Source organism: Cebidichthys violaceus, unplaced genomic scaffold (assembly GCF_023349555.1).
Source record: "Cebidichthys violaceus isolate CVI_PGR_0920_01 unplaced genomic scaffold, fCebVio1.0.p SCAF_40, whole genome shotgun sequence".
NCBI lineage: Eukaryota > Metazoa > Chordata > Actinopteri > Perciformes > Stichaeidae > Cebidichthys > Cebidichthys violaceus.
This window is the reverse complement of record NW_027176595.1, coordinates 1,823,601-1,888,919: the sequence shown is the minus strand read 5'-3', so window position 1 is coordinate 1,888,919 and position 65,319 is coordinate 1,823,601. Positions and strand designations below refer to the sequence as shown.

General features: G+C 40.6%; 5 protein-coding genes across 10 annotated transcripts in view; 3 read left to right on the top strand and 2 right to left on the bottom strand.

The window, feature by feature from the left end:
* Positions 1-1,075: 1,075 nt before the first annotated feature.
* cdip1 (cell death-inducing p53 target 1) lies at positions 1,076-4,637 on the bottom strand. The gene is made up of 7 exons (XM_068727970.1): positions 4,578-4,637; positions 4,262-4,335; positions 3,426-3,472; positions 3,033-3,180; positions 2,710-2,862; positions 2,140-2,416; positions 1,076-2,053 (listed from the first exon to the last, which is right to left on the bottom strand). The coding sequence occupies exons 4-7, from the start codon at positions 3,106-3,108 to the stop codon at positions 1,942-1,944; spliced, it is 618 nt and encodes a 205-aa protein (XP_068584071.1). The 5' UTR covers positions 3,109-3,180; positions 3,426-3,472; positions 4,262-4,335; positions 4,578-4,637; the 3' UTR covers positions 1,076-1,941.
* Positions 4,638-6,482: 1,845 nt separating this feature from the next.
* mgrn1b (mahogunin, ring finger 1b) lies at positions 6,483-14,759 on the top strand. Of its 2 annotated transcripts, XM_068727987.1 has the most exons (17): positions 6,483-6,853; positions 7,799-7,917; positions 8,058-8,146; positions 8,247-8,393; positions 8,870-8,987; positions 9,480-9,546; positions 9,645-9,688; positions 9,776-9,823; positions 10,056-10,124; positions 10,228-10,387; positions 10,477-10,586; positions 11,416-11,630; positions 11,856-11,967; positions 12,050-12,095; positions 12,185-12,289; positions 12,667-12,712; positions 12,982-13,070. In XM_068727987.1, the coding sequence occupies exons 1-16, from the start codon at positions 6,766-6,768 to the stop codon at positions 12,705-12,707; spliced, it is 1,578 nt and encodes a 525-aa protein (XP_068584088.1). In that variant the 5' UTR covers positions 6,483-6,765; the 3' UTR covers positions 12,708-12,712; positions 12,982-13,070. The 2 variants fall into 2 exon arrangements, with proteins under 2 accessions (XP_068584088.1, XP_068584087.1); XM_068727986.1 differs by lacking the exon at positions 12,667-12,712 and having other exon boundaries at positions 6,484-6,853; positions 12,982-14,759.
* A 13,119-nt stretch (positions 14,760-27,878) lies between these two features.
* Positions 27,879-28,881, top strand: aanat2 (arylalkylamine N-acetyltransferase 2). Its single transcript, XM_068727972.1, has 3 exons — positions 27,879-28,044; positions 28,263-28,417; positions 28,576-28,881. The coding sequence occupies exons 1-3, from the start codon at positions 27,879-27,881 to the stop codon at positions 28,879-28,881; spliced, it is 627 nt and encodes a 208-aa protein (XP_068584073.1).
* Positions 28,882-29,568: 687 nt separating this feature from the next.
* On the bottom strand, positions 29,569-55,622 carry rhbdf1a (rhomboid 5 homolog 1a (Drosophila)). 5 transcript variants are annotated; one of them, XM_068728080.1, is made up of 19 exons: positions 55,263-55,622; positions 38,273-38,417; positions 38,030-38,169; positions 37,339-37,446; positions 35,781-35,994; positions 35,260-35,466; positions 34,896-35,018; positions 34,606-34,769; positions 33,665-33,916; positions 33,473-33,584; positions 33,282-33,356; positions 33,005-33,166; positions 32,795-32,895; positions 32,644-32,707; positions 32,248-32,342; positions 32,058-32,133; positions 31,727-31,827; positions 30,781-30,934; positions 29,569-30,587 (listed from the first exon to the last, which is right to left on the bottom strand). In XM_068728080.1, the coding sequence occupies exons 2-19, from the start codon at positions 38,387-38,389 to the stop codon at positions 30,168-30,170; spliced, it is 2,685 nt and encodes an 894-aa protein (XP_068584181.1). In that variant the 5' UTR covers positions 38,390-38,417; positions 55,263-55,622; the 3' UTR covers positions 29,569-30,167. The 5 variants fall into 5 exon arrangements, with proteins under 5 accessions (XP_068584181.1, XP_068584183.1, XP_068584184.1 ...); XM_068728082.1 differs by having other exon boundaries at positions 37,339-37,443; XM_068728083.1 differs by having other exon boundaries at positions 37,339-37,440.
* An 8,104-nt stretch (positions 55,623-63,726) lies between these two features.
* mpg (N-methylpurine DNA glycosylase) overlaps positions 63,727-65,319 on the top strand; it is a 3,301-nt gene continuing 1,708 nt past the window's right edge. Inside the window, exons 1-3 of the mRNA XM_068728088.1 lie at positions 63,727-64,256; positions 64,815-65,019; positions 65,256-65,319. The exon at positions 65,256-65,319 is cut by the window's right edge and continues 1,708 nt beyond it. Of these exons, the coding sequence (XP_068584189.1) occupies positions 64,014-64,256; positions 64,815-65,019; positions 65,256-65,319 (512 nt within the window). The 5' untranslated portion in view covers positions 63,727-64,013. The remainder of the gene's footprint in view (positions 64,257-64,814; positions 65,020-65,255) is intronic.

Below are 65,319 nucleotides of genomic sequence, written 5' to 3'. Positions count from 1 at the left end.
ACTTTGAATATACTTTTATTTTGAAGGCGAGCTGTCTGTTTCTAACTCTCAACTTCCTGGACTCAGTTTTCATTATTAAAGTTGTAAAATGGAAAAAGATGAAGTGCATTACACGTGTTCTTTCAAAGAGACAACAACACAGGCTGAGCATTAACCACGTTTAAGCAGCATCGGCTAACACACACACACACACACACACACACACACACACACACACACACACACACACACACACACACACACACACACACACACACACACACACACACACACACACACACACACACACACACACACACACACACAAGTAGACCATTGAGATTATGAAATACCTCTAAACTGACTTTGTTCATTATACGACGTGAACAACGAACAATTCATTCTACTTGGTGCACAGACCCACAACAATGGCATACAGTACTTTGTATTAAAAGTTTGATGCAATCCTTCAACTCAAAATGTACTTTGTTGCACAGTTTCATTATCCTCAAGAAGAAAACAAATCAAATGCATAGAGTCAAGAAACTATCCGGTGAGAATCATTTGTTTTGATGTGTGGCTCATGCAGACAAACTGCACCGTGTGAACCGCAGGTCGGCATGCTGTGGTGGGCGAACAACGGTCGTCTCATTGTTAGCAGTAATCTCAATGGAATCACAATGTCGGATACAATCATGGATTTTGAAGCTTACTCCGAGCAGAGGTCACTATTTAGTATCGGTCAAAAGACGTCGGTGTTATTCTAACATGCATCTCAGCAATGCGGGTAATCTTAAAGGGCTTATGCCATGTTAGGAGGCTTACAGGCTGAACAATGTTCTGTGATCATGACGGTGCCGCCACTCTAATGGGTTTGCTGGCACTTCTTTTTTTTTTTAATAGAGGAGGACACATGATGGCTAAATTGTCGGTGCGTCTCTATCAGTAACAGTGAAACTCTGTCGTCTCTTTAAGTCTACTAAAATGATTCACTGCTGTTACTCATGAGACGACGGCGCAAATCTCTCAAAGACCGATGACAGCTGGGGGTCGATGGTTAGCATGAATGTATCAGCGGGGGAAATTAAATTCCAACTTAAAGTGCAAATCTTGGCTTTATTATCAAAATGAAGTACATCATGGACAGAGGGAAGTAACCGTAAATCACTGAACAGTTTGTGACGACTGACTGAAGCCCAGAAGATTCAGAATTATAGCAAGAAACATCAATCTTGGGCATTCCCAAACAAGCAGATACATCAGTTTATCTAGCTGAAATGGTTCGTTAGTTTGCTCACATTCAGAAAGGGATAATAATAATAATAATAATAATAATAATAATAATAATAAAAGGTAAACTAGGTCTGTTAGAACAAAATGATCAGACATGGACGAAAAAGTTCACAGTTCTCAATATTAACTTGTTAAAATAGTGGATAAAATATTTGAAATAAATAAGAAAAAAAAAAAAACATGAGGCTAACCAGCACGTTTGACCTCAACACGTTTGCTTTGCAGCGAGATTCACAGATGAACTGAAATAAATAGTGACCGTTTTCACAGCTTTCGCTAGATGAGGCTGTCTGTCCATCCAGATGTTTTTACCCCGCTAACATGCGTACCTTCACATGCCTGTTCTCCAGGATTCCTGACAGGGTGAAGAGGCACCATGGGCCTGCTGTCCACCCACCTCTGTGTATGTTCTAGTGCCCTACATCTGCTGTAGCTTGGTGAGATTTGTACATTTCAAATGAATGTTTATACATGAAAGAATTATGCTGAAAGATATATACAGTAAATATTCTGTGAACTAATGAGAAAACTGCACTATTTAAGAGGGCTACACAACACTTTGCAAAATGGGAGGGGGGGGGGGGGGGGGGGGCGCTGTCACTACCAGCAGGAGGCGCTGTGAGTTTACGTGTGTGCATGTACATGTCTCTAGCATACAGCTGTCGGTGGTTAGCATATACGCTTGTATGTGTAAATGTAGCCCTTACAGTAGGGACAGGTGTGTGTCACATCCTTCAGGTCGTCAATCAGACAGGGAATCAAGCAGCAGCCCAGATCGCACCTGAAAACGAGGAACACAACATCGTCAAGACCTTCCCGGATGCTACAAAGCCTCATCACTGACCCCTTCATCGGTGTGCCGCTCACCCTACAAAGAAGCAGAAGAGGCAGAAGAGCGAGTTCATGAGGCCGACGTCGTGGGAGATGCGGGTGACGATTGCCTGCTGACAGTGCGGACACACAGTCTGCACCGGCGAGGTCTGGAACATCTCGCCCTGCAGCACGGTCACAGTGGTGGCTGCTCCTGGAGGAGCCAGGACGGTCGCTGTGTGACCTCCCATGTGGACAAACTGACTGGGACCAGCGCCCATCTGTCCCGGCATCGGGTGAGGAAAGTGGCCGGGCGGATGTGGGTAGGGGCCACCTGTACAGGTAAAAGACACTTAATCTATTGTATACGAGTCTAGACACAGAGCTACTTGTCACGTGTCGTGATAGTTAGGGTTTCCAATAGGAATCTGATTCTCAGAGGTGTTGGAGCACTGAACCTGGGCTAAAAGGTGAATACATTTAGGAATTTGTCCTGTCAAGTGACCAGAAATAATAGCTAATTTTGCTCTTTATGAAAATAAGGAGTCAAATGTTATGACAGTGTTGTTTGTCAGCTTATTTCGATGCATTATGTGTTTATTCATATTTGCAGACTGTCTGCAGCACCTGGTTGTAGTGGAGGCATTGGCATGGGCATGGGCCCCTCTCCAGGGACATGTGGCGGGAGGAAGCCTGGGTGTGTGGCCTCATAGGGTGGAGGACCGTAGTCTGGAGGCAGCGGCTGTCCTTGTACAGGAGCACTTCTCACAGCACCTGTTGCTGAAGAAAGAAATGGCATTGAAGAGGAGAAGAACTCATACTCTAACCACCTCACAGCTCCATTATCAGTTCGCTCAAAACGTGTTTCCTCTCCGTGAGAGTTCTCGGTTTACTCAAGCACCATGACTGAAATATTATCTAAAAATGTCCTGCATGTTTAGCTTCATTACCAGGTTGTCCATTCTTCTCCTCGATGAGCGGGGCACTGGGACCTCCAGGGTACGGAGGAGGAGGATCACTGGACATACTGGCCGGATGTCTGTAAAGGGGAACGGGTCGGACGTGGAGCTACCAGCAGAACTCCTCTGGACTTTAATCCTGTGAGGAAAAACAAACACATTCACAGGTTGAGTCTCTGGCTCAGAAACGTAGGTTTGAAGAAACGCTGTGACTATGATGACGTGAGTGGAGAGAAGTTTGAACTCAGCAAAGTAGAGCACTGTGTAACTGAGTCCTGTGGCTTAAAAAATGTGTTTGTGAAAGAAAATGTTTTTTTTCCAAAGTAAACAGATTGAGGCTCTGTCAACATATTCACTAATAACTTTAAGGGGGGAAATATTTACCTGCAACTGGGAAAAGAACGACTCCACCTGAGGAACCTGGCCACTACCTGTAATATGAAGAAACATGTTAAAGTTACTTAAATAAGGTAAATAACCATAATATTCTAATGTCACCCAAAATCTGAGCCCAAAATCTAGATTCTTCAGACTACAGAACCACTGAACTCATGTAAATAAAACCAGCTGAGTGACACCAAATAGAGATTTATGAACTAAAGTGAAACACCATCGCAACGACTTCATGAACGCGCAGACAACAACAACAATCAACCTTTGTATTTGGAGGCATTTCTCCTACATTGACGCTAACGCCTCTCAGCTAAACAACTAGCTAGCTGATGTTTCGTGTAATCCTTGCACCAGATAATCCAGCTCAACGTTACTTGCACAACTAACCATGAATAAGTGAGTTACGTCATGGAGGCCAGCACTAACCAGCACTGGTGTTGATGTGAATCGAGGAGCGTATCTAGAGAACCGTTACGTTAAATAATGGCGGTGTTAAGTGTTGGCTAATTGCCAGGTCGCAGGGAATTTATCTCACCTGGCCCAAAATAACGTGAAGCTGAATATGTTGAGAAACGACTGACAGCGAGTGTGTGCGCGTGTGTGTGTTTTCAGATGGTTAACGTCAATCTTATTTAGAAGAAAATGGTTTTTTTTCCAGCCAAATCTAAGCATGTTTTGCTAGCTGTCGTTAAGCTAGCTAGCGTCGCCATTCTAGGAACAACAGACTGAAGATATAAAGCCTGAAACATGTCACTGACACGACTCTAAACCGTCGTCCGTGTTGTAAAACACCGAGTCTGTGATGGTGCAGCTGAAAGACACATTACCTGGTTGTGAGAGATGCTTCCCGACGGAGGTGTCACGTTAACTGAAGTAGTTTGACGTTAGCAGCTTCAGTCTCCTGATGAGAGTCAACATCCGTTCACACGGATTTACACCCCGCGTCATTCATTATGTTTCACACAGGCAGGGTATTTAAACAAAAACACACACACACACACAAAACAAGATGACAAGTGACAAATGTATATCAGTATAAGTATGTATACTCCAATAAGAAAGACTAAGCTTGTAAGTTACAAACAGTAAAAAGCTAGGGCAGTACGTGCTTTTGAGAAATTGATCCGTTGAAACGTTACCTACCTTTTGCATACATATTACCGTATCAAGTAAACGTGCGATACACAAAAACAACAAAAATACAAATACATAATCCTATTTATTTTTTAAAGTGCTCACCGGAAATGATAGTATGATGTCGTGTCTGAATTGACGCTAGCTTCAACGTCTGTAGCAGGCAGACTGGTTAAAATGAGTTAATCGTATGATGCTTAATCCGGTAATAATCAACAAATAATGAGTTGTAAAAATATGTATCAATAACTATTATAACGAAATCAACCCGGTGTGTTAGACTTTTGTAGTTCCTCTTTGTGAATAAAGTAACTATCTATCACACTATAGATAACTACAATACTAACCAACCTAATCAAGTTAGCGTTAATGCTGGCAAAACGATGAAAATACTTCCGGTCTATACTTTCATATGAATGTGACCAGAATAAAACGAAAAGAAAAAAAATATCATGAAATGATCGATTTCATTGTAATCCAGTGATCACAGCGAGTAGGGACTACATCGCCACATCCTTCGGTGGAAATGCCACAGATATTTATGCTGATATTCATAGTTGTGTACGTTTATCTCACAGTTAGCATTCCACGTCTGTAACAACACAGGCCACACAGTGTTTTCAAAATAATGGCAGATTTAAGCACTGATGTTAAGATGTTGTGAAGTAATGCAGCATGAACGTTGGTAGTGTAGTGTCCCAGAATGAGGGAATAATATGCAATATATATTATACATTATACTATTTATATGATTATTATTAATTGTATTATTGTTATTTTTTTCTTTTCTTTTTGTTACTTTATTTTCAAAGTTGTTACCGGAAGTATACAACGTCTGCTTTAATGCTGTCTTGATTAATTTAGTGTAACGAAGTTCCTCCTTGTGGCCGCTAGAGGGCAGTATATATTCATAACGATTGTATCCATACCAACTGTTGGCCAAAGTTTCTTTAGAATTTTAGGGTTATATGCCCTCTCGTGGACACAGTGGGTAACTACAATACTACATTATTAAAGTTAGCGTCGATGCAGCTATTAAACAATGCAAACATTTCCGGTCTATACTTTCAAATTAATGTGACCAAAATAAAACGAAGAAACAAAAATATCACGAAATGATCAGTTTCATCGTTCTCTAGCTGGTAGTAACTACATTAACCCCCTGTAGTGGAAATGGCATAGATATTTATGGTGACATTCTTGTTTGTAAAAAATAGGCTATATAAATGCCGTAACTACTTAACGTCAATGACGGCACATCTCCAGGACAGTAAAGACACACCCACTTGATACTGAGGATAGTTCTCCAGCATCTCAGTACAGCCCAACTCAATACGAGAATACACTGCACTCCAGGCATCACAGTGAGGAACTGCACTACATTACATAATGATAAACACCATATATGTCACATTTATCGATTTATGATTATTATCATTATTGCTTTAATTGCTGTTTGTTTACTTTATTTTGAAACCGGAAATATATACCTTCTACAGTAACGGTAATTGATTCATTTTGAGTAATGCAGTTCTCCACTGTGTCCACTAGAGGGAAGCACACACTCTGGCTACGTACAGGTAAACTAGGTAACACGTCTGCCAGAGGGCAGACTTGTCGAGATGGTCTCTCCATCAAAAGACGACATAAATACAAAAATAAGCAATCCAGATGTTACTGTTGTTATCTGCCACTTATAACTTTGTATGAACAAAATTGAAAAAGCCGACAGCTGTTTTGATTTTGCTCTACTTATATTTTTATTTAATCTACTTATAGGTCCCTATAGGTTTATAAAAAACGATCGACGCACCTGCCCTGACCCCTTACCCTCCTGACCTCCTACCTCCTCCCCGCCGGGCGGTCCTAATACTAAAGCGAACGCCCTACGTTGTTGGACCGCTCGGAGACAGCCAATCAGATTCACTCGTTGTTCCAGTAGCTCAGCTCTGGATAAACAACAGAACGTCTCAATCGTCTGTTTGTTTTCTGTTAGCATTAGCATTAGCATCCGCAGCATAGCCACAGATCAAACCGAACGTGTAACATGTTAAATTAACGAAAGCGTTTATACCTGGTTGATTCTCTACATATATGTGTTTGTTGACCTTAGTGTCCGTTTAAAGAAAGCGGTTGTCGGAGCAGTAACGCGCTGTTAGCTGCCGAGCTGCTACCTAGCTAACATCAACACAGAACGATGGGGTCCATCCTGAGTCGCAGAATCGCTGGTGTTGAGGATATCGATATCCAGGCAAACTCGGCCTATCGATTTCCTCCGAAATCGGGTAAGTAGTCATTTGGTTGAATCCAGATTATTCTCATTATCACGTATCTTCTTAAGCGAGAATAAACACGGAGAGGCACCGAGCACACGTTACCGTTAGCTAGCTTGGCTCTAACGTTAATGATTGATTATTGTCTGTTGATTATCAACAGCTAGTATTTACAGTTAGGTCATGAGCGTGTAGGAAGGTGACTGTCTGGATCACACGGTATTCATCTTCTGTTGTCTACAGAGTCGAGCTGCTGGACTGTCAGAGTATTGCAAGTTGGTTTATTGTTGTTACGGCATCGTGATCATAATACACGAGGCGTTGTATCCCTCACACCTAAGCTCAATGTACAGACGTCATCTCAGTGTTTCATCCACATTATACTGAAGCTACAAGAGCTGAGCATCAAGTGATGCTGACAGCCAGAGACATGACACCATGACAACACATGATGTTCAGCTCCACACGCGACCCATACGGCTCTGTTTCTTGTTAGTGTGCTATTTCAAAGGTGTCTAAAATATGTATGTCTTAGTCTCACGTGTTTATTACAATGGACTTAAGATATTGTCAAACAGTAAAAACACAGAATGGAGTTGTGATGCCAAGAGATTTAATTAGTTTTTCTCATCTGAATTTTATGCCTACGTTAGACGCAAAACATATCAAAGAAGAGAACCTGAAAATATAAAGTTATCATTACCAGTCTACTGCATTATTAACCATGAGCTCCAACATGTTGCTCCAAAGAGTCACATTACACTTCAGCCAACGATGTGTTGAGCTGAACCACTGTATTTGTTACAGGCAGATCATTTTAAGAACTGAATGTTGAGATGTTGATACCATTGACACAGACAGAGAAGAGATGTAGAAAAACAAAGTAATAAATGATCACTGTATGATGTCGCTTGCGGCATCTTTTATTATTCATAATGTTTTTCCTCTTGTCTTCAGGGAATTATTTTGCGAGCCACTTCTTTATGGGGGGAGAGAAGTTTGACACGCCACATCCAGAGGGATACCTTTTTGGAGAAAACATGGACCTGAACTTTCTTGGAAACAGGCCAGTGCAGGTAAAAACAGATGTTTCTTCAATCCAGTTGTGTTAATCATTGGAGAGCAGCTTTAAAACTACTGTGATGTAGTTCTACAGACCAGGGTGATGATTACAAATCAAATATCATCATCCATATCGCTCTTATTATCTCAATAGTTTCCATATGTGACGCCTGCACCCCATGAGCCTGTGAAAACCCTGAGGAGTCTGGTCAACATCAGGAAGGACTCTCTGCGTTTGGTCAGGTAAAGACAACAAGGCAATAAGACCATACAACTGTTTAAAGGAAGAGAGCCTCCTCTGTTCCTCCTCTGTTCCCTAACGGTTGAAACCCGGTGGTTCTAGGTATAAAGATGACTCTGACGCCACGGTGGAGGAAGGTGCAAAACCAAAGGTTCAGTACGGCGTGGAGTTCACCTTCGATGCTGATGCTCGGGTGGCCATCACCCTCTACTGCCAAGCGTTCGAGGAGTTCTCCAACGGGATGGCAGTGTAAGATCTTCACCTCTTTATGGGACAGAGCCACACGAAGCTTTAACTGTTTAACAAACACGGGCCACATGTCTCGCTCTTTGAGAGGATCCGTTGTTCAGACTGGAACAAAGCAGCACTGTATTAGTGGAAACCTTGTGCCAGAGACATACTCTCTTTTATGGAAAGTGAGATTCAAGCCTGCGAACACGGAGACTAGAATAGATACAGAGGGTTCTTAGCAACCTCCAGTCACCATGGATACTACCAAGGAGACTTAAAAGAAGATGAGCGTAACATTTTGCTGTGAAGGTATTGTTACGATGAGGGGAGATTTCTTACAGAACTGCATCAGATATTGCTGCTGTCGTGCCCTGCTCTTCAGCTTTCTTTATTTTCTTCTTGCTGACTGATGTACTGAGTAGTTAAAGATGAGTCCAGCATGTCGTCATCGTGCTGCACACTGACGATCTTTCTCTGAACCGTCCTGTGAGCAGATACAGCCCCAAGAGTCCATCGCTGCTCTCTGAAACGGTTCATTACAAGAGGGGGGTGAGCCAACAGTTCTCCATGCCGGCTTTCAAAATAGATTTCACCGAGTGGAAGGAGGAAGATGTAAGTATATATATCTATATATATATATATATATAGATATATATATAGATATATATTTCTTTAATAACTTTTATGGAATTTTTTAGCTGAAAAATATGTTTTAAGATTCAACTGAAAATCAACTCAAAAACTGTCAAATGTACAACAAATGTTAAAGCGTTTCCGACATATAATTACAGAAAGAGCATTTGTCTTGAATATTAGTAAGACATTTAAAGATACTGGAATTTATCGGGTAATATCTATGAATGAATTTAAACAACAGGTCTTTGTTATTCAACACATTTGTAGAGGAGAGTAAATCCAGTATTCTCTGTCTGCACATTTATATCTGTTATTCCGTAAACATTAAGAAGTATCTGCAGCAGTTGGTGGAGTTTGTTTCCAGATCACACAACCAGTTTGTCTCCACGTGTGTTCGGGTTATGTCTGCACATTCTGTCACCTCTTATGTGCCTCTTTGAATAGTGAAATCTCTCTTCTCCCTTAAAGCTGAACTTTGACCTGGACCGCGGCGTGTTCCCGATGGTGATCCAGGCTGTGGTGGATGAAGGGGACGGTGGGTCACTACAGCTGCGTAACAGTCAGGAAGGAAATCGCACCACTGGTGTTTCTTAAATACACATTTGTACTAAAATATCGTGTGTTGTTTTCTAGATTGCCTCGGACATGCTCATGTCCTGTTGGCAGCCTTTGAAAGAGTACGTCTACATCTAATTCAAATAAATCATTTTCAATCTGAAGAAATCAAGTTTTTAGCTGAAACATGTTTGTTTTTTCATCTCCAGCACGTTGATGGCAGTTTCTCCGTCAAGCCTCTGAAGCAGAAGCAAATTGTAGGTTTACGAACGTCCTTATTTTAATTATTATATTATATATATATATATATTATTATAGGGCGGCCCTAGCTGGACCCCATAGCTAACTACATATCCTTGTGGACTTTACAATGTATTAAACCATGAAGCACAGGCCTTTATTACATGGTTATACAACATTAGTTTCTCTCTGTTCTCACCATACATGTCTCTCTCTGTGTGTGTCATTTCTGTGACTGTATCTTTCCAGGTGGACCGTGTGAGCTACCTCTTACAGGAGATCTATGGGATTGAGAACAAAAACAACCAAGAAACAAAGGTTTCAGTGAAACTTTCACTGTGTTCATGAATCACGATGCTGTGGCACTTATTCAATGTTTTATTTCTGTTACTTTTGATTTCATTCTCTTTCCTTTTTCCAGCCATCCGATGATGAAAACAGTGACAACAGCAACGAGTGTGTTGTGTGTCTGTCTGACCTGCGGGACACACTCATCCTTCCCTGCAGACACCTGTGTCTCTGCAACTCCTGCGCAGACACTCTGCGTTACCAGGCCAACAACTGTCCCATCTGCAGGCTGCGTAAGAAGCTCTGCTCTTTACGGTGCTATACTAATAAGAGGAGTCGTAAGAGTATTTACCTTATTATTGTGTTTGATTTGTCTTACCAGCCTTCAGAGCCTTGCTGCAGATCAGAGCTGTGAGGAAGAAGCCCGGTGCTCTTTCCCCGGTGTCCTTCAGCCCTGTTCTGGCTCAGACTATGGACCACGACGAGCACTCGGTCAGTCTCATGTACATTCGTGTAGAAACGGATGACATTGGCTAAGATGTGCAGAAACATCAAAGTGAACTTGGGTAGTCATAGAATATTGTGCCATAAAGACGTTAACTACTCTATGCCATAAAAAGTCGTAAAAAAGTTGTATGTCATGAAATGGCCTAAAAAATATAGCACAGTACGACACAAAAGACACATTGTATAGGATGTAATAAAGAAGTCATAGTATAGTATGAACAAAAAAATCCATAGTATTGTATGTCATACAATTTGTCACAAAAATATCATCATAAAGCCATAGTATGGTATGCTATAAAAAGTCATAGATAAGGCACAAAACATCTCAAAGTACAAAACACAATTGAAAATGGTGATTCAAAAAGTCGTGGTTTAGTATTAGTATTTCACAAAACAGTTATAGTATAGTATGTCATAAAAAAGTCAAAAGAAATCATAGTATTTGTGATAAAAATGTCATAGTAGAGTATGCCCTGAAAAAAGTCATAGTATTGTAAGTCATGAAATATGTCATAGAAATAGTTGTATGTCAACACCTCCTTGTAATAAACTGTCTGCAGCTGCTTCAGGGTTAAAGTCCAATAGTACCACGGTACCAGGCTGCTGAGTGGCTTCATTAAGCAGTGACAGACCAGAGACACATGACATGTTGCACTAGTTACCAAACGTGAACTCATTGCTCCACAGAAGACGATACAAGATCTAGATTTTTATTGTTTCTCACTTTGTAAATGATGTCATCCAGCAACTATTTCAGAAACGACTAAACACCGACTGGTGGCTGATCCTCGTCCTCGTCTCTTTCCCTTTGCAGAGCACGGACTCGGTTCCTCCGGGCTTTGAACCGATCTCCCTGTTGGAGGCTCTGAATGGTCTGCGGTCAGTGTCTCCTGCCGTCCCCTCTGCCCCTCTCTATGATGAAATCAACTTCTCAGGGGGTCCGGGCGGCGACAGCCGGCAGCTGAGCTCCCCAGAACATTTAAGTGATGGAAGTCTGCAGAAAGGCAAAGTCAGCAAATCACCTGACAGGTATAGTTTACCTGTACATGCTCTCAAAAACATTACTGTAAGACATCAGGTTTGGACAGGAAGTTCTAAATACTACCACATCTAGAGGACATTCTCATTTGTTTTAAAGGTTGAGGTGTAAATAGAGTGAAATCTGTCCATGTAGGTAATTCTGATTGATTAAATTACCTGCTCTACTTATATTTGTATGTATTCATTATTGTTTTGTCTTGTCCTCCACTCCAGCACCCTTAGATCTCCATCCTCTCCCATCCAGGAAGAAGATGAAGAGAAGCTGTCTGAGGTGTCTGATGCTCAGCCACACACACTGCTGTCCAGCAGCCCCGCCCCCACTGACGTGAGCCGCCACTGCATCCACTGACATTCAAACTCCGCTCCAAACAAAAGCTTTAACCAGTTATGTTCCCTTCTTCTTTTAGGCCACGGCCACAGAGGATGTGGCAGAATCTCTGTCTCCAGATGATGGTGAGTTCTCTCGTTTGGCAGTCGGTGAACAGTGATTTGTTGGCTTTGAGGGTTCGATTCATTTCCATTTCCTGTCTTGGGTGATCCAGAGGACAGGATGCATTCTGGAGGAGACATCCTACAGGACTGCAGCAGTGAACACAGCAGCTTGACCAAAACAGAGAGCGACCCAGCGGGCGACTTGTCTCTGCCAGGTGAGAAGTCCTCTGCCAGGAAAAGAGAAGAAATATAAGACTGTCGAGAATAATCTTTCAGCCCCTGAAAACAGCATAATATGCACTGTGTATGTAATCTGTTTATCTATAAAGCCATATACAGTATAGACCTGTACTTTCAGACAGCGTAGAGCAAATTGGATCAAGCATTGACTGATAGCATTATCAACTACAAATCGCCCGGTTCTCTCTTATTTTCTAGTTCTCTTAACGTTCCTTTTCCTAAAGCCAGGATTCAAGGCTGTGATTCTCTGTGCTTTGCATCTAACCTGAGTACTGTTGTGCCTCTCTGTTTCCTAACACTGCTCATCTGTTTCCTGCCGTCTTGTCCCTTCGTACCGCCTCACTTTGGGCAGCGCTAGGTCCTGATTCCTGCTCTATTGGTTTGGAGGAATAACTGTGGTATGTAGGCTTTCCTGTCTGCTCTGCTTCTCTGTACGAGCTCTACTGCTCTCACTGAATCCCTTTCCCCCATAAATAGATCCATTGACCTCTATCCCAGCTAGAAAAACAAAAGATCCAGCAGGTATTATTATCATGTGCATTTCTTGTGATAGGCCCATCTTATCAAGAATGAGCAGTTTCTATATGTGCGTCTCTATTTATGTGAAGTCTGGCTGGAAAGTTCACTTTGAGTCGTTCACTTTGATTCATCGCTTCTTCCTCTTCAGGATCATCAGAGTCAACAGAAAGCCTGAAAAGTCAGAGCACAAACTGCTCCAGCCAGCCTCTTCTGTGTCCCACAAGCAGCCTTCATATGGAAGACGAGCACCTCAACCCCTGACTCTGATCGATCCTCCTCCCTCGCATCCATCAGAACAGATTTATGCGTTACAAAGATCATCCAGTTCCTCTATTCCTCATATCCTACCCGGTCTTCTGCTTCACCGATCAGAGCCAACGACGGCCCTGAGAGGAAGTCCACCGGGACTAAATGTCTCTGGCGTGAGAAAAGATGTTCTTGGTACCTTACTCTATGACTGCTGTTGAAAACTAAAAAAGAAGTTCCCTGGCATTGGAAACATTTCATATTTCATTCACTGTCAGATGGTGTTCAGTTGTGTGTCTTGACCAGAGTTGAGGTCTTGTTTTGTGGATTCCAGAAATATTTCACTACCTGTCATGGTGGTTTTAAGCACACTTACTTTAAATTAACTGTATCAATTCCTTAACATTAAATTCAGAAGAATTTATAAATACAGTTTGTGTCTAGATATTGCATTCATCAGTGAAATACATTAATGACTTGAGAACTTATTTTTACAGTAAGGCTGATTTGGGTTATGAGCAGAAATTTGAAAACACATTTCGTATGTATCCGTTTGTTCATTTGAAGTGATTTTGCACTTCGACAAAATCGTTTATAATCCATTCCTTATAACGAGTTCACGATGAGATGAGTTTACGTTGTCTACCGTCTTAAACATTTACACGTCATGCTTATTATTTCAATCATGTGATATCTATGTATCATAACTGTACTAGAATCCTGTGTAGTTGCCCTCCAAAATTCTATTCTTTCATATTACATAAAAAGCAAACCTAGATTCAGTTAACATGCACATTGTATATGACTTGGATAATCAATAAGAGCTACAGATTCACATCCTAACAGCTAAACATCAAAGATAGCAAAAGCCTGCAACAAGCATCAACGCTCCCGCTCCATGTGTGCTGACCCACTATTGCACAGTAAGCGTGCTCGTCGTAGATGTCGCAGATCTCTGTACAGTCTTTTTGTGGCAATGCCGGTGTCTGCTTATGTGATGTAGCTGAGAAAAAAGGGGGTGTGGTGTTGGTGTGGCTGCGACACATTTACACAACATGGTCCTTCACGTGTAGCGCCATGCGTATAGATCTATGTGCCTTGAAGTGATATGGCTGCCTGCTTGTTGCATTGGACATTAGTGTTTATATAAATGCTACAATATAAAACAGTCTTCATCCCGTAGACAGGATTTTGATGCTGATGTACAGAGCCTTTTTTTTTTTTTTTTCTATCGCTACTGGAAAAATGTATCTTGTTATAGTTGTTGCAATATGAAATTGAACTGTTCATTTACTCTGTTATTTCCATTTATTAATTATGCATTTAATCTTAGTACTTAGGTTGAAGCGGATGTTTGATTGGAAGAACCACATCCAATGCAATAAGTGCAAACATGACATTTTAATAATTGGGCTAACATTTGCATGTGAATTTGTAGTGGATTAAACCTCTCACTGCTTTTATAAGTAACATGGTTATTTTGTCTTTCCCCCCCTCCTCTTCTGTGCCATTTCAACTTGATACTGTGCCTTCCTGTTCCTGTTCTGACCACTATTGACCTGGTATCCAGGATAACTCCACAGCAGGTGGTTTGTGGCTCTCTGTAAAATCAATACTGTTTTTCCTTGTGTGTATAGCAGCATGTGTATGACAATAAAGAACAAATATTCAGCACTTCAACTAGCAGTGGTTTTGTGATTCATCACAACACTGACATTATTTATGACATTTTTATGACTTACTTTACTGTTTATTTGTATGCCTCCGTGCAAGTGACTGTAGCTGGAGGCATTGTTATTATTATTAGGCTTTTTATGACTTTTTTTCAAAATACTATACTATGACTTTTTATGACTTTTTTCAAAATACTATACTATGACTTTTTTCAACATACTAAGTAGTCAGTATGACTATTAATGACAAACTACACTAAGATTTTTTCTTGACCTACTTGATCATGATTTCATTTTTGGCATACACTATGACTTTTGTCTGACATTTTATTGCACATTATACAATGACTCTTTAGCATACTATACTATCACTTTCCTACGACATTCCACTCAGTGACTTTTAATGGCATACAAAATGTAACATATTATGTACTTTACTATGACTTTTAATGGCAAACTATACATTTTTATGAGATGCTGTACTATGACTTTTTCTTGAGATCTTTATGGCCTACTATAGCATCACATTCTGTCTGACTTTTTATGACATAGTATGACCATACAGCATATACAATTTTGTAAGACTTTTTCATGGCGTTCTATACTTTAACATTATATATATCATTACAGGAAATAACTTTTCTGACACTTTAGGAGTCTCCAGACACACCGAGGAAACAAATGTACGTTTAACAGTGAAAAATTGTGCATTTTGCATTCAACAGGACTTTTTTTGGCCAGTTTAGAGACAAAGATAGTAAATGAGTGTGTGCTTATATGAAGTCATCCACTTGGCTTTGAGTCCATTCTAATTAATTTGTTGACAGTGCTGGTTTAACTGGTTTGTCCCTCAGCGTTCTAGTACCAGTTTTCTAGGGTATCTTAAGTGTTCCATTGAATCAAAACCCCACAGGAAAGTTTTGCTTAGTGCTTTGCCAGTAGGGGGCGCTGCTTATCCTGATAGAGCAGAGGTCTTCAAGGTACTGCAGCGGTCTGCAAAATCTTTGGTTGATTAGAATTTTTTTTTTTTAAATGAATCTGTCCATTGTTTTAATAGTTCAGTATTGTATGCAAGACAAAATGTATGTTTATGCATGGCAGTAGTACTAATAGGCCATCACTAATTTTCATTAACACATTTATGTTTAAAATAAAAACGTTAGTATAGCATGTCAAAAAAAGGAAAAAACAGTCATAGTATAGCATGTCTAAAAATGGAAAAAAAATTGCTATACTATGACTGTTTTTTTCACTCTTTTTCGACATGCTGTACTATGAATGTTTTTTTTCACTTTTTTCAACATGCTATACTATAACAGTTTTTTTCACTAATTTAGACATGCTATACTATGACTGTTTTTTTTCACTTTTTTACGACATGCTATACTATGATTGTTTTTTTTCACTTTTTTGCGACATGCTATACTATGACTGTTTTTTTTCACTTTTTTGCGACATGCTATACTATGACTGTTTTTTTTCACTTTTTTGCGACATGCTATACTATGACTGTTTTTTTCACTTTTTTGCGACATGCTATACTATGACTGTTTTTTCTGTATTTTGACAAGCTATATTATGATTGTTTTTTTCACTTTTTTTAGACATGCTATACTATGACTGTTTTTTTCACTGTTTTCGACATGCTATACTATAACTGTTTTTTTCACTGTTTTCGACATGCTATACTATGACTGTTTTTTTCACTGTTTTCGACATGCTATACTATGATTGTTTTTTCCATTTTTCGACATACTATACTAGTAACATACTATACTAGTGAAATAGTATAGCATGTCGAAAAATGGAAAAAACAGTCATAGTATAGCATGTCAAAAAAAGTGAAAAAACAGTCATAGTATAGCAGGTCTAAAAAAAGTGGAAAAAAAACAAAAAAACACTGACATGAGAATATTGAAGTAGAAATCGGGGTTGAACCGACAACCTTCTGATTGAAAGGGGGCACTGCTCTCCACTTAGCCGTAGTCACCAGTTGACAACCAATTGCATAGTATGTCTATAAACAGTCATAGTATAGCATGTCTAAAGAAAGTGAAAAAAACAGTCATAGTATAGCATGTCAAAAAATGAAAAAACAGTCATAGTATAGCATGTCAAAAAATGGAAAAAACAGTCATAGTATAGCATGTCGAAAAATTGAAAAAACAGTCATAGTATAGCATGTCGAAAAATGGAAAAAACAGTCATAGTATAGCATGTCAAAAAATGAAAAAACAGTCATAGTATAGCATGTCGAAAAAAGTGAAAAAAACAGTCATAGTGTAGCACGTCTAAAAAAAGTGAAAAAAAACAAAAAAACATTGACATGAGAATAACGAAGTAGGAGCCGGGGTTGAACCGACGACCTTCTGATTGAAAGGGGGCCCTGCTCTCCACTTAGCCATAGTCACCAGTTGACAACCAATGGCATAGTATGTCTAAAAGATGTCATAGTATAGCATGTCGAAAAAAGTGAAAAAACAGTCATAGTATAGCATGTCGAAAAAAGTGAAAAAAAACAGTCATAGTATAGCATGTCGAAAAATGGAAAAAACAGTCATAGTATAGCATGTCAAAAAATGAAAAAACAGTCATAGTATAGCATGTCGAAAAAATTTAAAAACAGTCATAGTATAGCATGTCAAAAAATGGAAAAAACAGTCATACTATAGCATGTTGAAAAAAGTGAAAAAAACAGTCATAGTATAGCATGTCGAAAAAAGTGAAAAAAACAGTCATAGTATAGCATGTCGAAAAATGGAAAAAACAGTCATACTATAGCATGTTGAAAAAAGTGAAAAAAACAGTCATAGTATAGCATGTTGAAAAATGGAAAAAACAGTCATAGTATAGCATGTCGAAAAATAAAAAAACAGTCATAGTATAGCATGTCGAAAAAATTTAAAAACAGTCATAGTATAGCATGTCAAAAAATAAAAAAACAGTCATAGTATAGCATGTCGAAAAAAGTGAAAAAAACAGTCATAGTATAGCATGTTGAAAAATGGAAAAAACAGTCATAGTATAGCATGTCGAAAAAAGTGAAAAAAACAGTCATAGTATAGCATGTCAAAAAATGGAAAAAACAGTCATAGTATAGCACGTCTAAAAAAAGTGGAAAAAAAACAAAAAACCATTGACATGAGAATAACGAAGTAGGAGCCGGGGTTGAACCAACAACCTTCTGATTGAAAGGGGGCCCTGCTCTCCACTTAGCCGTAGTCACCAGTTGACAACCAATGGCATAGTATGTTTAAAAGATGTCATAGTATAGCATGTCTAAAGAAAGTGAAAAAAACAGTCATAGTATCGCATGTCGAAAAATGGAAAAAACAGTCATAGTATAGCATGTCGAAAAATGGAAAAAACAGTCATAGTATAGCATGTCAAAAAACGAAAAAACAGTCATAGTATAGCATGTCGAAAAAAGTGAAAAAACAGTCATAGTATAGCATGTCGAAAAAAGAAAAAACAGTCATAGTATAGCATGTCGAAAAAATGAAAAAACAGTCATAGTATAGCATGTCGAAAAATGGAAAAAACAGTCATAGTATAGCATGTTGAAAAAAAGAAAAAAACAGTCATAGTATAGCATGTCAAAAAATGGAAAAAGCAGTCATAGTATAGCATGTCGAAAAAAGTGAAAAAAACAGTCGTAGTATAGCATGTCTAAAAAAAGTGATAAAAACAAAAAAAACATTGACATGAGATTAATGGAGCAGGAGCCAGGGATCAAACCAACGACCCTCTGATTGAAAGGCAGCCCTGCTCTCCACTTAGCAAAAGTCACCAGTTGAGGACTGCTGGCATAGTATGTCTATAAACAGTCATAGTAAAGCATGTCGAAAAATGGAAAAAACAGTCATAGAATAGCATGTCGAAAACAGTGAAAAAACAGTCATAGTATAGCATGTAGAAAAAAGGAAAAAACAGTCATAGTATAGCATGTCTAAAAAAAAGTGAAAAATAACAGTCATAGTATAGCATGTCGAAAAAAGGAAAAAACAGTCATAGTATAGCATGTCGAAAAATGGAAAAAACAGTCATAGTATAGCATGTCGAAAAAAAGTGGAAAAAACAGTCATAGTATAGCATGTCGAAAAAAAGTGGAAAAAACAGTCATAGTATAGCATGTCTAAAAAAAGTGATAAAAACAAAAAAACATTGACATGAGATTTCTGGAGCAGGAGCCAGGGATCAAACCAACAACCCTCTGACTGAAAGGCAGCCCTGCTCTCCACTTAGCCAAAGTCACCAGTTGAGGACTGCTGGCATAGTATGTCTATAAACAGTCATAGTATAGCATGTCGAAAAATGGAAAAAACAGTCATAGTATAGCATGTCAAAAAATGAAAAAACAGTAATAGTATAGCATGTCGAAAACCGTGAAAAAACAGTCATAGCATGTCAAAAAATGGAAAAAACAGTCATAGTATAGCATGTCGAAAAAAGGAAAAAACAGTCATAGCATGTCAAAAAATGAAAAAACAGTCATAGTATAGCATGTCGAAAAAAGGAAAAAAACAGTCATAGTATAGCATGTCGAAAAAAGGAAAAAACAGTCATAGTATAGCATGTCGAAAAATGGAAAAAACAGTCATAGTATAGCATGTCGAAAAATGGAAAAAACAGTATTAGTATAGCATGTCGAAAAAAGGAAAAAAACAGTCATAGCATGTCGAAAAATGGAAAAAACAGTCATAGTATAGCATGTCGAAAAAAGGAAAAAACAGTCATAGCATGTCGAAAAATGGAAAAAACAGTCATAGTATAGCATGTCAAAAAATGAAAAAACAGTAATAGTATAGCATGTCGAAAACCGTGAAAAAACAGTCATAGCATGTCAAAAAATGGAAAAAATAGTCATAGTATAGCATGTCGAAAAAAGGAAAAAACAGTCATAGCATGTCAAAAAATGAAAAAACAGTCATAGTATAGCATGTCGAAAAAAGGAAAAAAACAGTCATAGTATAGCATGTCGAAAAAAGGAAAAAACAGTCATAGTATAGCATGTCGAAAAATGGAAAAAACAGTCATAGTATAGCATGTCGAAAAATGGAAAAAACAGTAATAGTATAGCATGTCGAAAAATGGAAAAAACAGTCATAGTATAGCATGTCGAAAAATGGAAAAAACAGTCATAGTATAGCATGTCGAAAAAAAGTGAAAAAAACAGTCATAGTATAGCATGTCGAAAAAAAGTGATAAAAACAAAAAAAAATTAACATGAGATTTCTGGAGCAGGAGCCAGGGATCAAACCAACAACTCTCTGACTGAAAGGCAGCCCTGCTCTCCACTTAGCCAAAGTCACCAGTTGAGGACTGCTGGCATAGTATGTCTATAAACAGTCATAGTATAGCATGTAGAAAAATGGAAAAAACAGTCATAGTATAATATGTCAAAAAAGGAAAAAACAGTCATAGTATAGCATGTCGAAAAACAGTCATAGTATAGCATGTCTAAAAAAAAGTGAAAAAAAACAGTAATAGTATAGCATGTCGAAAAAAGGAAAAAACAGTCATAGTATAGCATGTCGAAAAATGGAAAAAACAGTCATAGTATAGCATGTCAAAAAATGAAAAAACAGTCATAGTATAGCATGTCGAAAAAAGGAAAAAAACAGTCATAGTATAGCATGTCGAAAAAATGAAAAAACAGTCATAGTATAGCATGTCGAAAAATGGAAAAAACAGTCATAGTATAGCATGTCGAAAAAAAGTGAAAAAAACAAAAAACCATTGACATGAGAATAACGAAGTAGGAGCCGGGGTTGAACCGACGACCTTCTGATTGAAAGGGGTCCCTGCTCTCCACTTAGCCGTAGTCACCAGTTGACAACCAATTGCATAGTATGTCTATAAACAGTCATAGTATAGCATGTCGAAAAATGGAAAAAACAGTCATAGTATAGCATGTCTAAAAAAAGTGATAAAAACAAAAAAACATTGACATGAGATTTCTGGAGCAGGAGCCAGGGATCAAACCAACAACCCTCTGACTGAAAGGCAGCCCTGCTCTCCACTTAGCCAAAGTCACCAGTTGAGGACTGCTGGCATAGTATGTCTATAAACAGTCATAGTATAGCATGTCGAAAAATGGAAAAAACAGTCATAGTATAGCATGTCAAAAAATGAAAAAACAGTAATAGTATAGCATGTCGAAAACCGTGAAAAAACAGTCATAGCATGTCAAAAAATGGAAAAAACAGTCATAGTATAGCATGTCGAAAAAAGGAAAAAACAGTCATAGCATGTCAAAAAATGAAAAAACAGTCATAGTATAGCATGTCGAAAAAAGAAAAAAAACAGTCATAGTATAGCATGTCGAAAAAAGGAAAAAACAGTCATAGTATAGCATGTCGAAAAATGGAAAAAACAGTCATAGTATAGCATGTCGAAAAATGGAAAAAACAGTAATAGTATAGCATGTCGAAAAAAGGAAAAAAACAGTCATAGCATGTCGAAAAATGGAAAAAACAGTCATAGTATAGCATGTCAAAAAATGAAAAAACAGTCATAGTATAGCATGTCGAAAAAAGGAAAAAAACAGTCATAGTATAGCATGTCGAAAAATGGAAAAAACAGTCATAGTATAGCATGTCGAAAAATGGAAAAAACAGTCATAGTATAGCATGTCAAAAAATGAAAAAACAGTCATAGTATAGCATGTCGAAAAAAGGAAAAAAACAGTCATAGTATAGCATGTCGAAAAAATGAAAAAACAGTCATAGTATAGCATGTCGAAAAATGGAAAAAACAGTCATAGTATAGCATGTCGAAAAAAAGTGAAAAAAACAAAAAACCATTGACATGAGAATAACGAAGTACAAGCCGGGGTTGAACCGACGACCTTCTGATTGAAAGGGGTCCCTGCTCTCCACTTAGCCGTAGTCACCAGTTGACAACCAATTGCATAGTATGTCTATAAACAGTCATAGTATAGCATGTCGAAAAATGGAAAAAACAGTCATAGTATAGCATGTCTAAAAAAAGTGATAAAAACAAAAAAACCATTGACATGAGATTTCTGGATCAGGAGCCAGGGATCAAACCAACAACCCTCTGACTGAAAGGCAGCCCTGCTCTCCACTTAGCTAAAGTCACCAGTTGAGGACTGCTGGCATAGTATGTATATAAACAGTCATAGTATAGCATGTCAAAAACAGTGAAAAAACAGTCATAGTATAGCATGTAGAAAAATGGAAAAAACAGTCATAGTATAGCATGTCGAAAACAGTGAAAAAACAGTCATAGTATAGCATGTAGAAAAATGGAAAAAACAGTCATAGTATAATATGTCAAAAAAGGAAAAAACAGTCATAGTATAGCATGTCTAAAAAAAAGTGAAAAAAAACAGTCATAGTATAGCATGTCTAAAAAAGGAAAAAACAGTCATAGTATAGCATGTCTAAAAAAAAGTGAAAAATAACAGTAATAGTATAGCATGTCGAAAAATGGAAAAAACAGTCATAGTATAGCATGTCGAAAAATGGAAAAAACAGTCATAGTATAGCATGTCGAAAAATGGAAAAAACAGTCATAGTATAGCATGTCGAAAAAAAGTGAAAAAAACAGTCATAGTATAGCATGTTGAAAAAAAGTGATAAAAACAAAAAAAAATTAACATGAGATTTCTGGAGCAGGAGCCAGGGATCAAACCAACAACCCTCTGACTGAAAGGCAGCCCTGCTCTCCAATTAGCCAAAGTCACCAGTTGAGGACTGCTGGCATAGTATGTCTATAAACAGTCATAGTATAGCATGTAGAAAAATGGAAAAAACAGTCATAGTATAATATGTCAAAAAAGGAAAAAACAGTCATAGTATAGCATGTCGAAAAACAGTCATAGTATAGCATGTCTAAAAAAAAGTGAAAAAAAACAGTCATAGTATAGCATGTCGAAAAAAGGAAAAAACAGTCATAATATAGCATGTCGAAAAATGGAAAAAACAGTCATAGTATAGCATGTCAAAAAAAGGAAAAAACAGTCATAGTATAGCATGTCGAAAAATGGAAAAAACAGTCATAGAATAGCATGTCGGAAAAAAGTGATAAAAACAAAAAAACATTGACATGAGATTTCTGGAGCAGGAGCCAGGGATCAAACCAACAACCCTCTGACTGAAAGGCAGCCCTGCTCTCCACTTAGCCAAAGTCACCAGTTGAGGACTGCTGGCATAGTATGTCTATAAACAGTCATAGTATAGCATGTCAAAAAATGAAAAAACAGTAATAGTATAGCATGTCGAAAAAAGGAAAAAACAGTCATAGCATGTCGAAAAATGGAAAAAACAGTCATAGAATAGCATGTCAAAAATGAAAAAACAGTCATAGTATAGCATGTCGAAAAAAGGAAAAAAACAGTCATAGTATAGCATGTCGAAAAATGGAAAAAACAGTCATAGTATAGCATGTCGAAAAATGGAAAAAAACAGTCATAGTATAGCATGTCGAAAAAAAGTGAAAAAAACAGTCATAGTATAGCATGTCTAAAAAAAGTGATAAAAACAAAAAACCATTGACATGAGATTTCTGGAGCAGGAGCCAGGGATCAAACCAACAACCCTCTGACTGAAAGGCAGCCCTGCTCTCCACTTAGCCAAAGTCACCAGTTGAGGACTGCTGGCATAGTATGTCTATAAACAGTCATAGTATAGCATGTCGAAAAATGGAAAAAAACAGTCATAGTATAGCATGTCAAAAAATGAAAAAACAGTCATAGTATAACATGTCGAAAACCGTGAAAAAACAGTCATAGCATGTCGAAAAATGGAAAAAACAGTCATAGTATAGCATGTCGAAAAAAGGAAAAAACAGTCATAGCATGTCGAAAAATGGAAAAAACAGTCATAGAATAGCATGTCAAAAAATGAAAAAACAGTCATAGTATAGCATGTCGAAAAAAGGAAAAAAACAGTCATAGTATAGCATGTCGAAAAAAGGAAAAAACAGTCATAGTATAGCATGTCGAAAAATGGAAAAAACAGTCATAGTATAGCATGTCGGAAAAAAGTGATAAAAACAAAAAACCATTGACATGAGATTTCTGGAGCAGGAGCCAGGGATCAAACCAACAACCCTCTGACTGAAAGGCAGCCCTGCTCTCCACTTAGCCAAAGTCACCAGTTGAGGACTGCTGGCATAGTATGTCTATAAACAGTCATAGTATAGCATGTAGAAAAAAGGAAAAAACAGTCATAGTATAGCATGTCTAAAAAAAAGTGAAAAAAAACAGTCATAGTATAGCATGTCAAAAAAAGGAAAAAACAGTCATAGTATAGCATGTCTAAAAAAAAGTGAAAAAAAACAGTAATAGTATAGCATGTCGAAAAAAGGAAAAAACAGTCATAGTATAGCATGTCGAAAAAAGGAAAAAACAGTCATAGTATAGCATGTCGAAAAAAGGAAAAAACAGTCATAGTATAGCATGTCGAAAAATGGTAGCATTTCAAAATGAAAGCCCTTCAAAATCTCATTTATGAGACAATTTGTCTAATTTCAGATTTTATTTTCGAGGAAACGGCGCATAGTCACAAACTAATTTCACTTCAGGCTAATAGCAGGCCACCTCAAGGTGTCACTCAGACAGAACCAGGACATTCTGATGTAGCATTTCAAAATTAAAGCCCTTCAAAATCTCATTCATGAGACAATTTGGCTAATTTCAGATTTTATTTTAGAGGAAACGGATTAGATATTAGAGTAGAGGTCTTCAACAGGGGGTCCGCAACCCCTAGGGGGTCCACGGAGGTACTGCAGGGGGTCCGTTAAATTTTTGGTTGATTAGATCTTTTTTTCTCTTTTTTTTAAAATTAATCTGTCCATTATTTTAATAGTTCAGTATTGTATACAAGATAACAGGTTTGTTTATGCATAGTAGTGGTACTAATAGGCCATCACTCATTTTCGTTTCAACATTCATGTTTAAAATAAAAACGTCAATTTGAATTGCTTGTGTGCATGATTATCATACAAGGTATGTTTCTAAATGGCAGTGGCAGGGCCACCCTACTCACTGTACCTTGCACATTTTTAAAGTAAAAACATGAATATGAACCTGTGTATTATTTGAATAGCTTAGTATTGAATGCACAATAACAAGTTATGTTTAAACATAGCACTAGGCCCGGTTTAATATAAAACACATTTTTATACAATATATATAGTAGGGGGTCCCTGCTCCATCTTTCTATCAGTTTGGGAGTCCTTGGCCTGAAAACGTTGAAGACCCCTGTGATAGAGGACTCATCTGTGCCAGTTGTCCACCTTACACAGCTCAACACACTGGTCAACAGATGGCTGGGATAGCTTTGGTTTTGAGGTTTGTTTTAGATAAAAAAAATTATGAATCCGTGTAGTTTGAAACAATATGTGTGTGAAAAAATATTTGACAAAACATATCTTCCCTGAACATAGATAATATGCACTTAATAACAGCATTCATTTAGATTCTATTGTAGTCATCATCAGAATGCAAGGGAGGGTGATTATTGAGTTCACTAAAAATCTGTCTGTGCTATTTGTTAAAAGAAAGTTTAATAATCTTATATGCTTGGATTTTTATAGATAGGATTTTGCATACCCCAGTCTTCCCTTGTACATTACCTTGTCCATAAATGTCCATCCGTTTAACAGACAGGCACATTTATCAACATTTAGGGGTTCAAACTTAGGACAAAGTAAATCATTTCACCAAATACCATGGCAGTGCAGTTTGGATATTGTAACAGATTCTAATTTGAAGAACAATGACTAAAGTATTAAATAACATTTCCCAAAAGTAATCATATGCCATAAAAGTGTCATAAAACGTCATAGTATACTATATCCCGAAAGTGCCTTTAAGCCCACTGCTACTCTTTGATGTTTCATTTCAATGTTTTGCTAAGGACCTTATCGGGCCATTTCACTAGCGTGCACGTGGATATCGCTTTGTGAAAATCCTGGTGGATTATGAGACACAATATCCCTAAGAAGTGCCCCTGCAGACTATTTATGTAACTGCAAAGAGTGTTGTTCAAGAAAGCTGGGAGGTTGAAGCCCAAGAAAAAGGTTTAGGACGTCGTGGACCAGAGAGCAACCCCCCCCAGTTATCACAGGAACATTTGCTTTAGAAAGTAGACTCCCGCTTACTGTTGAATTATTGTCTCTTTTAATTTTCCTTTAATATTGATCTTTCACTCGTGATACCCATTTTGTCAATAACCTGCTGTTATGTGACTGTTCCTTTAAGGATGAATTCTAGGTGTTTCAGATTTCAAGCATAACATTCTTCTGCAGTATTGGTTAACTGTTGCTCTCTGCTCAGCTGGACCAACAGGTGTACACCAGTGTAACATTTTAAGAGTTTTAAGTTACACTGTGGCCTCAAGCTTGCTTGTAAAAACATAATACAGTGAAAGAAATGTGTGTGCAAGTGTATGTGTATACGTAAATGAGATTATGGTATATGACACTTAATGCTAGAGAGGGTCAGTGGGTGAGGTTATACTGTATACATATAACATTTTCAGTGCGAGAGCCAAAGTCCTGTCTCCTTTCCTAAACTCTTCTCAATTTATCAGCTTGTCTGAAAAACTGAAACATGTTTCTGGGATTCTGAAAACTGAACCGTGTCATTCACTTGGATATAACTGGCTGTTTTAAGAGGCCATGAGGAATTATTTCGGACTGCTCCTCCCCTCACAGGCCACACAGATTGACAGAGTTGCAGTTTAGAAAAGGTGATTTAATCTCTGGACAACCGTGTACAAATGTGCCTCTAACATCTGATGATATCATGGGTAGAGATGTTTTCACATTTGTGATTGGTCAGCTATCCAGACATGGGAGATTTCCCATTCATTACTGTAGTGAAGGCCAAAAAGAGCCAGTGCAGTGCGTTGAAACAATAATCCCTAAAACAATTCTATTTTAGTTTAATCTCTTAAGGTTACGTTACACAATATTAGGACTAAACCTCAAGCCGGGTTATTGTGGAGTGAAGCCTGTTTTTCTGCAGAGAATACGCTAGATCACTTCAATCAACTGTTTACATTCATTGTTTGCATTTGTTTGAGAAAGAGAAGCTTTTCTGAAATTTAAGTCAACCAATAATGCTGTTTTAAACTATTAGACACTTGCACAACCATTAAAAACAATAAATAAAAGATTTAGCTGAGATTTAATGATAAAGAGCTTAAGGACTGTCTTTCCATAAAACCATTACTTTATACTGAATTTAAAGGACTTGTATAAAGTCCCTTATACAAGGACTTGTTTGATTGTGCTGACAATCAAACAAGTCTGTCTAAACAGGTTTATCTCGCCAGTCAAACTGAGGGCGCTCACATTTAATTAGCTCACGCTAAACCTCAACAGCAATCCACACAAATCTCCACCCTCACTCTGTACGGTTAAATTAGCCCACATGCCCCTTGATCTGTGATACACGTGAAAACACGTGTATCACCACATCCAGTCTCACAACATCTCACTCAACCCCACCCTGAAAAACACATACCTGAATTTACAGTTATGTGCCAATATACAGTACGTACATGTGCTAAGTAAAAACTACTCCTAATCTGTCATCATATCTCAACAACAGTTTTTCTTTTCCTGATGAAGGTGAACAGTGATATAATGAATCTGCTTTAACTGTTCAATCCAATCTGGCATAAAATCTCATTATAACACAAGATCCTTATCAAACAGTCAATATCTGAAAATACCACAGAAATCTTAATTAATGTGTTGGAAATATAGCATACAAATGATTGATGTCAACATCTTTAGCTGAGATTAAACTACAAAAGAAATACTCCACAAACATAATGTCAGTGATTTAAAAGTAGGGGATTTAGATCCACGTGCACAGACAGCTAGACACGCCCACTTTACAGTATGAGATCAGAGAGAAGGAAGAGGGGAGAGCCGGAGAGACACAAAGGTCGGCTTGCCTGCTGAAGTGAGTTACATTAGAGTCAGAGCTGTAGGACAAACAGAGTTTGTTAGAAAGGTTTTCTTTACTGTGACTAGACCATTTATGGCATCAGTATAAAACCTATATTGCAAAAGGCTGAAAGAGAAGAAAAAAACAGATAAGAACAATCAATAACCCCCTGTCTTGATTTATTGAGGCATCATGACACAACAGGTCAGTGGCTCACCGTTCCTCAAGCCCTTCTTTCTGAAGACGCCCGTCAGAGTGGTCAGCCCTCTGCGACAGAGGCGACACACACTCCCCGCTAGTGAGTTCAGGAACCTCACGCCACAGGACGCCATCAGTGTGTTTGAGATTGAGAGAGAAGGTAAGTCAAGATTCTGCACACCAAATTATTAATTTGTTTTAACACTATGTATCATCCGGTAAGAACTAAGACTGACTTTCTGTATGTATTTGATAAAGGGAATATACTGTATTTTCCATTCTGTCATTGGGGAAGGTATGAATGTATCATCTTTTTTGAGGTGTTCAATATCATCTTAGTGCCCGTTTTAAGGAAACCCATTTCATTCATCCCCCCAGCGTTTGTCTCTGTGTCGGGAGAGTGTCCACTCACCCTGGATGAAGTGCTTAACTTCCTGGGTCAGTGCTCTGAGCTGTCGCTGGGTTGGTTTGAGGAAGGACAGCTGGTAGCTTTCATCATCGGCTCTGGCTGGGACAAGGAGAGGCTCTCGCAGGTATAAAAACACTTAGAAAAATGTGTAAAGAATACAATGTGACAGGCCTGGCTTTTCCATGCACATTACTGACTTTGACAAACTAGCTCTGGTGTATCTGAATTTTGTCTCATTGGAGCTTTGACTTAATTATTGCCTATGTACTCCTTTTTTTCCAGGAGGCAATGACTCAGCATGTCCCAGACACCTCCACTGTGCACATGCATGTGCTGTCAGTGCACCGTCACTGTCGCCAGCAAGGCAAGGGCTCCATCCTCTTGTGGCGCTACTTGCAGTACCTGCGCTGTATGCCAGGCCTCCGCCGAGCTCTGCTGATTTGCGAGGATTTTCTGGTGCCCTTCTACCTAAAGGCCGGCTTCAAGGAGAAAGGACCATCCGCCGTCTCCGTATCCAACATGCAATTCCAAGAGATGGAGTACATGCTCGGTGGGCAGGCATATGCACGGAGGAACAGCGGCTGCTAGTCCATGGGGTAGGGACTCCATGTACTCACCTCTAACATGGACTGAGGGCAGATAAGATCAACAGCCAAAGGATGGACAGATAGAGACACAGAGCCAGTATGCACCAGAGGACTGGGTTCAGTATTGGCAGAAAGGTCTTACTGGACCTCCTAATGTCAGCATCTCACAATGTCCTAAAGACTGTGTGAGGACAGAGGAGATCAGAGTGGATTCATGCAAAAAGAGGAACCTGTGGCTTTAATTTGACTTGTCAGATATCAAATTATGTTCCCTCTGTCACTATTTTCATCTTGGCTTTGTGAGCTTAATGTTGTTTCTTCATTTATTTATTGTCAATTACTGTATTATTAATTCATCAAATCATTTACAATTCACTTTCCAATGTAATCGAGGCAATTAATTGTCAATTTTCTGCAATAATGAATGCTAGAGATGTGATGTAAATACTATTCTATTTTTATAAACCATATAAATCACAAAGGTGTGATGAATTCAGTGTCATTACTGTAAAAGTCAGTAACTTGAGGATGTACATACGGATCATGCAGCCACTACAAACGCTTGGATTGTCAATGGAATATTTGTAGCAGATATTTGCTGTTTCTTTGTTGCTTAATTTGAATAAACTATAAAACAATCGTCAACAGGCATTTTGTGGTAATTGAGAGGAAGACACAGACCTTTTTCATTTGTAGATTTCTTTTACTGTCGTTTTCAGTTACATGTGAGTAGACAGGTAGCTAAAACACTACCATGTTCAAAACAATCATCACTTCTTGAGAAGCAATAAACAAATGAAAGAAAACATTCGAGTGCTCAGTATGATGTAACAAAAATATGGCAGTAGTTGGTACATTTATCAACAAGGCACCAACGGTATCAATATTTGATTTTTGTCCCTGCTTCTGTATGAGGTTGCCTGAATAATAAAACCTATGTCTGGAGTGCGAATGTCTCTCTGTACCAGCGCTGGCTTCTAGAATTCCTGCCTCACGTGTAAAGGGCAGCTGGGAATATTGATGAGGTTCAGAAGTGCCATACCTTTGTTTCACTGGACAGTGAAGGAGTGATAATGACTGCCGGTGAACAGGGAGGTGATTAAAGGAAGTGTTTAAGATGAGTGGCATAGGTATTCATACTAACAGAGTAAAAAAACACAAGTATATTGTCATTGTTTATAGAGAAGGGGACAGTCCCCCAGTCACACAGGGAGTGGAGGCAGACTGGCTGAAATCATCTGTTAGTCCACATCTTTTGACCCGATGCCTTCCTGTTATGCTCACACTTCAGTGGAGGTGAGCGTTGAGGTCGTACTTCTCGCAGAATTTGTCCGTGAAGGGGATGCAGGTTAGCAACTCGCACCATTCACACTTGATTGGGTAGACGTAGAAGAGCACCACGAGGCCCGAAAAGAGCCCGACAAACACCAGCAGGAAAACAATGATCTGACAGCGTTTGCGGTACAAGTCCATACGGCCGAAACTGATGTAGGGTAAGATGGCGAAGGACAGGAAGAAGCCAGAGATGAAGCCACAAATGTGGGCAAAATTGTCGATCCATGGCAGCAGCCCAAAGGCAAAGAGGAAGAGCACCACACACAGCAGCTTGGTAAAGGCCCTCCAGGGCTGGGCAAGGATCTGCCAGCTCTGAAACAACTCCACGAACAGGCAGGCCAGGATCCCGAACTGAGAGCCGGCTGGGCCCACCTGGGACACAAAGAGAGCAGAGAGGGGGCGTAAGCCTACAAAAACATGGTCACAAACATTTACAATGTGATTTAAAAGCATTATTTGATGTTCTTAGTAAACCTGATGAGCTCCTAAATGGGAACTCTCTGACACATAATACGACTGCGATGGTCCTGCACTGATATTTTGTGGGTGTTAAAGTGTTGATCACCTCTGCTCTATAGGGCAAAAAGATGGCTGAAGCTAAGTTGCCAGTGATGCCACTGAGAATGTAAATGATTGAGATTCGCAGCCAGCCCGCCAGCTTCTCCAGGTCCCTCAGGATGGTCATCTGGAAAGCCACCGACACCAGGCAGTGAAGGATCCTGGGAGGACGGAAATGGACAAGGTGCTCACGTGTGTCCAATGTCACACGTGTGTGTGTGTGTGAGAAAAGATGCACGTGTTGAGAAGATAAATCCTCTGTGCAGACGAGGCAAACCACTCAGCAGACCGATGACTTTGCCCATCAACAAAATCAGTTTCTATCTCATTGAAGCTTAATGAGTTCGTGTACCGAGGGCACTTTGTTTAATTACCCAGGAGACAGATAACAGACAGCATGAGGATGAAGCCCTGCTCTTCTTAACAGTGAGGTTAGCTCTTTGTGCTGACTGACTGACAGGTCTGAACTACACTAAAGTAGTGCTGTCAGTCTGAAATGCACAGTGCATAACTGCAATTTAATCATCTGCATGTAATTAACATGAGAGCAACCCCTGCTACAAGTGAATACATCTTTCACCTAAGTATCTGTATTAAGACAATCTTTCTAATCCTTTGTTTTGTTGTAATATCAGATATGAGAGGAGAGCTACTGACAGCTGGAGACAATTTTCTTGTATATGCACAACACATACAGTCCTCGAAAACACTGATCTAGTACCAGGCTGAGACAAAGTTGACTTCAGTACCTTGTTTTGACTGATGAATAGGCTGATAGGCTGACCGTAGTTAGTAATATTTGCTTTTTTATATGATTCATGTTTGTAGCTGAAATATTTGCACCAAAAAAAACACATTTAAATGATTATTTTTAACATAAATTATACAACAATAGCCAAATAAAATACAATCTTAAAATAAGCAAAACTAATTGTTGACAGCTTCTGACTCACCCAGCATGCAGGAAAAGTGAGAGCCAGAGCCTGTAAAACTGATCTGGGATCTCAGGGTTGAGGAAAGGCAACAGTCCACACACATCGTCCATGCAGTGCACCTGAAGAAAGACGTAGCACAGCATATATTAGGTAATGGCCCTCAGTTATAAATATACTTTTAATGTGACAATCAAAGATCACAAATAACATGCAAATGAAGACCGGCTCAGAAGTGTTGCAGACATATTTCAGCGGCTCTCCTCCGAGCAAAATAGTTTCCCTTAAATACCTTCTCCCCATGAGAAAATAAAACGTCTCATTTGTGTATAATAAGGAGGAAGTTGCTTACTTGAGAGCAGAGAGTAGCCTCCTCGTGAAAGTAGCCGTTCATGAAGTCACAATATTCCCGGGATGTGATTTCACACCTCCAAGACAAATAGCAGCAATTAATAAATTAGTAAACTAGTCATGTTTTTTTAATCATGTTTTCTACCAGTCCAGGTTAAATTGTTCATCATAGGTACATCAGCTCTCCTCACCTCCCTTTGGTTCCAATGCAGCATGGTCGGCCTGTGATGGTACAGTCTATATGAGGCAGGTTGGTGTGGTTCCCTGTGTTGTACCTGGTACAAATCTAAAAGCCAAAGCAGTATTATTTTCAATTTTTTTCAGCAGCGAATTTAAGTATTAAATCTTCATCAGTGCCAAAATGTTATATTCTTCCAAGATTCATCAAAATGAAAATATCACATTTTTACTTGTTCCAAGCCCTAAACTTGTGTGTTTTGTTGAGAGGGTAATGAAGAGATATTCTATGATTACGAAAGAACAATTACAAGAGCAAATATAATTAATTCCCCCGAGCATTTCATCAAGGTCAGATCATATGTGAGTGATCAGCTTTAACTTTTCACACACAGTTTCACTGCACTTACCGGCCACTTGCTGATGTCATCAGGCCATTCATGAGGTGATACTGAGGCAGGCTCGAGACATATCCTGCAGAGAGAGAAACACACATTATATTTACCAGCCAGTATCAGTTCATTTATAATGTGCGATGAAAGAACTACTAGTGTATCTTACCTGGGATCCTGATGACACACAGAGCCATATTGTCTGTCTTTACCATGTAACTGGGGAGTGCTGGAATGCCTCGGCCACTTTACCCACACAGCTAGAGTACTCTAGAAATAAAGCCACAAAAGATGGGGTTAGAACTTCTCACCGCGTTTGTCTGTGGTGAAATTATAAAAGGTCAAGGAACACAAATAAGAACTGGGCTTGTTTACAGACCGAGCACTCCTCCTCTGAGGTTTGGACGCAGCCGGAGCGATCGTTGCGCACACAGCAGGCAGAGTTGCGTTCGATAGCTCTCTTTTCCCTGATAAGATCATGCACCTGTTTGTCCTGCCGCATGCATGGAGAGAATTTGGCCCCCAAGTGGATAAGAGCTTCCTAGCAATGCATAGATAAAGGGGGGAAAAAAACCACATCTAAAATACAGTATATATTTAAAGACATTTACACATGATTATTGCTTGTATTCTTCTATCAAGAGAAGAGTGCTCACCGACCCCGGCCCAATCCAAAAGTTCTCCTGCTGTACAAACTTGACATTTTCATACACACCTTTGTTTCTTAAAACCTATGTCAGAAGACATACAAATCACAAAGAGTACAATCAATATGAGAGGAGTCACAATGAGATGAAAATATTGTGAAAGTGTGTTAACAAATCATCACAACTGAGCCGTTACTCACAGAATCAACTGTCTCATGCTGGGAAAAGCCCACTGGTGCAATACCATAGATGCATACAGCCAAGATAGTGATGAGCAAATGGACAACGGTGATCCAGTATGTAAAAAAAGGCCTAGAGGAGATAGAGCGTATACATTTAAAAAAAAAAAGAGGGAAAACACTATAAGTCAGATCTATGAAGAGGTGCAGTACCTGTGGTCATCCATGTCCTCGATCTGCCTCTTGACGTAGCTGTCAATGCGCTTGCGGTATGTGCGGTTTGTGAGCTTCCCTACCATGCCCAATCCATAAGGCCTCTTCTCTCGGGCAAAAAGCTTCTTGACAGGTACAACGATGCGCTGGCCACGCCGCTGCCCGGTAACGCTCACCACCTCCTGACGCAAGGGCACCTTTGGTGGTCCTGGTGTTCCTTCTTTGGCTTTGCGCCACCCTCGCTCCAAAGGTCTGGAGAGGTAACAGAGGAGACGACACTTCTGCATTATCTGGCTATAGCATCAACAGATCAATAATTACATGTTTTTGTCAGATTGGTTTTCACTAGAGCTGAAAAAAACTCAGCTCTAGTGAGTGCATATGCGTATGTGTATATGCATACCTCTCCAGACCTTTGGAGAGGTATGCATATACACATACATATATATATACATATATATATATACATATATATATATATATATACATACACATACATATATATATATACATATATATATATATATATATATACATATATATATATACATATATATATACATACATATACATATATATATATACATACATATATATACATATATACGTATATATATACATATATATATATATATATACACATGTATATGTATATATATATATATATACACATATATATATATATATATATACATATATGTATGTGTATATGCATACATACATACATACATACATACATACACACACATGGTACATATCAAATACAAAAAACAACCATCTTTTCTTCTTTCTTCTTTTACCAAATCACTTTATATTGTACAGTTACTGTTGGTTTGACATTTAGTGCAACTCTCAGTAACATGGATTGTGTTAATCATTATTTTTTAAATGATGGTATCAGTACAGTCTGAATGGTTAACTCGGTGGCCACAGTTGCTTACAGCATGAGATGACTTCTTTCCAGCTCCGACTTATCGAGGGCGCTGCCCGTCAGCTCGGTCTCGTCGTTCTTGCTGCTGGGCTCTGCGTCTTTCATGGCCGCCTCAGACGGCGACTCAAACACCTCGTCTGCGTATGTAGACAACTCCTCTTGCATCATAATATCCTAGAAAGAACATTGTGGAAAGAAAATAGAGTTGTTTTATTTAAATGAGAATTATTATTCAATTGTAGATAAACATGTTTGCACAGTAAAGGCAACACAACAACATTGCTGTTTTTCCTGTCTTACTCTGGCAAAGAACGACGTGTCCAGTTCATCAGGAAAGTCAATCATGTCCTCCTCCATGAAGCTGGCGGGGGTGAAGCTGCGTCTTTGGGCCCGCTTTAGAGTGTTCTCCCGTATTGAGCGCCCCTGAGACAGAAACACACACAAACATGTGCATTAAGAGCCGTCACATCCAGTTACCAATAAAGTCCAATAACATACAGAAAGGAACATGGACAGAGTTTTGGTACACATATTCTCCTGTTATGTGAGAATATGTGTATCAAAGAAAATTATATATTTATATATATATATTTATGTTATTTTTTGAAAGCATTGTACAGATGCATATTTAATCTGTTAAGTGGATCTCATCCCTCTCATTCACCTTGACCAGCGCTGCTGCCGCCCTGAAGCTCATCTTTGCCACAGACTCCCTCTTTCGTCGACGAGGCAGTCGGTTGAGACCTGAGCGGGAGCTAGTGAAGGAACAGAGCGACGCAGCTCCAGGGGTGATGGGGGTCTGAGGCACGCTGTAGCCATCCACCTCCTCCACCATACGAAAGGCTCGTCCTCGTGCCAATGGGTCCACAATCTGGAGACCAATGGGTTCAGCAAAAGGCAGTTAGAAAGAGCCGCACAATGAATTATCAAGACAGAGACATATTTGACCTAATAATATCAATTTAACACAAAAGCAATGCTCAAAGTAAGGAGAATTTTTGGTCATAATGCACCTGTGTGCCAAGTTTAGGTCCCAGTTGATATACAAGAACCCTCTAATTTGTTTGTTTATTTTTTTCATGTTAACGTACATGATTTTCTACCATCTGCATGACACATTTTCATAAAGAAATATGGATTCAAATAAGAACAGCATTAAGAAAAGCAACCCATATGTTCCTTTACCTTTTGCATGCCATATTGTGAGGAGGGGACATAGAGAGGAGGCGGGGTTTCCGTGCTGGTTAAGGAGATGTTGTCCTGGCTGGGCAGATCCATCTCTCGTATCACCTGTGGTTTCAGCTTTCCGTAGCGCAGGCTGCAGTGGCGCAGGCTTTTCCGCTGCCACTTCTGGGTGGCATCGCCATCCTTACTGACCCCAAACCAGTCTGCTGTTCCCCTAACAGCACAAACACTGACCTTTCAGCTCTGGGTCACAAAACTCACAGCACACCTGCTTCACTTTTCATGGAGAGATGCTATCTGGCATGGTGAAACTTGAGGTGTAAGGGCACTCAATGATGACCCTCTTAAGAGCCCCGTATGTGGAGGAATGGATCACCAAACATGCGTGGGACTGACAAGACTGCACTTCCTGGGATGAAGGAAATTGCCCTAGATAGTGCAAGTAATAGATACAGTAGAGGGAACAAGCCTGGGCATGTTTATGTCCAGACACACCGGAAAAGACAGTTACACAGACACTGAATGCATGGTGGAGAGTCACAAAGTCTACAGGTTCAAAGAATGTGAGCAAGAGAGGGATATACTAGAATTGGATGCGGCAAATATGAGCCAATTTATTTTTATTCTAATTTTAATTGACAAGCAGACAGCAAATCCAATTAACGGAGAAGAGGGGAGTCTTCTGAGATTTTAATTGTGTCCTACTCTACTCCCATTCCACCAACAGTTGATGAATATACATGCAATCACGTTGTTGAAGTTGAAGCCTAATAAGTACCAGAGCAAACAATGTTACTGCACCCCGAGGGCAGGAAGTGGAAGTGGAAACAATCTTCAAAGGAAAGTTCAGGCAAGCTAGCTGTTTCTACACTAATTACCAGCTGCAGAGTGAGTGTTCAGTGAAGTTCGGTTAAAGTCTATTTCTCACTAGCTCAGCTCACTCTTTCCATCAGCGAATACGTTTTGCTGGTTTTCTGGTCCTCTGCTCTCAAAATATGTGTCAGTGACAAGATTGTACAGTTAGTAATCTAAGATATGTGTGTCTTTCATTGCAGCAGTGGACATAACCTCGCTAACCTTGATTTCTATGAGTATGTTTGAACATAGTTATAGCCCAGCAGGCTTATCTAATCAGTGTCCACTAAAGAAGCCTTCAGACATGGCATGTCAGCCCTAAAACACTGGCCCACAAACAAGTACCACTCAGAAGCAACAACTTATTGTGATGTATGCTGTTTGTTTGCCCCACTCACTACCCGGCTACGTCATTCCTGCAACTCTGAATAAAGGGGAATTCATAAAAGGACAGCTTTCGGTTTCAGGTCCTCTTATGACTCACAGCTGCAACAGCTGGTGACTGACTGTAAAACAACAGTTATTGTGAATCTTGTGAGGTGTGAAGTGAATACAATTCAAAATTAAAAGGTGACATTGGCAAAATCATGTCAGAATTATGGTTCTATATTGAACATACGGACTGTTTTCCTATAGAAAATAAGTGAGTATACACCCCTGACCCTGACACCTCTACCGTGTTGTGAGGGACTTCCTGCCGTACCTGAGCAGGGTTCTGGAGAGCGAATGGTGTTTCCTGATGCTGCGGCGAGCAGCCCGCTGCCCCTTAATGGGAACCGTGTTAATCCGCTCAAAGTGCACCCTTCTGCTGCTGAGACCAGGCAGAGCAGGGCCGGAGAGTGGCGAGAAGGGACAAAAGGAAGGAGAAGGAAAGAGAAAAGACAACAACAGGCAGTGAGAAGGAAAAGTGCAGCTGGACAGTGCTGTAGCCTTCATGCAGAGAGAGCAAAGCAGACTGTTAAGTTTAGACTTGGTTTTCATTGAAATTTAGAACATTAGGAAGGTTAATATCAGGCAAATGACAGAAACAGTCAAGCAAATTGGAAAAAGGTAAGGAGAGCAGAAATACTGAAGGTAAATGGAAAAGTTTTTTTTACATGCCATGGGACACAGGCTGCTAACATCCTCCATTATGTAAGTGTGTGCTGCTTATATTACATGCTGTAGCATTTCATTCTATAATCTGCAAAATCTGCTAGTTCTTCATTTTATAATCCAGTGGTTCTCAACCGGTGGGGTCAGAACCCCCAAGGGGGTCGTGAGAAAATTTCAGGGGGTCAGGAGGTCACGACTGGTAAAGGTTGAGAAACACTGTTCTAAACTTGAAGCATGCTACAACACACTTATATCAAGACGTTAATATATAAATCCAGTGTATTGGTAGCTGCGTTTACCTCTTTATGGTTTGAGTGATGGATGATTGGCGTTGTAAGACAGGCCGCCGGGTGTCAAAAAGGTCACGGGGTGGTGACTGGAGATGAGAGGTCTCCACTGGCATACTGATGCTGCGCAGGAACCCCTGCCTCTTCACCGGCTATACAGGAAAGGATGTATAGGAGAAGTGTGAACACAAGACATGACAAAAAAAAGACAAAAGGTGACAAAAAACGAAAAGGGGATTCAGCGAGAAAGAACACCTGAACAAAAGTGGGAGGCTCGTCTAGTGACATCTGAGCTGTGGGAATGTCCAGTCTAAGCCAGGGAGGCTTTTTCCTCTGCAGGCTGCTGGTGCTCTCCCGCCGTGGTTCAGCCATGTTCTCTGTCCCACCCCAGGCCTGCCAGCTACACAGACAGAGAAGGAGAAGATGATGTTATTATTATGAGTTTCAATGAAACACATGTCTTAGGTAACAACACATAATCAAAAATTGAAGGGGAATTGTGTGCATTTATAAATATATTTGACACAATGACCTTGCGCTTCGGAATTGTTTCACAAGAGAGCGCTAAGGTCCCTTATTTGATTCAAACATGCGTGTTCACAGAATTCTGTTCAATAGATAATAAAGAGGAAACAACTAAGAGCAGCCTACAGCCGAGTACTCCTTCACCAAAACAGCTCACAGAGCCATTTATAAAAAAAAAAAAAAAAAAGATTTTACATTACAGTCATTTAGCAGACGCTTTTATCCAAAGCGACTTACAATTCAGTATCTATCTACACACCACAGATGCAGCTACGGGAGCAATTTTGGGGTTAAGTGTCTTGCTCAAGGACACATTGACATGAGACTAGTGGAGCAGGAGCCGGGGATCGAACCCTCTGATTGAAAGGCGGCCCTGCTCTCCACTTAGCCACGGCCACCCCTAGATTGTACTGGAGACTGGGAAAGTTTGCAGTCTTAAAAAGAGCTCCTTAATTCTACAGTTCAAATCAAATTGAATCCCTCTCGGTGGTTAAAAGTTGCTCTGCATCCAGCAGACATCTATCAGAGACTAATGACTATGTATGCATTACCACAACGAGGCCTGTGGACCAAAGGAGGCACACAGTCAACCTCACCATCCGACAGCGCGTCTGTAGCTGCAGCCTTGTTATCACCAGGCCCTCGTTTTATTGTCCCACCATCTAACCTCAACTCTCTCAGCCTGCTGGTTCATTTCCTGTCGTTTACTAAACTCCAACAGAAAACTGCTCATTTACCTCAGTACACAGGCATTATTTGCACTTTAAATGATCAAGCATTATCCCGCATAAATAAGGGTTTACATAGTCGTGCTTTCATCATTGATAAAAGCAATCATTCACTCAGCAGACAGGCGGAGCGTACAAAATAATGACTGCTTTTTTTGCAAAGCACATATGTGTAAACTTGCGAAAGAGGGTGTCTCCTCAGCTAAGGAGCTGTAAAACCAAATGAATTTCAAGAACTGTTTTCCCGTCCTTAAATGAGTTAGTTTCACAAGATGTCATCGTCACACACGTCTTTGTGCTGCATCAGGGGCTTTGAGTTTTGATCTTTGAGCAGGTCACATCCTTATTTCTCTTGTTACAGATTCAGCTCTTTGAAAAAAAATCCACGGCTTTTAGTGACCACATCTGCTTCCCATTGCCATTTCACCGCACCACAGGCTTCTGTTTCAGCCCAAGTGATGATGGGAAGTGTTGTCAGTGGATCTCAGCAGAGAGGGGAGGAAAACCTCAGACTAAGGGCAGCAGGGGTCATCACCAATGTGTTAATTTTTAAACATGCTCTAGCTCTCGCTGACAGATATTACTCAATCCACCAGTTCCCAGAAGCACAATGGTATTTACTATATCATACGGTGACATTTCTACCACAATTTAGTTATTGAGCGTGCTGCAAGAGGCAGAGAAACTAGATGGGACGTTTATAAAACAGCAGTGTGCATTGTAAGTTGTTATAAAAGGTTTTCATGTTTCATTTAATGTCAGTCTGGAAGGTTATGGCCTATTAGGATTTTACATTGAATGTCGTCTGACCTCCAGTGACATTGTCTGGACTGTGATACCAGATTGGCAAAGCAGACTGGACCAAAGCCGGCTGATGCAGAGTCAGAGACTGTGGGAAACCAGTAAAGTGACACATTCTGCTTCACTCTACTCTATTCTTTGTATTACTAAAGAAAGGCTGCAAAGTAATCCGTCTGTAAATGCACTGAGAAGAATCATAACTGCAAATCCAGTATCTCCGCTTGTGCACAACAGCCCTCTCTCTTGCCCCTGGCTAGGACACCCGACATTTAATTACTTCCACCATTAGCTCAATCAGCGGGGCTCCTGATGTAGAGCAGATCAGTGACTGGAGGGGGCATCAGCTTCAGGGTTGCAGATTGAAACAGACTGGGACTGAACTGAAAGCAGGCAAAGCGGGAACCTAATTTTCCTCCATGCTAAACATTGTTTGATTGCTTAAGCTTGGGCTCCTCCTGCTGTAACTCAGTTTGCCCTGACTGATGCGTTGATGCTGCTCTGCATCCAGAGAATGTAGAAGGGATGGGTGGAAGCGAACTGAACAACATTGTTTATGCGCTTCTCCATCTGCTTTAGGCTTTTTTCCTGCCTACTGTCTCCCACTCCTCTTGTCCTTATATGCATGTGTTCTCTGTATGAGTGATTGCTATTTACAGGCCGTTACAGCTTGATAGTTTCTTTATGCTTTCTGCCTACTTGCTTGCCAGATTAAACCCACACAGACACTTAAACCCACAAACTATTCAAACCATTCAAATGAAGTGAGAGAGTGACTGAAACGTCTCACAGCTTTAGTACTAAACATCTGTATCACACACACAGCAGCAAACATGATTTTCTGATAATTCCAGATACACAGACATGTAAAAGGAGCCTTGCAGAAGAAGCCAGCAAAACGTACTGCATTAATGAAGCCGTGCAGCTATTGATATGGTTTGCCATTAGCCCACTGATCAGTGGGCCGTAGGAGCATTTGGTCACAGCCCAAGGTAAACCTCCAACGTTCCTCAGACAGCTAAGCCAAGTGCTTTGGAAGTCCGTCTCCCTCTTTCTCTCTCGTCCTCCTCCAAAGTCAACATGGAAGCTGAGCTGGCATGGGCCTGCCACTCGTGTTCAGGAGGAGTTTAACTGGAACAGTTGGCATAGTCATTGCTCGGATGCAAGCATGGCTATGACAGCCACAGACTCATTTCTCACGGTGAGGGAGCACTCAAAATGTCAGTCATCTCTCTTATCGAGTGATAAGAAATCACTGCTCAGAGAAGGTAAGACTCAAGGCTGGTCCCCGTCTGAAAAAGATGGGTCTTCATAGGCAGAAAGTCCTTCAGAAGGAGAAATACCCTTGGGGGAATGAGAGTTGATTAAATTTTGCGTTTGGCAATTATCCAGGCCGGAAGATTAGCCTTCCCTTGAGCATGTTATCTGTTCATGGTCAAGTTTGACGGTTAAAGAAATTCAGTTGTAAGGTAATGCCTTTCTGAGACAAGACTATCCTATTGAATTCATTCAACCTGATCAACTGCACAACAATGTCTTATCTCACTCTCAAGGTGATGGTACTTTTTTTCTGGTTGAGATGTTGTATGGCAACAATTCAGAGCGTGTAATAATTCCCTTCAGTGTTTACATTCCCAGCACTGATTTCAGGCACACATTCTTTAGACCACAATGATTTAATCTAGTTTCTCAAAAAAGATTTGTTTTTACTTCACGATTCACATCTGAAGAGGGAAAACACCCACACCCATAACTTTGCACTGTGCCTCGCAAGATTGGCTTCCTGCCGTGGTTTGCTCCTTGTGAGAAACTAACACTTCCTACACAATTACAAGACCCATGACAACCCTGCATGGATTATTTTTAATTATGGGGCTGACATTGCTTCTACAGGCCACTTCTCACCATTAGGCGGGGGAAAACAGACAGTAGGACAAAACACAGAGGACAAGCTGACGTCTCTCCAGGTGCAGGAACGTCCAGCAGAACATAATGAGCGGGGTTGACAGGCATAACCAGCACTCTCCTTCTCCATCTGGGGAGCTGCGATCTATTGTAATACCGTCTGCATACAAACTCAAAGCCCAATGATGTTTTCCATGCCATCATTTAATATAATCACTTGGTAATGGTCTCTAGTCATGCAGAGAAAAGGCACTGGTTTATGACAACAGCTGCCACAGGTGAGGCTGAAAGACAAACAGAAGACTGGCTCAGTGGATGGAGCTCTTAAGTGCCACCTTGAAGGCATTCAAGCCGGAGCAAAAAAAAAAAAGTGAGGGTGGGGGCCGTGCTACAGCTTCATTTTGTGCTTGTTCATTGTGCACAACACAACCAGCTTTCTCCAACTGCTCTCACACTTTAAATATGTGCAGAGGCTTGCAAGAGAGCATTGCCCTCCTGTTTCACATTCATCATAAATAAAATAGTAATCTGGCCATGGCCTCTTTTTTTTTTTTTTATTGGATCCGTCATCTAATCTGCAGTTGCCTTATTTCAAATCTTCAGTCGCTACTCACTATTGTACATAAAGAGAAATTGAGGACACAGAGCTTTTTAAACCGAACACATGGTCTCAAATGTACACATGGCACTACCATAGCACACGTTTTAGAAGAACAATTTATGAATTAAACATTTCTGAGATAGTGTTGTAAAATATATTTTTTAAATCCTCTCTATCCGGAGCCATTTCGAATCTCAGTGCATGCCATACCCACATTCCATAAGATCCCTGGCTGCACTAAACCAAGCTGAAATGGCAGAGAAGGAAACCACATGAAGTCTAACCATTATGGACAGGAGCTGGCTGGTTTCCGGGTACTGAGTGTACTCTACTGCTGTGCGCTGCTCTACAGGAGGCAGGCTAGCTGCAGCCACGCTGAGGGTGGGAGGGTGGCTGACAGAGCTGTGTCATTGAGGCTGACAAAGCCTCAGGAGGCCGGCCAAGTAGGGCCCTGCTTGCTCCCAACAGAGATTATAAAGTTAGGGTGGACAGTAGGTAGGAGGAATTGCTGCCTAGCATGCACGGGCAGTCGCCATGATGGATGACCTCATTAATCTGGATAGTGAGAAGGCCGGATACCTCATTCTTGAGAGGTGCAGCGCTTCCTGGCCCCAGGCCTTCGATTCCTGCTCACCCTCTTTCTCTTCCTGCATGTTGCTTCTGCTTCTTTGTCCATTGCAGGTCAACATTTTGACCACTTTGGCTCAAATAATTATTTTAGTGTTACCGTAACAATTTCCCGTGTACTAGCAAGCTTTTTAATATCGAGTGATGTTGCTACAATTGCAGGTTGCAGATTGCTGTCTTGCTTAAAGCCTAATGGCACAAACAGGTTATGTTTGGTTTTCCCCATGCTCTAACAGTTAGTCATTCACTATAAATGCTCCTACTATCCATTGTTCCTTATGTTTCACTCCATGCTGGAGGCAAAGCTTGACACTGGAAACAATGGAGGGAAACAAGGCTATTCAGACAGTCACTCTGCCTATGTTATTCTCTCGCTAATATAACTAGAAACATTCTTGGTAAAGCCTCTTCTCAATATAAGAAGACATGCAAAGCAAATTAGATATTTTCTGAAAAGAAATAACATCTATCAGACACACTTAAAACTACTGTTGTGAAATCAACCTTCATATACAGTAGCTGTAGTTCCCTGAAAGAGGATTTCATAACGATGAGCAGAAACTCATGACCACGTAGTCATTCTAGTGAATGGGTGGAAGCATGTGGGAGACAATATGAAGAAGCAACAGATCTGGCAATTCCCCCTAATAGACGATCAAAATAATAATTCACACTTCAGACGTGTGTCTTCTGTAGGTCCTACAGGCATCTGAGGCCCATCTGCACATTAATTGCAGAACTATGCTTTTGATCTTTATATAGCACACTGTGCTTCCGCCCGGTTTTGAATTAAGAAGCTGAAAAAACTACAAAGCTACCGATATTTAATTTGGGTGAGGAGAACAGAAACCGAGACAGAAACAGGCACTGAAATAAACGTGTCATACTGCAGAGCAGACATTAATGCCAGATGACATAACCAGTTGTGAAAGTATATTTGCATACAGAGTTACATCTACAATATGATCAATTAGAGCATTTCTCTGATGTGTGTCTTCATTTCTGGCCACTCTGGCGACTATGAAAACGATGTGACTTTAACACATGGCTTACACACACATCACTCCTCAACTAAAATAAAATTGAGCTATCCAAAGTCCAGGCTTAAAGCCTCTCTCTTTCTGCCTATTTTACGAGGAAGAAAATACTTGGCAAAATACAGCCGCGGGCCAGAGAGTGAAGTGAAACTGAGCACCAGTAAAGCTGCAGTCATCTGAATTGACCCTAGTGACATGTGACAGGCTGTCACACCAAGCCACCTTACTACATTAAAAAACACACACACAGAGAGACACAGCAGAAATATCCGTCGCAGCTGACCCTGAGATCAAATGTCACAGCTATCTGAGGGGCAGGCATGGAGGGCGGGCGGGGCTGCTGCTACTGCAAGGTGGGTGGTTGAGGGTGGGCACGGCTGCCCAGCCAAGAAGGGTGGAGAAACTCATGCCTTTTCCAATGTTTTTCACAGATCTTTAGCTCAGGCTGTCAGCACTCGGTGGGATTTTACAATGAAGACTTAACCTCTAACTCTCAGTGGTTTCACTCTGGAGTGACAGATCTGTATCGGGTCCATTGCAAGGCCCCCTTACTGTCATAACAGTGTTTACTAAATGACAGGATAGAGTGCCAGAGATATGAATAGCTCATGAAAGTATAAATGGCCTCCTAACAGCGGGCTGTGTGCATGTGGTGTATTTATAGAGCTCAACTGCAAATGTACGTCTGGATGAAACTGTAGACCAACATGAAAAACATCCTGCTCTAGATCTCTAGGCAGTGGGCTGTTTTCTGTGAAAAAATAAAGAGCACACCTCTCAAAGATGTGCAGATCAAACTACTTTTATGGAACTGGATGCATTCATTTTTCTCAGTGTCAAGAAATAACCACCAGAAGCAATATCTGTATTCACCATCGCACGGACTGCTCCGCTTCCCGTCTTCCTCTACAAAGCCTTACATATTGCCAGGCGAATGCAGGTCCTTGAAAATTGCGCTTGGTTATTTTATCGGCACAAAATCCAGCCTTTCAATGTGCAGCAATATCCTGCACAGGAAATCAATATGAAGGAGATGTGAGGTGTGTTAAAGAGTACAAAGGAACGAATATATACAATTTCTTTAATCTCAGTGTGTTCACAAACATCAGCCAACTTAATATCAGCTCTGCTTAGCACAAACTTTTCCTCCTTTTTGCTGTACAGGTGAAAAATTATTACATGCGTGACTAATTCAACACTTGAATTATTTAGTAATAAGTAGTCCTGCAGTGAATTATTTACTACATACTTGCTATTGGAGCGGCTGTGCACAGCCCCCTTAGCTGCAGCATCTTGGTTCTCAGGATTGTTAACGGACCTGGTCCAGCTCACAACCGATAGTATGGGCCTGTCTTCACTTCAGTGGAAAAATGAAGCTCACTTAGTAAATCTGTGTAATGTCTCAGTCCGGAGCTGTGGTTGTGCCTCTGATCTTGAGGAAGAAGCTGACAGTAAAAACTCCCTCGGCGTGGGCAACATCTACCTCACAGGCCAAGACAGCTAAATACGGTTAAATACAACAACAAGGGAGCTGTGTGAATATTCCATGACCACTTCAGTTAAATCAGGTAACACCCTGTTGAAGCAGCCCACAGTGAAACGGCCTTCACCACTTTGGGATAAAGCAGTTGATAAGCAGTTCATTTTTGGCTGCCAAACCTGAAACCTCTTTGTTTACCGTAAGAGCTTATCTTCAACTTACTGTATCTCCAGCTGTACTGCCTAACACAAAGTGGGAAAATCCAGCAACCCCTGAGACCTACCGTACAAATCAGTTAGTGAAATTCAACAAGACTGTGATACTCTGACCTCATCCCAGAGGCTAACAGAGAACTGTGGTACATGTTCAAAGCAACAGCGACAGTGTCCAAATAAAAATGTGGCTGCAATGAACCCACACGTCACATGGTTGATGCTATTGTTTGTTCTGAGCAACGGGTTGAGAGGGATGAGAAGCAATTAGATTAAGCTAAGATTCTGTTTGCATATTGCAAGCAATGAATGATAATAATGCAATTCATTCAATTTAAAATGGCATGGAGACTCATAAATCTCAATGCTATTTCCAAAGCATTGAAATATTTTCATTTCCTTATTTAATTTCCATATTAGACGAGGGCTGTCAAACCAGACCAACATTCTCATCTTGGAGTACAGCCCTTGTCAAAGATGTATATTTTAAAGATCTCTATTTGCACTACTCAACATAATCAGGAGATCAATAACATGAGCATCAAACTATCTGACAAGGTGATTTCTCGTCCATTGATCTGTCCTGGTTTGACGCAACAGCTTATCTAAGGGAAGAAGCTTCACACAACAAAGGGAAGTAAGCCATCTTTCTTGCAGCGCCTGGTCCTCCCAAAAGCGTCCTGAGAGTACAAACAATCCCCTCATTGTCTTTGGGAGGTTTGACATTCTCTCTTTAAGTGAGTAAGAGGAGAATCTCAGAAACAGTGTGCCCTAACAACATGTGATCCCCATCTAAATAGTTTCCAGCATGATATCAGCCTGAATCAGGCCTACAAAAGGCTGCATTGTGCGGCCTAATGTGAACTGGGCTGAACAAGGGTCATTGAGCAGCCCGATCGTAGTCACAAAAAGCAAAAGCAGGCTGAAGTTTTCATTCCTCCATCAATTGAAACGCCGCACTAAGCAAATTTACAGCTAAAATAATTACTCAGGCAAGACGAGTTGACTCCAGTGTGGTTTAGCAGAGACGTTGTATTTGTACGGTTAATTGACAAAAGCTACATCCAAGGGGACAGAGAAAAGACGGCACACACCGACATGCTACTATCACAACTGTTTAGGTTCATCTTTGTGCTCGAATCAATCAACGGGATTCAAAATACAAAAGGAGAGCCATCAGCTCTGTCATCTCACATCCTCTGATGGAGACCACCAGCACGGAGAGAGGTGCTTATTTTACAGAGGAGTGCTGGAAGGAAGGAAGTGCAGAGCAGAGTAGAGGAGGGGGGAGAAGTGCAAACCGAAGGCAGGAAACACACTGCAGACCGGGAGCATTCTGCCTGTCCGGTCAACACAACCACGGAAACAACATACATGCACAGGAACACATCCGCACTGCATATGTAAACATACACATCCCATCGCTGGTCACAGTGAAGCATCATCGCCGCACGCAGAAAATAATAGGCCCTGCTTGAGTCAGAACGGCCGCCCACTCCGGCCTAGAGCAGAGAGTGATAGTGAGATCTCAGTGCAGTGTGACATTGAAGCTGACACGTCTATTAAAGAGAGCAGATGAAGTGTGGCCTGTATCACTGGCACAATGGGAATCAGCCTGATTAGCATGGATTCAAGCAGAGGAGAGAAGGGAGGCTGGTCTTTCATGACACAGAGCTCTATAAAGTCAACTCAAAGGCACTTAAAGGGGTTTCCAAAAGCGATAGGGAATGATTGGTTAACTGAATTCTTATTGAATTATACCAGTGTAATAATCCACAACATGATGACAAAGGTCTTAAGAGGTCAACAAAATGTCAAATTAAATTTTCCAAAACAGTCCACTTCCAAATCAAATTACTCTCAGTGAAAATGAACTCTTCATTTCTTCGGGATTTGAGGATTAAAATATAACTTCTTTGGAGAAAATATACTAATTAGCAATAATTAGCAATTAGCAATAATTATAATTAGCAATAATAATAAAACTGGACTTTAAGATTTGTTAGTTTTTTTCTAAATTGGTCAAAGACCATGGAGCAAGTTTTCATTAGCTGTTGGCCTTCCATGTTCACAATCGCTGCTGAAAGTCTCAATAAGCACACTAAAGTGAATCTGGATCAACAAGTGAGGAGGAACATCCATATTAAGGATGTGAGATAAAAGTACAAATGATTGACTGCATTGATTTTTCACCACTGCAGGTTGTGAATATATGTACACATGTGGGCGAGGGAGCATGTGTGTCTATGAGTGTGTATGTGTACGTGTGTCTATGAGTGTGTATGTGTGTATGTGTAGGTGTGTAGCCTGAGTTCACAGTCAGGTGAAGGACAGGGAATATAAATTGAGGTTGTTGGTGCCAGCAGCATACTTCTGCACCAAAACACATCAACTGTCACATAGAGCCAGAGTTTCTGTTTGGATGACGGTACACACTTGATTCTGTCACAGGTAGGAGGATTTCATTTTTGCAGAGGCACCAGCCCCAGAGACCGATTCAGTCTTTTGATTTTCCCTCTGGACTGGAGGGGGGGGGAAACATTTTTGTTCCACACAACAACTAGGTCATTTTAATAAAGCTACCACATTTATATCTCTTTCATCTGATACAGGAGCAAATATGTGGATGAAAGAAAATCAGAAGAGGCAAAGAGCCATCATTAAAATAATGTACACACACACAAAGTGTATCTGATTGAGAATGACTTAAAGAAGATAAAGTAGTTTGACCAACGGATACGTGCTTACCCACAACTACAGAATGTAGTTCCCAGCGCTGGATGTGGGGTGAAGAGCACACACATCACTCCCACATCCATCCACTACAACATCCCCTCTGCTCAAAAAGGAGTAAAATGTACTTCACTAAAATCTCCTTCAAATTTACTCCACATCAGAAATCTGTGGGTCTGACGGTCACTCAGTCACTGTTGTGGGACACAAATGTGCGTCACAATGTGTATTTGGCAGAGGCTGTGAACAAGCGTGAACAATGTAAATTGTGGAGCAATGATTCAGATAAATGTGAGGTGAGATGTGGGCGTCAAAGCCAGTGAGAATCATTCATCACGGCAGTGGCCTTCCTATAAATGGTTTTCAAAAGACAGTTCACAGAAAAACCTTTCAGATGAGAAAGAACATTCACACATCCACGTGTTACTCTCTACATGGTAATCATGTGGTTTTAATAGCACGGGATTCATACTGGTTGCATTAGATGCACCAATTCATATAAGCAGCAAAAGTATTTTTACAATTTTGTCTTTTTCCTACACAATTGAATATTTTTAGACTCAAGGGTGAAATAACTGAAAGTCTCTTCCAGAGATTCCCCAGACTCTGATAAAGGCTACTGTGAGGAAGTGAGGAGGATCTCAAGGGAACACCCAGAGCTGAGGCCAGGGTCTCTGAGCTGGGATCAGGGAGATGTAAAAGTGAGGATGATGGGGGAGAGGAAGGAGGAAGAATGAAGCCATGCAGCTTGGCCAAGAGATCAGTGGAAAACTCCCTACAAATGCACAGGAAAACTGGGAAGGCTGGGGCAGGTCCTCTGGGACAGTCGCAGCTCCAGTGACGGGGGAGGCCTCCTCAATCCTGATTTAACTTAAGAAAACACACAGACTCCATTTTATGGAAATAAAGTCTGTTCACCGCTCAGGTCACAGGGCACACATGTAGGGATGCTTCCTTTGTCTGCTCACGGGTTTGACAAAAAGCAAATGTTGTGACGCAGCAGCGACAAATGATCGGGAAGCGTGATATTGGTGAGGAGACAGAATGTCTAATTCAGACAAGTTGAAAGAAGTGAAACAACAACAAGAAAAGAAACTCTCCCTGAGTGGGAGTACAAACTCCGACAGCCTCCAGGAATAAATTACTTTTGATTTGTATAACTGTTCATATTTGTTTCTAAGAGAATATGCTTCACCACATATTAGTCTTCTAGCGTGATGCCTTCACTATAACTGGGCGTGATCAACTGGGCACCATAAATGAGAGGCTTTACATCATTTTCCCTGGCACGCGACATTACAAGCTCTGTCAACTGGCAAATGGAAGGGAAACTTGGCACGGGAGTGAAGAGAAGCAGAGGCCGTAAAAAAAGGAAAGTTGAGCGTTACAGAATCAGGTACATGTTCAAATATGCCAACGACGCCTGGCTTGATTCCATGTCAGTCCGTCTGACTGACAAACATTGAGCACAGTCCAACAGATTTACCAAAATCTATTTGAATAAAAAAAATTAAAAAAATATGAGACTTGAGAAGATGCACCATGGGCACACTTTAGCGATCTCTCAGCACTCATATTTCCACATTTGATGGTTCATGTTCATTCAACAGAAAAGAGCATTCAAACCGACTAAGATCCACCTCTTCCGAAAAAAGCCAGTAAAAGAAAAGTCACAGAGGAATCCAAAACACACCCTCATTTCTGGGAAAGCTGCTGGAATGAGTTTGGTGCATGGTATGTGATGTTGGTGGGACTGTTGAAACGGTCCAGATATAACTGTGTGTGTGTGTGTGTGTGCAGCTCTATAGAGGGAACAGTCAACTTGAGTTTAGCAGTCTGGTACACAATGAGGATTCACAGCCTCTGGGTATGACGACAGACATTGCCAACGATCTGGGAAGGGGGGGGGGGGGGGGGGGTTATCCTATTTAAAACTGCACCCTCATCGCTGCTGTAACAGTGCTGGCATACTGTATCAGTCAGGGTGTTCCTTGAGTTGGTCCTCCAGCCGGACAATGATATGAGAAAAAGTAAACGACAACATTACAACATGTAAGGCTTGTGCTGCATGCCTCCATGTCTCCAATGAAGATTAACAACATTTTCCTTCTGTATTTTGAATATTAAGTTCTGGTCAGTCCAACTCTTCCGTGTAGTAAAGTTTTACAAGTTGTAACGCAAATATATTGTGAATATGGATGAAATAATTTATCAATGACAACACACCAACAACAACTTTTGGGTTGCCAGATTTAAAAAAAAAAATCCCTGGTGCATATCCTCATCTTGCATAACTTGCACTTGTCTTAGTATGCAGTTGTTTAATTCAAGCAGGACTCTCTCCTCTCCAATGGGCAGTCAAAAACCAAAGTCATAATAACAGTCATCAGCACAAAACTAAGGCCATTTCTAACAAGGATACTGCACAGATTTTTTTAAAGTTAACCATCAAGTTATATCACTAAAGCTTGTGTGAGCTTTGAAACAAAACCCTCGATCAAGGCATTTCACCCAGGTAAGACGACGCAATTGCAACATAGCTTACATATATATTTCTGTCTCGAGGCACCGGGTAAAGTAAAATATTTATTGGGTTATCTGCGGATACGCCCTCAGAGAGCTCTTCACGCATGAAGAAGAAGATCAAAGTTCAAGGAGCCACTGCAGTTTGTCTATGAGTGCCAGCCTTCTGGGAAAAAAAAATTCCCACAGCCCTGAAAATGAGCATTGTCCTGAGGTTAACCAGCCTCAGACACCGTGTCAGTGAGAACAGAAGCTACGGGAACGAAAACACCCTGTAACTACAGACCCGAAATTAGATGTTTTCATCTCTGCTGCAGCCTAATGTTGGCCTCAACCAAATAACTGTAAAAACAATTCATAGTAACCTGTACTTTCAATTTAGTAACGCCTCCAAATTTTCTCCAAACCTGTGCATCAAAGGTTTCTAGTAAATTCTGTGAATGCTGGTTCATGTATGACTGTCTGGCTCATGACAGATGAGGTGCTGACTGAGAGAAGGGCAGGGTGGCATGCCGGCAGACGGAGGAGGCCTCGGAGGCTCAGAGGTAGACCTGAAATAGCCACGCTGTATTATAGCATTACATCACAACTGACTTCACCGTCATGGCTGCCGCTGCATCATGCCACCGCACAGATGTCATAGGATGGGAACAGTCGAATGCAACGGCTGTGAGTCACACAACCGAGACGTCAACAGCGGAAGAAGGCAAGCAAACAAGCAGCCATAGGATGATGATCTGTACGAGCAACAAACACCACACTTCCTGTTTAATTAAAACCAAATGCACCCCACCGATATAAAGATTGTTTTTTTTCCTGCTAACATTCCTTATTGTGTAGGCAGGACAGACACTAGAGACACAACACGATTTCTGTTTTTCCACAAATACCACATTATTTGACATGCGAGACAAATCACTGTTCCTGCTCCTGACAACATAGTCAGAACCGTATCCAGATCAAAGTCAGAAAGGTACGAGCTGAGCGAGCACGGCGAGAATGAGATCAAACACTGCCTGTGGGCTCTCTCACCATCAATCCCCTGTTAAAACATACCAGACATGCCTTTTAAGCTGATGTCTGTTTGAGCTCGGTTGTGGGAACAGTTGTAACCAATATATTTAGCAGGAAAGCATGTGTATTGTCTCCAAAGTAGCAGAACGAGTCGGTTAACATGTTTGACCTCTCCAGACACTGCTGCCGTGCCCCACGTTCACAAAATCAACTCAGGAGGCAATCTTCACTGTAGCAGTTTTCACACAAAGTTGCCTGTGATGACAGACACATGACAGTCTCACAGAAATATGTAATTCAGCTCTAATTCACTTCTACACTATACACTCACAGGGAGTAGGTCGATCCCTAGTGGACTGGAAGCACTGTATGAACCTTCAGGAATTTAATTTAATTTAAAGTGAAGTAGCCAAAAAGTTTCCAAAGTTACTACATATCTTGAGCTGAATTTTTGCAAAGCAAGTATAAAATAAGAAACATTTTATGATGATTCCCTGCGCGTGGTGTCTTGTGTTTTTATATATTTCCTCAAAGTAAGAGTCATTTAGGCTCACTGAAGAGTGGGAATTCTAAAATAAGGACATACAGAATATATAATATTGAGTGATTGTATTGTATAGGGTGGATTTTAGAAGCTGCTACAGGGAACTTAGCGTCCTGTCAGGGTTCAACAGAATGTGAACATGGGAAATGTTGCAAGGTGCAATATATGGGATTCACAGCATTAATACAGCAACAAACAATATATATGTGAAGATATAGTGGAATAATGTCTACCTGTCTACCTTCCCTCTGTATGTTTTAATTCGAGCTTCTCCTTGCTTTGTTGACATAGCCGGGCCGCCCTGCGTCTGCTTTCAGTTCATGTGAGCCGTCGCCTGTAACACAGGATTCTCAAGTGATCAAACTTTCAACTTGTGATACAGATGTGTTTGTTTGAGAAACAGCCTGAGGTTATCTAGAGAAGCATGTGCTCAGTACACATGGGACTGTTCAGCCCAGTGACGCTCACTTAGCCTGAACTCAGAGCGAGGTCTGTCCAGAGACGGAAGAAAGCGACCAACAATCACAGGGAGCACACCCAGGTTTGGGAACCGGCAGATTTTAGAGGGCTTCTTCCAGGAAATCTATTGCTGAAGACTACGTCATCTCATCAACAGAGCATCAGATCTACAAAGGGACATTCTGGGCTAAATAACTGTGCCCTGCTTGTAGATGCAGCATCTTGAAGTGATTAGGCCACACATGAAAAACATCGCTATGGTGGGATTGTGGACTGCTGTGAGATGTATGGAAAGAAATACCTATTGAAGAATGGCAATGAATGAAGGTTGATAACAACAGCACTGAGCATATATCAAATCCCACTGTTGCTCTTTTGAAGGTAACACCTTGAAGCAGTTGAGCACTTGGCCAGACTGACAGACAGACAGATACCGCGCCATGAGTCATGCAGGCATGACTACAGTGTGCCCCCCTCTCAGCAGCCCCCTGAAAAACTCACATACCAGCCAGTCAACACAGGCCAGCCTGGATGGTCCACCTGCCTCAGCAGAGCTACTCACAGCTCCCAAGTATCACGTACCCACATGCACCCACATAAGCATCCAATCACACAAACACACACACACACACACACACACACACACACACTGGGAATACTCTCTACGGGGTCCAGTTGGAGCAGATACAGAGGATGAGCACTACTGCCACTATCACACATCAAAGCCCCTGCTTTATTGGTGTGATTACATCACCCAGAGCCATGATCCCCCTCCCACCATGTGATACGGTTTCAGGAACACTAGGCACACAAACCAGGCCATGTGCTCCTATGTCCTGTCTGCCAAAATAACTCAGCAGTTTCTAATACAGTACGTCTACGGTTTCACTTCAGTCCGCCCAGGTATTGTAGGACATCGGAGCGCGTAACCTTTCAGATGTCAACAAGTTTGCAGTTTGTTCACATGCGAGCTGCTGTCCTGGAGCTCTCAAACTCGGATGAGTCAAATCTAGAAATTTAGGTGACCCCTCCATGCAAATGATTTATGGAATTTATGCCCTTTTGTGACTGCCTGCCATGAGTCACCATGTGTTAGTTCCTCATGAAAGCCAAAGTTTGGAAGAAAACAAAGCTTTAAGGAAGAAATAATGCATGCTTTCAGGTTCAAAGGGTACAACTGCTGATGATATGAGAGGCAACTGCTGTCTCACACTCTGCTCACGCACATTTTCCCCATGAATTATGCAACATTTGTGCGTAACAAAGTCACCGAATAATGCATTAACATACACGATTGCCTTTGAGGAAGATGATGGTGATGCTGATAGTGAAGAAGGAAGAGGAGGATGAGAAGGAGGAAGAGGAGGAGAAGGAGGATGACAAGGATGAGTGAGGTCATGGTGTGACTTTATGCATGGTGTGTTGCATGATTAGTCAACATTTAGGTGCATTCCTTAGTAGAACATTACGATTAGGCCCAGCCATCTTCAATCAGTCTCCAGCCACATGAGAACATGTTGCCTGATCTTGAAATTAAACCATCCAGCCTTCGGCTCATATAGTGTGGTTCTAATTAAAGTAATATCTCCCTAATTTTGGCCAAGTTTTATTAAAATAAGAAAAGAAAGTAATTTAGTTTCTCAGCCTGTGGCTCATTTCGGACATGAGGCTCAGTTCACACCTCATTCATTCCACTTAAACCTTTTCTTCAACGTGTATGGTATTTCACTTTTTTAATTGTATAAAAAAGGTGATTGGGCCCTATAAGGTAGAGCCAATTATACTACATGAGCACTTTAAATAGCCTTTTCACTATGACAACTCCCCTACAAGCAGCACAAATGGCATCCTGTAACCGAACTGTTCCTCTGCTTACTATGTCCAGCCTGTATATGAACTTTTCCCATTTTGACCAATTGACCAGCAATTCAATCGACTAATATAAGCTCGTTTATCCTCCTCGATCGCGACCGATCACGACGCGTGAGCGCTTCCTCCGGCTGCTGCCTGCCTTCCGTATGGGCGACCACAGGAGACGGTCAATAATGACACAACTTACCCTTATAACAACCAGCTCAGATGATCACCAGCAGTGAAAAAAATCCGGTTACACAGATTAATTTTTTCCCCAGGCAGCAGATGAGATGATTTGTCACATCATCCTGATAGAGGCGCAGGAATAAACGCGCTTCTTTTCCCACCCCGCAGATGTTTTTAAGCCAAGCCCGGTGCCGTGGTATTAAATCAGGTCACTCTTGATCACACCGGCAGAGGCAGTCCAGGGTGGCGTTACCGAAATGTCGCTGCCGTCCGGTTCTCTGCTTCCCACCTACAGACAGAGCATTCCCACACTGCTCCATGAATCGACCCGGGGTAAGTTTTCTTCCGCCGGTTGTAGCCTAATTCAGTTTGACGGAGAGTCAGCCCCGCCCTGGACTGGAGACGGTCTGTGGAGCGGGCAAGCCCGTCAAGATCACCAACCAATCGGTGTGTACACAGGGAGGCGCTGCTTCTCCCGGTGAAAGGCGGTGACTAAGCGATATCCTCAAGTCAGAGTGGGGTCCGGGGTCTGAACCCGGGTTTAACTCTCTCCATCAACACTGATTCTCTTCAAAAAAATATCCGTGAACCCCAATCAATTACATGTTTAACGACTACAATCTAAATTGTCATCAATTCAACAAGGTTTTCTGATAATGACGTCATAATAATTTTGGGATCTACAGTGGGATGAATGGGAGAAAGTAAAACCAATTCAGTTCAAAATGTAATTTGGATTATGTTTAACGTTTAAAAACATCTTTTAATTGTTTTAAGTATCTTAAATGCAGCTGGAGGTTCAGATGTTAAGTACAGCCTACTGCTTGACCAATTAGATTGGAGGACGGTAAAAACACACCGGTATGTGGAATTACGTGTTATACGGGCTTTTATTTTGTCTCAGCTATCGTCAGCCTGGGTCATCACTGCAACATGTTATCTACCCAGACTAATTATGGGCCTAACGCGTCTTTTATGGTGTATATGAATCAGCATGTAACAACAACATAATATAGGTAGATTTCAAAATAAAAGTCTCAGTGACAAGCCATGAGGATAAAACATTACAAAAAAGAAAGTTTAGCTCCATTTTTAATTTTTAGAAGTAGAACTGGTGTCATTATATTTGAGATGCTATTCTTAATATTTTTTCTAAATTGTTCCTCTTAAGACTTATTTATGACTTACAAGTTTAACACTATAGCACCACCTTAAGAATTTGTCACCCTGCATTTCGCTGCACATATTGCATGAGATACATGTGATAAATAAAACCTTTGGATCTTTAATCAAAACCCAAAGATTGGACTTTTGCAGTCATCATAGGAACTGTGGGTCATTTCAGAGCCTGGACAATACAAAATGATAAATCATTTGGTAAAAAGGACAATAAATCGCATAAATCGGACTTCAAGTGTTGTAAACAAATACCAAAAATAGAATAAAATTGGGACTAACTTCAAGACTTTTCTGTGGGTGAGCATATTTTACAAAAAAAATAAACTTCTCAAGAATAATTTGAGGCACCATGCATCACATTTCACACACTTGAAGAGGTCACCAGAGCTTTGAGATATGACAATCCTCTTCTCTCCTCCTTCTGCCGTCTGCATATACTCTCAATGTTTATTCTGGGCTTACTTCTTGAATTTTTGGGTATTCTGTCATACAAAAACCCCAAGAAATGGATTTTCTAATAACTGATAAGCCGGATGTAAGTGATCTGTAACCCCTTAAAAATCACACCAAGTCTACCTGAGAGTGTCTGGAATTAATAAATATGAATACATGAATGTTGATTAACACATTGTGTAAACAGGACTGCTACAAATGTATTATGTGAACCATGTTTTTTCCCCATTTGTAGTCCATTCTTGGACAAATCATGCAGTGTTGCCACATGACACAATGATCCCATGATGCCATTGAACCCTGTGCTCTGAGGAGATTTCAGTGAATTATACAGCTCTGAGCCAATGAAGAAACTGGGTGTGTATTACATAAATCCAACACATTTTCTTCAATTCAATGAGCATATTCACCACTGTCATATGAGCCAGGGGGATTGATCTGCTGATGTTAATATGGCTGACTGAGGCCTATTAAACTGAGCCTGAACACTGTCTGTGTACACATCTGCTGATACTGGTTGGTCTTGTTCAGTTTGTCAAGAGTTGTGTACACAGCAGCGTAAAAACACAACATAACTCAAAAGCAATGGTAAATAATGTGATTGTCAATAACAGGATATGTTCATAACGTTCATATGTTCATAATAAAGTAACAGGACAGAAACATCGTCTAATGGATGAATGAATCCAAATGCACCCAAAAATGAGAATCACATGTGTGACATGCCATTATTTTCCCCTCATTATTGCTGAGATTCCTCCTATTGACTCTTGGGATTCTGCAGCTAAATCTTTAGCATTAATTCACATCTAAACCCCTCCGGCATCACCAAGGCATTTTCACAGCAATTAGCTGTGTGACTGCAATATCTATACTGTCTAATGCATTTTGAATGTATATTTATTTTTTTTAAAACGCACCAGTAAGACAATGTTTCATGGTTAGTTAGTTAATACATTAATAAGTGCATTTCATGCATTAAATCTGTGAAAATAAATAACAAGAGCTCAACACTTCACATTCAAAATCCCTTTACCTAAAAGAGAGGAAATTGAGCCATTCTACTGTGTCCGTACTGATCCATCTAATGAAAAGACCATTACAGTGCATTCCATCATGCTTTCAGTGAAAGCTCAGATCCACCTGGGGATATTCTCCAGGAGAGAGATTGATGTTGGAAAGCAGAAGGTTTCTGAGGTGCCGACAAGGGGCACCAAGTACGCCGTTTTCCTTAGATGAGGTTTTAGGGCGCAAGAGGCTCAGGTTCCTGGAAGAGAGCTCCTTTGATGAAACTCACCACTGAACTTTCTGCTATTTAAATAAAGGAAGTATAATATAATCCCATTTTTATGCTGTCAGGGCAGAACATTGGTTTGTTTTTGTAGAATAAGGGGTCATAAGAGTGCTTGCCTTTTATATTGAATAATATTCTCTGCAGATCTACTGGAAATAGCAGATCAATACAGTTTTCACACTTTTTACTCAAGTAACTGTAGCAATACCGCACTACAAATATTACATTCCAAGTCTTGTTTTCCAGATTTTACTTAAGTAAAAGTACAGTATTAACAGCAAAATATACTATACCATAAATCGTTTTTTACATTTTTACACTGTTCTGGTTTAAACTGGCAATGCATCATGGTTTTATGATCTGATCCCATGTTTTGTATAAAGAAATACAATAAATACATTAGAATAACAGAAATAATTGTAGTGAGCTAAACGTATAAAGTAGAATAGATTATGAATACTCTGAAACTACCTGACAAACTGCACTTGACTACTTTGTTATTACCCTGCTCTGTTGTTTTTAGTGAATACAAAAAAAAATCTGTCCCCTCCTTGTTCTGCAACCTTACATTAAATTTACATTTGTTGGTTTGCTATTTCAACTGAGGAGTCTGTAACATTCTGAAGTGATACTATATCATTAGATATATGTATTCAGCAGACGTGAACATCATTTCAACAGTAACAGTATTCTTGCTACAGGAAATATAATATGTGTCTTTAAGTGTGGTTTCAAAATTTCTAACACCTCCTCCGCAGCTCCTCTGCAGCTAAACAACATCAGCAGCTCTCCTCGCATACGTGAGTAATATCTGAAGCGAGACACATACTATTCCTCTTTCTTTGTTCATTACAATTTGTTCAAATGTGAGGCTGAGCCAAAAATATGCCCCATCAGGCACACAGCAGACGGGCCTCACAACTGGTCTTGTTTGTAGTTTACAGTATGAAAGACGAGCTGTCTCTTAGCTGAAGTCTCCTCTCTGTCTTGCACCCACGGGTCTCGTCTCTGCAAGCATGACTGAAAGGCACACTGAAAATCCAAATGATCCAGACATGCTCCTAAACTAGGCAAAAGTCAGCATTTCCACCGCAGGAGTTTACAGGATTTCAACAACTCTTTTACTCAGCCGTGTAAGGACCCTTCAGTGGCCCGATTGATACACCGGGAAGTTGTAGTAATTAATGGCGACGTGTCCCCGGGGTTATAGGAGGGTTGAAGCTGGGGCAAAGGCAGCAATTAGGAAGCGACGCAGGACCTGTAGGTGCACTCAAGGCCCCCTGAAGCCCCATCAATCAGACACAGATAAAAGGGTTGAGTGCAAGGATAATGTTGAAGCAAAAGGTCATTGTCAGATGGTTCATAAACGGCTTCCTCTTTCTTCAACCAAGCAGAGTTTCTAAGTAAAAACCACAAAGAGGTTTCTGCTCGTACATGGGTGACTTGGTTTACCATACCCTAGAAATATGCAAAAGAAGACAAGTACAGTTTACAAGCATGCGCTTTGTTTAAAGGGTGCTTAAAAGATGATTACCAAAACAAGACATTTGTGTCTATTGTGTCAGAATTTATGGCGCTTTAGTGTGTCAACAGAAAAGACATATTAATCCACAATGAACTGTTGTTAACTTAATGTTTTGTTTGTAGCCGTATTGATCACACAATCAACAGCAGTGTAGAGCTGACGTCACTGAATCAAAATAGAGTGCATGTTTTTAGTCAATGATTAGTGGTAAAGGGCAAAATACTGTACTGCTGCTAAATACCACAGAAGGAGACTGTGGTGTTGTTGAGTAGATGTATCCTCTCTTGTTTTTGTGATAAGACCAGTGAGATCCTGCAGACAGCCCTCCCTCCCTCCCTCCCTTTCTCCCTCCCTGACTCAACGGTTGTTCCCTCTGAGAGCCACAGGTGTGAGCTGAGACGAGGAAGCTGTTATCAGAGTAGACTGAGAAAGGTCATGGAGATGTTAGTGCAGGCTCAATCCATAAACCAAACAGATGGAAAGCTGAGTTTTTTGTTGTTTAATGATCTACTAAAACAGCTCTCAAACTGTCATTGACTCTCATTTATGATTTGAAACTGCTGTATGGTTTAAAAAAAATGACTATGGGTTTATTCATTTTACTTGGCAGGTTAAAAAAAGCATACAGTAGACACATGCATGCGTGGTATTTCCAAACCTTTGTGGTTGTGTTGGCATGTGATCCCAGATGCTTCTCCATGCTTCTGTTGTGCAGATGTCTGAACTGGGTCTCACATGGAATAATCCTCCCAGTGAGAACTCAGCCACCTGTGAAAAGAAAAGAGACTCATGAATCATTTATTGTCATGGATTAATAATTAATCCCAAACACTGAGGATGCAGATGACTTCAGGCTCTGTCACTCATCGGCTCGTTGAGAATAAGCCTCTTTTACGTAAAAAATTGATTGCAGTTAAAAGGTACTGGAGAGAGGTTTCAGAGGCTGATATGCAGTATTTGTATTAGAAGTAGCCTACTGAAAGCTGATCTTTGTGTTCATGTTTTTTTTTTTTAACTATTATAATTCCCCATTCAATTACATACAAGGTTACTGCCGCACCGTGCAATTGAATTATACCATCGTTATAAATATGTCATTTAATCAATACAAATTAAACACAGTACAGAACAAGAGGTCAACTCAGCAGCTCAAAAGTTGTGACACATTGCTGCTGCCGTGTTTATTTACAACAAACAACAGCCGAGATAGTAAGTAGTCTTTATTTTAACTTGTGGCTCTCATATAATAGAGATGGAAGTCTACAGAACCCGTTGAACACTACCACCGGACTCCTTTGTTTACATGCCGTTGCTTTGAGGACATTCATGCCACACTGATGCATGGAGGTAAAGGGTTTGTCACTCTGGTTACCACAGAAGAAGTCATCAAGAAAAAAGTAAACAAGTAGAGACAATAAATCAAATGTTGCCATGTTTGTGCCAATTACTCAGGGGAAGCATTTTGACTCTTGCACTGATGCTACTAGCATTGAGACGTAAGATATCCTAAACATGGCAGGACCAAACAGTGACATTTTTCTTTTCAATTTATTTCAGTCATGTGTTTGATATAATATTTTCATATGACCAGATTTAAAGCAAAGATAGCAGTGCCAGTCTACCACTGTGTTGAAACTATACAGAATATATATATAGAGATTCATGAAAGAAGAAATTGAAATATTTCACTGTGTACATTTAAATTTCCATAAACTTTATCAATATAATAATAACTTCAATCAAAATGAAATATGTTTAACACAGAGGATATCACACCCAGCTGATCAACCCCTATTCTTCATAGGAATCTCTGACTCATGGTGTAGTAAGATATGTTCAGTCTGCCTGCATTCTGCTTGTCCATCTGCGCACACAGATGAGTCTGTGGCGTCCCTGCTCAGCGTCACTATCGGGGGACTGCTGGAGTTGAAAGTGATCCAGAATGCAACGCTACAGCCAAGCTTTGGCTTCGAAGATTATCGGCCGCAGTAGCAATGAAAGCTGCCCGGAAAAGACCACAGCATCACCGCTGACAGGCGGTGGAAACACAGTCAAAGCAAACAATGGCCTTCACTGGTCCACCAGCCACGACAAAGTCAACAACTCATGCCAGAACTCCTCTACTGAACATGCTCAGCAGATTTCTGTCTAGATCATATCCTGGCCCTATAAATAAATCCATGTCTTTATGTCTATGATTAATGTCATTGTTAACGTTGTTGCTATTGTTAATGTCAACTTACCGTCAATCCAATGTTGTGCACCTTTAACCTTTTTCTGCAATACCACAGACACACACACACACACACACACACACACACACACACACACATACACATACACATACACACACTCACACTTACACTCACACCTACACTCACTCATCAGCATGCTGCACTTATGGCACCTCTCCAAAGATCGGACTAACTGAAGGACAGAGGCCTCTGTGGGGGTAGATTTTCTTTGTAGTGTTGCTATCTGTGTTTTCTTCTTTCAAGTTAATGAATAAAAGACTGAAGACAATTCCTTATTGTACTAAATGTAATATTTTATGAGCAAAACAGTATACAAAAAATGTGTAATATTTGAAGTATTAAAAGTAAAATAAAATCTTCCCCTACAGTTAGGATATACTTGTTACACATACAATCATACATACCATATTTATCATCCACTCACATGTTTTCTCTCTCTCTGAAGCTCTTTAGAGGTGTGGGGAGCTGTAACCTATTTGAAATCCCCAATGCAATGTGAATGTAATAACAACAATTTGATTAAAACTCTCTTTAACAACAGCTCACTGGCTCTAATGCACACAAGCCTTTCAATAGTTTGTACCTCTTTGTAATCATAGGATTTGACAAATCAAGTCAGGTATCAGACTTCTTCCCGATATGCTTATTGTAGACGAGGTGAACAAGTAGTTACAGTCCCCAAAGCACCAACCCAGCTGCAGGAGGACAGGAGAAGACTCCCAGTCAAAGCACAAAGGTTTCCCAGACTGAAGACAGGGATGTGTCACAGCTCATACTGCAGCTGCAGAAAGCTCAGGAGGATCTGCAGAAGAACACTGCTATGCTGAGTGCAGCAGGGAGGAAAACAATGCTGATGAACATCAGAACTAAGAAAATGCCCAGGCTATAAAGAAAGGCATTGTGAATCTACTCTGTGTGTAAAGTTGCAGCAGAAACCGAGATCTGTTGCCAGCAATGTGGGGAGCAAAGCCATCTCAGCAGAGCAGCAGCTCTGTGCAAGCGGAAGAGATAGAGAAGGTCATCTCTAGACATATAAATCATATAGGAATGATTGCAGAATAATGAACTTAAAGAAGCTGTGCAGAACCAGTCTGGGCTGCAGCTACAAAAAGCTCAACAGGAGGAAGATTTCGTACACTGGAAATGTAATTCTGTGATGATGGCTGCATTTACATTTAGTTTTAGTAACTTAGGGCTAAACATGCAAATGGACACAAAGCAAAATTAAGAAGTATGGGGAAATTATTGCGAATTTAATTTAATTCATCTGTTAGCAATACATCTCAAAAATAATCAATGTTTTTCTTCAACAATTTCAATGACAGATCTATTTTGTACATAACATCACTAATCTACTCATCCCCCCCACTCTGCATTTTCCCAACTCTCTATCTGCCCATCCATCCACTCACATCACTCAATGCATGCATTCATGAGCTTTCAGGACAACAGCACAGCAAACTTGTTCTTTCCTGATAAAGTTGTAGTCTATGGCATGGCACCATGTCACACACTGTTAGTCTTCCAGAAAGCCACATGGAACCACAGTGCCTGGGGCCAATCTGGCGCCATCCACTTCCTGGGCACAGGCAGGCATGAGCACACCAACTCTATTTATACCCTCTTATATTAGAGCCTAGTGTTTTCAAATGAGGCTGAGGAGATAAGACAGCAGCAGGAAAAGACCAGGGTTAACGGGGGGGGGGGGGGGGGGGGGTTGTTTACCTATCCCTACCCATTTGTCTGCCATTAGAAGCGCTAAGAAAACGACGGGCTGCACAGTCACGTCTTAGGATTATGTGGAAAAGACACAGGATGGACCTTCCTCCTCACAGCCTGGATAGACACTCTTAACAGGAAAACTAAATCGCGACATAATCAATAGTGAGCACGAAATAGTGCGCGGCCCCTTTAAGAGATACAAAACAATCGTTACTTCCTGTATGTTAGCGCTAGCACTGTGCCGTGAATCTACTCTAAAACACACATAAAAGACAAAGTAAATGGTTTAAAGATTATGTAGAAATGATGTTGACGTTGTAAAACAGATAGTGAGGGTGTCAGATGATGTTTCGCTGTAACGCTATGATGGCAGGGAGAAAAAGAAAGATGGCAGCATTGACAGGAGCAGCAGCACCTCAACCAGCAAAGGTTCCACCTGTCAAACTGAATAAGACGAGTGAAAATCCTCTAAGTGCTGAGACGGAGCTGAGCCATCATTTCATCAACAATGACCGGCAGCACAGACTTGAGGAGGATTTTTTCAAACAACCCTGTATCAGCTTGGCTAAAGCATTCCTCGGCAAGGTAATGCTGCCATCTCACCTAAATTGTTAAATGAATTCATTTTGTAATGCTGGTTTCTGAAAGCCATTTGATGCTCTGCACACATATCTTGTCCAGAACAATGAAAGTCTTGCCACCTCTGGTTACTTTGTATTTCCTTCAGGAGCTGTTCAGTCCTCCATCGTTACACTGTAACATTGTATTAAAGTTGATAAGCTACAACCTTACAAACTACAAAATGCATCCAGACCGTTTACCGGTAGTGTAGGACTGCAACTAAAGACATTTTCATCCTCAATCGATTCACTGTTTGGTCTTTATAGGGTTTGCCAATAGGCCTAGTTCCAAATTCCCAAAGGCCGCGGTCACACGAGTTCAGATGTCTGGTTTTGTAGGATCAACAGTCCACATTCAAAGATATGCAGTTTACTTCACAGAAGGCTTAAAACAACAACAACAACCATAAAATAATAACATTTGAAAAGCTTGAACCAGGCCAATAATCTTCTGTTGACTGACTAATCGATTAATTGACTGATCATAATAGAACACTATCTGTCTGGTTCCTTGTCCCCGCAGGTTTTGGTCCGCAGGTGTGCAGATGGCACTGAGCTGCGAGGGACAATAGTGGAAACGGAAGCCTACCTTGGAGGGGAGGACAAAGCTTCACACTCAGCAGGAGGCAAGCGCACCGAGAGGACCACAGCCATGTTCATGAAGCCCGGCACAATCTATGTGTATCCCATCTACGGCATCTACCTCTGTATGAACGTGTCAAGTGAAGGTAAACGCATTGTCAACCAAAGGTGGAGGACATCATGTCCACTGAAGCATGCAAACAGACACATTATATAAAAGCCCTTTTTTTGGTTCAATCTGCCCCCTTCCAAGTGTTCTATTATTAATATGACACTAAATCAATACAGCAGTGTTTTTTTTACCATCAGTGGATAAAGGGCAAAAGGAAGGAGACAGAGTGGAGCCTTGCTGACTGATGCACATTGTGTGCTGTATCCCCAGGGGAGGGTGCTGCCGTGCTGCTGCGCTCCCTGGAGCCCCTGCAGGGTCAGTCCGTCATGAGGCA

Bases quoted from the DNA above. Each gene is read 5' to 3' on its own strand.
- cdip1 (XM_068727970.1), bottom strand. From the start codon at position 3,108: ATGTCCAGTGATCCTCCTCCTCCGTACCCTGGAGGTCCCAGTGCCCCG. The intron at 2,863-3,032 runs GTAATGAAGCTA...TTCTTTCTTCAG, and splicing joins GGAGAAGAATGGACAACCTG to CAACAGGTGCTGTGAGAAGT. The intron at 2,417-2,709 runs GTGCTGCAGACA...TTACCTGTACAG, and splicing joins AATGCCTCCACTACAACCAG to GTGGCCCCTACCCACATCCG.
- mgrn1b (XM_068727986.1), top strand. From the start codon at position 6,766: ATGGGGTCCATCCTGAGTCGCAGAATCGCTGGTGTTGAGGATATCGAT. The intron at 6,854-7,798 runs GTAAGTAGTCAT...TCTTGTCTTCAG, and splicing joins TCGATTTCCTCCGAAATCGG to GGAATTATTTTGCGAGCCAC. The intron at 10,587-11,415 runs GTCAGTCTCATG...TTCCCTTTGCAG, and splicing joins TGGACCACGACGAGCACTCG to AGCACGGACTCGGTTCCTCC.
- aanat2 (XM_068727972.1), top strand. From the start codon at position 27,879: ATGACACAACAGGTCAGTGGCTCACCGTTCCTCAAGCCCTTCTTTCTG. The intron at 28,045-28,262 runs GTAAGTCAAGAT...TCATCCCCCCAG, and splicing joins GTTTGAGATTGAGAGAGAAG to CGTTTGTCTCTGTGTCGGGA. The intron at 28,418-28,575 runs GTATAAAAACAC...CTTTTTTTCCAG, and splicing joins ACAAGGAGAGGCTCTCGCAG to GAGGCAATGACTCAGCATGT.
- rhbdf1a (XM_068728080.1), bottom strand. From the start codon at position 38,389: ATGGCTGAACCACGGCGGGAGAGCACCAGCAGCCTGCAGAGGAAAAAG. The intron at 34,770-34,895 runs GTAAGACAGGAA...TGTTCTTTCTAG, and splicing joins ACACGTCGTTCTTTGCCAGA to GATATTATGATGCAAGAGGA. The intron at 32,708-32,794 runs GTAAGATACACT...CTCTCTCTGCAG, and splicing joins GTGTGTCATCAGGATCCCAG to GATATGTCTCGAGCCTGCCT.